Source organism: Primulina eburnea, chromosome 9 (genome assembly GCF_022965805.1).
Source record: "Primulina eburnea isolate SZY01 chromosome 9, ASM2296580v1, whole genome shotgun sequence".
Classification (NCBI taxonomy): domain Eukaryota; kingdom Viridiplantae; phylum Streptophyta; class Magnoliopsida; order Lamiales; family Gesneriaceae; genus Primulina; species Primulina eburnea.
The window spans coordinates 5,255,042-5,325,759 of record NC_133109.1 but is presented as its reverse complement, the minus strand read 5'-3'; the positions used below and the strand labels follow the sequence as shown (position 1 = coordinate 5,325,759).

General features: G+C 36.4%; 4 protein-coding genes and 1 long non-coding RNA gene across 9 annotated transcripts; 3 read left to right on the top strand and 2 right to left on the bottom strand.

The window, feature by feature from the left end:
• Positions 1-18,649: 18,649 nt before the first annotated feature.
• On the top strand, positions 18,650-19,302 carry LOC140841200 (uncharacterized). The gene is made up of 2 exons (XR_012120110.1): positions 18,650-19,006; positions 19,063-19,302. It is a non-coding gene; the product is annotated as an uncharacterized lncRNA (long non-coding RNA).
• On the bottom strand, positions 19,021-21,290 carry LOC140841199 (sm-like protein LSM1B). The gene is made up of 5 exons (XM_073208462.1): positions 20,950-21,290; positions 20,058-20,126; positions 19,855-19,970; positions 19,699-19,761; positions 19,021-19,611 (listed from the first exon to the last, which is right to left on the bottom strand). The coding sequence occupies exons 1-5, from the start codon at positions 21,008-21,010 to the stop codon at positions 19,534-19,536; spliced, it is 387 nt and encodes a 128-aa protein (XP_073064563.1). The 5' UTR covers positions 21,011-21,290; the 3' UTR covers positions 19,021-19,533.
• Positions 21,291-30,308: 9,018 nt separating this feature from the next.
• Positions 30,309-32,508, bottom strand: LOC140841198 (probable nucleoside diphosphate kinase 5). 5 transcript variants are annotated; one of them, XM_073208457.1, is made up of 6 exons: positions 32,392-32,508; positions 32,238-32,318; positions 31,751-31,978; positions 31,511-31,618; positions 31,287-31,399; positions 30,309-30,514 (listed from the first exon to the last, which is right to left on the bottom strand). In XM_073208457.1, exons 2-6 carry the CDS (start codon positions 32,303-32,305, stop codon positions 30,486-30,488), a joined length of 546 nt encoding a protein of 181 aa, XP_073064558.1. In that variant the 5' UTR covers positions 32,306-32,318; positions 32,392-32,508; the 3' UTR covers positions 30,309-30,485. The 5 variants fall into 5 exon arrangements, with proteins under 5 accessions (XP_073064558.1, XP_073064560.1, XP_073064562.1 ...); XM_073208459.1 differs by having other exon boundaries at positions 31,751-31,975; positions 32,392-32,502; XM_073208461.1 differs by lacking the exon at positions 32,238-32,318 and having other exon boundaries at positions 31,751-31,975; positions 32,392-32,497.
• An 11,276-nt stretch (positions 32,509-43,784) lies between these two features.
• On the top strand, positions 43,785-48,491 carry LOC140840677 (uncharacterized). Its single transcript, XM_073207848.1, has 6 exons — positions 43,785-44,606; positions 45,372-46,265; positions 46,356-46,772; positions 47,013-47,041; positions 47,630-47,994; positions 48,052-48,491. Exons 1-6 carry the CDS (start codon positions 43,785-43,787, stop codon positions 48,489-48,491), a joined length of 2,967 nt encoding a protein of 988 aa, XP_073063949.1.
• A 3,637-nt stretch (positions 48,492-52,128) lies between these two features.
• LOC140840676 (exocyst complex component EXO70A1-like) lies at positions 52,129-53,808 on the top strand. The gene has a single exon (XM_073207847.1). The coding sequence runs from the start codon at positions 52,129-52,131 to the stop codon at positions 53,806-53,808; it is 1,680 nt and encodes a 559-aa protein (XP_073063948.1).
• Positions 53,809-70,718: the final 16,910 nt, after the last annotated feature.

Below are 70,718 nucleotides of genomic sequence, written 5' to 3'. Positions count from 1 at the left end.
AATCGATACCGTATCGATGTGAATAGAACTAGAGTCTTTTCTATTACTGTTGATCGATACCATATCGACGTGGATAGAACTGGAGTCTTTTCTATTACTGCTAGTCGATATACGCATGCCAACTTCTGGAATCGGGATCCCTAGACTAGGACTGAGTCTAGTCTGAATGATGTAGCTACGAGTATTGTCGACAGTTTGATATTGATTATGTTTTAGACTTTGTTACATATATCTGTTACCTGATTACATGCTTTATATTATGTATATGATTGCATGTTTCGTTGATTTATACTGGGAGTATATTCTCACCGGTTTATCCGGCTGTTGTCTTGTCTGTATGTGTACTTGACAACAGGTGGGACATGATCAGGGTCCAGGAGATGAAGAGAGAGATCGTGATTAGAGTGGTGGCATCGGACTTGGACTAGAGATAGGGTTGAACACTTGATCGTAGTTGTCAAACCCTAGTTTGAATAAATGTGTTGTAATACAAGACTTGTATTTTATATACTGATATGTATATATGTTTTAATTTCACTACGTTCCGCATTTTAAAAAAAGAAAAATTTTTAGACCCTGTTTAATAATTGATTAAGTAGTCCCAATGATGATTAAGAACTTGATTAGCGTCCGGGTCCCCACAACAGGTGGTATCAGAGCGATAGATCCTTTAGATTGAGATAGGAGCTAGTGAGCGGGGTAGAATGTGTTTCTCTTTCCTGCTTTTGATTGCTAGCATGAATTCCTGTTTTAATACATATTTGCCTGAATATCTGATTTTGATATGGTATTGTGTATTATTTGGAACGGATCAGCTGTAAGATGATCCGAGGAGGATTGAAACTGGTAAGTGGTATTTGGAATTGCTAACCTCTTTGATTATCAGATATGCCTCCGAGAAGAGTACCTGAACAGGGTAGTACATCGAATCCTCCTATGGATGTGACTCCTACTCCAATGGAGCAATTGTTGAAAAGATTTCAGTCATTCCATCCATCGACTTTGAAAGGTACGGAGAATTCCGTGGAATGTGAAAGTTGGTTGGATGATATTGAAGCGATGTTTGAATCTTTGGAATATACGGAGGAAAAGAGGGTGAAACTGATCGGACACCAGTTGCATGACGTTGCTAAACACTGGTGAAACACGACAAAACGGGCTTTAGAATTTCGAGGTACGGCCATTACATGGAATGTGTTTAAGACTGAATTTTATCTACGGTTCTTTCCAGTTTCATATAGGAAGGACAGGGGAGCCGAGTTTGCAAACTTGAAACAAGGCCAGTTAAACATTGAGGATTATGTGGCTAAGTTCTCTACTCAGCTCCGATTTGCCCCTCATGTGGCTGGGAGTGATGAGGCCGTTGCAGACCAGTTCATAAATGGTCTAAATCCAGAAATCTTTACCCTGGTGAATACCGGGAGGCCAAATAATTTCACCGATGTCTTGAACCGAGCCAAGGGAGCCGAAGCCGGTTTAATGAGACAGAGAGATGCCTCGTTTGTGCCTTCAGCACCGAGATCACAGCTGCTGTGGGGCCCTTAGCTCCTAATCGTTATTACAACACAATTTGATTAGGGTTAAGTAATCACAGCGGAAAACGGGTTTAAAATTTCTTTAAAATGAGCCCAAAATATCTCTTCTGATATTTAAATACTAAAAATAGTATCTAAATTCAAAACATAAAACACGCCCACACGAAATCAAAATCAATCACATACAAACAACTCATATCCTCGGGACATGCCCCGGTATATAGATACATATACATATATACTGGGAACAATACATAAACATAAACCTCAGCCCAAGCTGTGGCTCCCTCCAGAAGTACCCTCTCTGGCCTCCTGAAATCCTGGAGTACCTGCCATTGTCCACACACAAAGACAACAACAGCCCCCCTTGGGGGTGAGCAAAGCTCCGTATGGAACAACCAATCATATATACCACAGATATCTAAACAATGATATATGGTATGCAATGCATGTATGACGTGGAGGTATCAGGTCAAATGCCCATCCACTGAGCACATGTCAGAATCAATCGAATCGCTATCAAATCAAATCAATGCTCGAGCTGGCACACCGGCCGATATGGGAATACACATATGACAACGTCGACGAAGCGTCGTCAATCCCACATCTCATATCCAATCATATGGGGCCACAATTGTCTATGCTTTACGGGTCATATAATATCGGCATAGCGATTGTGTTCACAAACCCCGGAATCCAATCAAATCATATCAGGGTATCCAAGGATCATAGCTCAACGTGCATGTCATGTATCGATGTATGCATAAAATGATGTGTGTTAACAAAACATTTATTTTATACATCGATACTCCAATCTCAATGTCATGTATGCCACATCAAATCATCAAATAGGCACATAGACACGTATTCCAATCCAATCCAATCAAATCAATCCAATCATATATCATATAATACAGATACCTGTCGTATGTTACCCGGTCGCAACATACCTCAATTCTTCGTTCCAATTGATGTAGCTGGAAGATACACTTTATCTACATCAATTACATACTCATTTCAATCAATAACATACTCCAAAATCATTAATATGAGTTTCAAATATCATTTGAAACTTCAAAAATTCATATCAAATCATAATCATATCATAATTCAATTCCGACTTCGAATACGAGTTTATTGTCGGATATTCTACTACATATCAGAAATTCAACTTCAAATACATGATATTCCAGCACCTTGATATTTAAAGCTGATGGAACTGGAAGAAATTTACCTCAGTCAGAAGCCCTCAACGCGCAGATAACAAATATATAATTTGTTTTGCGTTTAGACAGCGTTTCAAAGTCGATTCGGACGATAGAAAATTGAAATCTATCGGGTCTCTCTCTCGAAGCTGCTGAAATCAAATGAAGAAAGAAAGAGGAAACCTCGTTCTTATCATCCACCGTTTACCGCGCTCGGGCGGAAGAATTCTCGCGCCCGAGCGCGAGAAGTTCTGCCCCCGATTAACAATTGCACCGCGCTCGAGCGGTCAAAAACTACCGCTCTGGCGCGGCATGTTCTGTCCGCATACTCACTTCCCTATACCCTGGCGCTCGAGCGGTAATTTCCGACCGCTCGGGCGCCACATGTTCTGTACAATTTGTTGATTTTGTACTAAATTGGCGTCCGGCCTTCCAATCGAGCTCTTACAACGTCAATTCATATTCAATATTCATTTTCTCAATTTCATTATCATAATATACATCAAATGTATAATCACATGACAATTTCATAAATTATCGATAATCACGTAGGATTTACGATAATACGATACACGGTCCTTACATTTCTTCCCCTCTTAAAAGATTTCGTCCTCGAAATCTCAAACAGTCTTATATACATAACATTGGCAAACATACATATGTCACCAGTTATAGTACATATCAAAACTAAAATCAGTAAAAGGATCAGAATACATCGAATACAATGGCACAGATGTCGTAGAATCAAATAAATGCGGATACGATTCTCGCATTTTGCTTTCCAACTCCCACGTCGATTCTTCAACACCATGTCGTGTCCATTGCACTCGTACCAGAGGAATCGATTTATTACGCAATATCTTTTCCTTTCGATCCATAATGCGAACAGGTTGTTCAACATAGGAAAGAGAAGGATCAAGTTCAACCTCATCAGGTGCAAGCACATGTGATGGATCTGGTTCATATTTCCTCAGCATAGAAACATGAAACACATCGTGAATAGCAGATAGAGCTGGTGGCAATGCCAATCGATACGCAAGATCACCAACTCGATCCAGAATCTCGTATGGACCAACATATCGAGGAGATAACTTCCCTCGCATGCCGAAACGAACAGTACCTCTAAAGGGAGATATTTTCAAAAATACTCTGTCACCTTTCTGGAATTCCAAGGGTCGTCTTCGTTTATTCGCATAACTCGTTTGACGATCCTGAGCAGCTTTCATCCGCTGTCGAATTAACTGAACCTTATCATTCATTTCCTGTATCATTTCAGGTCCAGTCAATTGTCTTTCACCAATCTCATCCCAGAATAACGGTGATCTACATCGTCTCCCATATAGAGCTTCAAACGGAGCCATACCGATACTCGTCTGAAAGCTATTATTATAAGAAAATTCAACCAATGGTAAGGCATCTTGCCATCCCATTCTGAAGTCCATCACCACAGCACGCAACATATCTTCTAACGTTTGAATCGTACGCTCGGTTTGGCCATCAGTTTGAGGATGATAAGCAGTACTCATAGCCAAACGCGTACCCATCGCTTCTTGGAAACTACCCCAGAATTTAGAAGCAAATCTGGGATCACGATCAGATACAATTGAGACTGGCACACCGTGCAGTCTCACAACATTCTCAATGTATAAACGGGCCATTCTCTTATAAGGATAAGTCCGCTCATACGGAATAAAATGTGCAGATTTCGAAAGCCGATCAATAATCACCCAAATAGCATCACAGCCCTTGGGCGAACGAGGTAAATGAGTCACAAAATCCATAGCAATATGCTCCCAATTCCATTTCGGGATTTCGAGACTATGGAGTAATCCTCCCGGTTTCATTCTCTCGGATTTCACTTGATGGCAGACAAGACATTTCGAAATAAATTCAGCAATGTCCTTCTTCATACGTTTCCACCAGAATTGAGGTCTCAATGTCAAATACATCTTCCGACCTCCAGGGTGAATACTGTATTTGCTACAATGTGCTTCTCGAAGAAGGGCAGATTTCAAATTAGAGTCATCAGGAACTACCAGCCGACCATTAAGTCGTAAAGAACCATCAGAAGAAATCTGAAATCCAGACTGATGTCCAGCAGATACCAGTTCTTTCGACTTTTGGATCTGAGCATCGCTTCGTTGAGCCTTTCGAATCTTCGATATCAAATTCGGCTCAATTTGCAATGCTGAGACAGTGACAGAATTCCAATTCGAGTGGAAAGTCCAACTAGAAGTACAAATATCCTCATGTACCTTGGCGACATTGACAGAAGCTAGAACAGAATCATAAACTTTTCGGCTCAGGGCATCCGCAGTAACATTCATCGATCCAGGGTGATATTGAATCTCACAATCAAAATCTTTCAGGAGATCCATCCACCTGCGTTGCCTCATATTCAGATCAGATTGAGAAAAGAGATATTTCAGACTCTTATGGTCCGAATAGATAACAAACTTTTCTCCGTACAAATAATGACGCCAAATCTTCAAAGCAAACACAATGGCGGCCAATTCAAGATCATGAACAGGATAACGTGTTTCATGAGATTTCAATTGACGAGACGCATAAGCAACCACTTTGCCATGTTGCATCAGAACACAGCCCAAACCTTTACCAGACGCATCTGTACAAACCACAAATCCTCCGGTACCTGAGGGAATAGTAAGCACAGGTGCTGTGGTCAATCTCGTCTTCAATTCAAGAAAACTAGCTTCACATTCATCTGACCAAATGAATCGCTGATTCTTCTGTGTCAGTTGAGTAATAGGTTTAGCTATCTTCGAAAATCCTTCAATAAAACGACGATAATAACCAGCTAAACCCATGAAGCTTCGGATCTCAGGAACATTCGTAGGTCTCGGCCAATTCAATACAGCTTCGACCTTCGAAGGATCAACAGATATGCCATGTCTCGAAATGAAGTGGCCCAGAAATACCACTTTGTCCATCCAGAATTCGCATTTGGACAATTTGGCATACAAATGACTAGTACGAAGAGTTTGAAGTACCAGTCTCAGATGTTCAGCATGCTCCTTTCTCGATTTCGAATACACAAGAATATCATCAATAAAAACAATAACGAATCGGTCCAGATAATCTCGAAAGACTCGATTCATTAAGTCCATAAAAATAGCAGGAGCATTCGTAAGACCAAAAGGCATAACCAAAAATTCATAATGGCCATACCTCGTACGGAAAGCAGTTTTGGGTACATCTTCGTCTTGAACACGTACTTGATGATACCCAGAACGAAGATCAATCTTCGAGTATACAGAAGTACCCTGAAGCTGATCAAACAAGTCATCAATACGAGGAAGTGGGTACTTGTTTTTCACAGTAGCCCGATTCAGTTGCCTATAATCGATACACATTCGCATTGTACCATCTTTCTTTCGAACAAATAAAACTGGAGCTCCCCAAGGTGATACACTCGGTCGAATATATCCCTTATCGAGAAGATCCTGTAATTGTTCTTTCAACTCTTTCAACTCTAATGGTGCCATGCGATAGGGAGCTTTAGAAATAGGCGCAGTCCCCGGCACAAGATCAATACCAAATTCAACTTCTCGATGAGGAGGAAAATCAGGAATCTCATCGGGAAATACATCCGGGAATTCTTTCGCAACAGGAATCTCAGATAAAGAAGACTCCTTCTTCGAAATATCAATAGCGTAGACAAGATACCCCTCATCTCCGCTAGTCAACAATCGAGACATTTCCAAGGAAGATACCAATGGAATTTTGGCTTGGGAACCCTTGCCATAAAAATTCCACTTGGGTCCATCAATCGGTCGAAATCGAACCACTCCGTGACAACAATCAACGGTAGCTCGATTTGTCATCAAGATATCCATGCCAACAATACAATCAAAGTCGTGCATAGGGAGGACAATCAAATTCAGAAATATCACATTATCCTCATATATCAATACACAGTTATGCACAACTTTCTCAGACAGTATAATCTTCCCTGCTGGCGTGGCTATCGACAAAGTATCATACAACGGAGTACACTCAATATCATGAGATGCAACGAATGCATGAGATATGAATGAATGAGATGCTCCTGTATCAAATAAAACACGTGCAGGATAATCGCAAAGCGTGCAAATACCTGCAATCACACCTCCAGGAGCTTCTCTCGCCTGATCCTCAGTCATGGCATACACTCTAACTTGCTGAGGGCCTTGGGCAGTCTGACCACCAGGTCCTCGAGCTCTTGGTACATTCGACTGCTGAAAAGATGGAACAGGAACAGCAGGTCTCATCATACTAGGGCCACCTCTAAATCCTGGCTGGGGTTGAGCAGAAGTCGTACCCCTATTCGGACATACTCGAGGGAAATGGCCTTCCTGCCCACATTGATAACAAGTACCAGACATACCTCGACACTGCTCGATGGTATGTTTACCTCCACAATGACTACAGTAGGGAGCAATCACAGAACTCCCTCTCTGTGATCCACTAGAACTCGAAGAAGACGAAGAAGCAGAGCCAGTCTTCTTGAACTTCTTACCCCTCGGTCGCAAAGTAGGCTGCTGAGCTGACACCGGTGGTGGAGGAGTATACTGTGGACCTCCCCGCCTAAGTCCAGCCTCGGCTGCCTTGGCTCGTTCAACTGCCTCTGCGTAGCTGGTAGGCAATCCAGAAACAACATATGTATATAAAACAGGATGTAAACCATTTACAAACCTGTTATATTTTGCCCTCGCATTCCCAGCTACGTGAGGTGCATACTTCAGTAAAGTAGAAAATTTCGAAGCATACTCTGCAACAGACATCGTTCCCTGCTGCAGATTATTGAATTCATTCTCCTGTGCAGTATAATAAGAAGGAGGAGAATACTGCTCAAGAAATTGGGCCTTGAAGACATCCCATGTGACTTCAGTCCCTGCTTCTTTCAGTCCAATCTCAGCGGCTTCCCACCAAGATTTAGCTCGGTCTTTCAGCTGATACAAAGCAAGTTTCAGTCTCCGAGCTTTGGAATACTCAACAATATTAAACAAGTGCTCGATGTCCTTCAGCCAGGCCTCAGCTCTTTCAGCACTCTCAGTGCCAAAGAACTTTGGTGGTTTCAAATCCTGAAATCGAGCCATCACCACATCCATGGACAATCCTTCAAATTGTCCAACCATCCTCTCAGTATTACTACTCACAACTTCATCTGTGTGATCCATCTACAAATCAAGGATGAATATCACAGATCAATATCAATCTCATCATCTCATCATTTCATATCATCAATCTCATCAGATACTTACTCAAATCAAATAACATAAGAGCAAGTAATACAAATAAGTCAAACACATACGCACAATTCATTTGTGCCTATTCAAGTGTACACAAGACTCAACAGAGCATTCCCAGCTATGCTCTGATACCACTTTGTGTGGGGCCCTTAGCTCCTAATCGTTATTACAAGCACAATTTGATTAGGGTTAAGTAATCACAGCGGAAAACGGGTTTAAAATTTCTTTAAAATGAGCCCAAAATATCTCTTCTGATATTTAAATACTAAAAATAGTATCTAAATTCAAAACATAAAACACGCCCACACGAAATCAAAATCAATCACATACAAACAACTCATATCCTCGGGACATGCCCCGGTATATAGATACATATACATATATACTGGGAACAATACATAAACATAAACCTCAGCCCAAGCTGTGGCTCCCTCCAGAAGTACCCTCTCTGGCCTCCTGAAATCCTGGAGTACCTGCCATTGTCCACACACAAAGACAACAACAGCCCCCCTTGGGGGTGAGCAAAGCTCCGTATGGAACAACCAATCATATATACCACAGATATCTAAACAATGATATATGGTATGCAATGCATGTATGACGTGGAGGTATCAGGTCAAATGCCCATCCACTGAGCACATGTCAGAATCAATCGAATCGCTATCAAATCAAATCAATGCTCGAGCTGGCACACCGGCCGATATGGGAATACACATATGACAACGTCGACGAAGCGTCGTCAATCCCACATCTCATATCCAATCATATGGGGCCACAATTGTCTATGCTTTACGGGTCATATAATACCGGCATAGCGATTGTGTTCACAAACCCCGGAATCCAATCAAATCATATCAGGGTATCCAAGGATCATAGCTCAACGTGCATGTCATGTATCGATGTATGCATAAAATGATGTGTGTTAACAAAACATTTATTTTATACATCGATACTCCAATCTCAATGTCATGTATGCCACATCAAATCATCAAATAGGCACATAGACACGTATTCCAATCCAATCCAATCAAATCAATCCAATCATATATCATATAATACAGATACCTGTCGTATGTTACCCGGTCGCAACATACCTCAATTCTTCGTTCCAATTGATGTAGCTGGAAGATACACTTTATCTACATCAATTACATACTCATTTCAATCAATAACATACTCCAAAATCATTAATATGAGTTTCAAATATCATTTGAAACTTCAAAAATTCATATCAAATCATAATCATATCATAATTCAATTCCGACTTCGAATACGAGTTTATTGTCGGATATTCTACTACATATCAGAAATTCAACTTCAAATACATGATATTCCAGCACCTTGATATTTAAAGCTGATGGAACTGGAAGAAATTTACCTCAGTCAGAAGCCCTCAACGCGCAGATAACAAATATATAATTTGTTTTGCGTTTAGACAGCGTTTCAAAGTCGATTCGGACGATAGAAAATTGAAATCTATCGGGTCTCTCTCTCGAAGCTGCTGAAATCAAATGAAGAAAGAAAGAGGAAACCTCGTTCTTATCATCCACCGTTTACCGCGCTCAGGCGGTAGAATTCTCGCGCCCGAGCGCGAGAAGTTCTGCCCCCGATTAACAATTGCACCGCGCTCGAGCGGTCAAAAACTACCGCTCGGGCGCGGCATGTTCTGTCCGCATACTCACTTCCCTACCGCTCGGGCGCCACATGTTCTGTACAATTTGTTGATTTTGTACTAAATTGGCGTCCGGCCTTCCAATCGAGCTCTTACAACGTCAATTCATATTCAATATTCATTTTCTCAATTTCATTATCATAATATACATCAAATGTATAATCACATGACAATTTCATAAATTATCGATAATCACGTAGGATTTACGATAATACGATACACGGTCCTTACAGCTGCCTCCACCAGCTCCCCGATTTGAGAGCGGCAGTGGAAGTGGGAAGAAAGACTTCCTGAAGGCTAAGGGGAAGAAATTCAAGAAAGCTGGGAGTAGCTCCTCTAGTTCGAGTGGCTCTAGACAGACTAGTCAGGGCCAGAGTTATACAGGACCATACTGTAGCACTTGTGGAGGGAAACATTCCACTGAACAGTGCAGAGGAGTGTTCGGCAACTGCCGCATCTGTAAACAGCATGGACACTTTGATCGAGTGTGTCCACAGAGAGGTGCCCAGGGATCACAGGCAGCTGAGTCATCGGGATCAGTGGCTCAGGCAGGTAGACGACCCTCTGCCGTTCATACTTTTCAGCCAGCACCGCCTACTCAGTCACAGCAGAGGCCAGGAGGGGGCCAGACAGTGAGCCAGCCTCCGAGACAGCAGGCCAGAGTTTTTGCTTTGACCGAGGAGCAGGCACAGGATGCACCTGATGATGTCGTGGCAGGTAACTGTTTTATTTCTGGTTATCCTGCATATGTATTGATTGATACTGGTGTATCCCATACTTTCATATATGAGCGATTTGCTTTGATGCATTCTTTGCCTATTGAGTCTTTAGCTACTGTAGTATCTGTCTCGTCTCCGTTAGGGACAGGTTTGATATCAGTGAAATCTGTGAAACCTTGTATACTGCAGTACGATGGGCATAAGATTGAGTTAGACTGTATTGTGCTTGGAATATCTGACTTTGATTGTATTATTGGTATTGATACATTAACCAAGTACAGAGCTACAGTTGATTGTTTCCACAAGATTGTACGATTCAGACCTGAAATGGCTGAGGAGTGGAAGTTTTATGGTAAGGGTTCTCGAGCCAGAATTCCTTTGATATCTGCAATGAATATGACACGATTATTGCAGAAGGGAGCGGATGGATTCCTGGTATATTCAGTTGATTTACTGAAATTGAGCCCATCATTGGCGGATTTGCCAGTGGTGTGTGAATTTGCTGATGTCTTTCCAGATGAGATTCCTGGATTGCCTCCGATTCGAGAGATAGACTTCAGCATTGAGTTAATGCCAGGAACAGTTCCGATTTCTAGGGCTCCATACAGGATGGCACCGATCGAGTTGAAAGAACTGAAAGAACAGTTGGAGGATTTACTGGCCAAGGGGTATATCAGACCGAGTGTATCTCCTTGGGGTGCTCCAGTACTGTTCGTAAGGAAGAAGGATGGGTCGATGAGACTTTGTATCGACTACAGGCAACTGAACAAGGCAACGGTAAAGAATAAATATCCATTGCCTCGGATAGATGATTTATTTGATCAGTTGCAGGGTTCATCTGTATATTCCAAGATCGATCTGAGATCTGGATACCATCAATTGAGAGTCAGAGAGTCTGATATCTCAAAGACTGCATTTAGAACCAGGTATGGGCACTATGAATTTATTGTCATGCCTTTTGGTTTGACGAATGCACCAGCGGTATTTATGGGATTGATGAACCGCGTCTTTCAGAAATATTTAGATGATTTTGTTATCATATTCATTGATGATATATTGATTTATTCGAAGAATATGATTGAGCATGCTGATCATCTGAGAACTGTGTTGAGAATTTTAAGGGCTGAGAAGTTATATGCGAAATTGTCAAAATGCGAATTTTGGTTGAAACAGGTAGTGTTTTTGGGTCACATTATATCAGGAGATGGTATATCTGTTGATCCTAGTAAGGTTGAAGCCGTGATTAGTTGGCCGAGACCTACATCTGTGCCGGAAATTCGCAGTTTTATGGGTTTGGCAGGGTATTACCGACGTTTTATCCAAGACTTTTCGAGTATTGCCAAGCCTATTACACAGTTAACTCAGAAGAATGCTCCGTTTAATTGGTCTGAGGAATGTGAGACCAGTTTTCTTGAACTGAAGAAAAGATTGACCAGTGCGCCTGTGTTGACTATTCCGTCAGGTACTGGTGATTTTGTGGTTTATTGTGATGCATCTCACCGAGGATTGGGTTGTGTTTTGATGCAACGAGGGCATGTGATTGCTTATGCCTCAAGACAGCTTAAACCACATGAAACTCGATATCCAATTCACGATCTTGAATTGGCAGCCATAGTCTTTGCATTGAAGATATGGCGACATTATCTGTACGGTGAGAAATTCGAAATATATTCTGATCATAAAAGTTTTAAATATCTGTTTTCACAATCTGAATTGAATATGAGACAGCGAAGATGGCTAGATTTACTGAAAGACTTTGATTGTGAAATCAAGTACTATCCAAGGAAATCCAACGCAGCAGCAGATGCACTGAGTCGAAAGGTATGTGCATTATCCTTATCGACAATAGGTGTCTCGAATTTGATACAAGACTGCTGTTTGTCTGGATTAGCTTTTGAAACAGATTGTCAGCCTCTGAGATTACATGCGATTCGAGCTGAACCAGAATTGATATTAAGAATCAAAGATGCACGGAAGGTTGATCAGAACCTACAGAATTCGATTGCAATGGTCAGAGCTAGTCATCAATCGGAATACCATGTTCAAAATGGTATTTTGTATGTGAATAATCGTCTTGTTGTGCCGAATGTTTCGGAGTTGAGGCAGCGGATACTGACAGAAGCACACAACAGCCGATTTAGCATTCATCCTGGTGGCAGGAAAATGTATAATGATTTGAAGACACAATACTGGTGGAAACAAATGAAAGCGGACATTGCTACATTTGTACCAAAGTGTCTGAATTGTCAACAGGTGAAGGCTGAAAGAAAGAAACCAGGAGGATTGTTGCAGAGTTTGTCCATTCCTGAATGGAAATGGGATCACATTTCCATGGATTTTGTGACACAGTTACCGAGATCCTCCCGAGGTTACGATGCAGTTTGGGTTGTAATTGACGTACCGATATGACCAGATGGCCGATATTTATGTCAAGGAAGTGGTTAGATTGCATGGAGTGCCGAAGTCGATTGTTTCTGATCGTGATCCTCGATTTACATCGCACTTCTGGCAGAGTTTGCAGCAAGCTCTTGGTACGAAGTTACATCTTAGTACCGCATATCATCCACAGACTGACGGACAGTCAGAGCGTACGATTCAGACATTGGAAGATATGCTAAGAGCTGTAGTGCTTGATTTCAGCACTAATTGGCAAGATGCATTGCCTCTTTACGAGTTTTCGTACAACAATATCTATTAGACGAGTATTGAGATGGCTCCCTTTGAAGCGTTGTACGGAAAGAAATGCAGATCCCCGTTGTATTGGGATAATATCTCTGAAGTTCCTGAGACTGGACCTGACATGATCAGAGATATGACTGAGAAAGTGAAATTGATTCAGAAGAAAATGAAGGCAGCCCAGGACAGACAAGCCAAATATGCCAACCTTCGACGTAGACCGTTGGTATTTGAGGTAGGAGACCGAGTATTCCTGAAGATTTCACCTTTCAGGGGTATTGTCCGATTTGGAAAGAAAGGAAAGTTGTCTCCACGATATGTCGATCCTTATGAGATTCTCGAGAAGATAGGAGATCGTGCCTATCGACTAGCATTGTCGCCTTCATTATCTGGAATACATGATGTCTTTCATGTATCAATGCTGCGAAAATATCTCCCTGATGATTCTCATGTTGTCCAACCAGACGAGACCGAGCTGGATGAGACATTGATTTATGTCGAGAAACCGATTCGGATTATCGATCGTAAAGAAAAACAGCTCAGAACAAAGATGATTCCTCTGGTGAAAGTTCAATGGACTCGTCATGGCATTGAAGAAGCTACCTGGGAGACTGAATCAGATATGAGACAGGAATTCCCAGAATTATTCTACTGATTTGAGTTTACTATTTCAGTTTCTGTTATTTCTGATTTGACTGCCTGTGATATGATTGCTTGAGATTTCGAGGACGAAATCATGTCTCAGAGGGGGAGAATTGTAAGGCCCGAGATTATATCATTTTAATCCGAGATTAATTAATTTACGAATTTTGGAATGATGAATTAAATTCCTCGATTTTTGTAATTAATTAGGATTGAAATTGAATTAAAAGATTGAGTGAGGACCAAATTGCAAATAAAGAAGACTTGAGGGACTAAAGTGCAAATATTGGCTTGAGTAGGACACATGTCCTTGCCATGCAATTTATATGGTAAAATCTTCATTCCTCTTTCTGAATTCAGCCGAGGACCGAGAACAGCGCTTGGGAATTCTCAAGTTTCTTTAAAGCTTGGGAAAATTGATTTTGTTCAATCCGTCTATCAGAATTTTGATCCGAACACAAGTTCTGTGATCTTCTTGTCAACAGCTACAACTGGACGTAAGTTTCATTGAGTTTTATTATCATTTGAAATTATGATGTTGTAGGAATTGGATATAATTAATATATGTTGTTCTTGACATATGAGACATCGTAGAATCGAAGTCAGATTGAGAAACGGACTGATTATAGAATTGTTATGAATTTTTAGGGTATATTGATTTATACCAGACAGATTTGAATTGTGATTGGATTACGGATTGTATTGGATATGGGTTATGGATTGTAACTGTGATATGAGGATATTGTATTGACGGGGATACTGAAATTGTACCGTTATGCCGTTGATTTTGAATTAAATCTAGATTGATCAGATTGTTATGGAATTGACTAGTATATTGATATGAGATTATTGATATTGTCAGTACCAGACAGATTGTGAATTCAGGACTTTGACTGAGCCAGAAACCGACGAAAGAAAGGTATAAGTCAATGTGGTATTGGGAGATGGACTTGAGTCGGTTTAGACTTGGGTTTCTCTAAATCACATACTTTACTTTATTGCATTGATATTTGCATTGATTGATTTATATACTTGTTTTATTGAGTTATAGATTACAGGTATTAGAAGAGTAATCTTATGACAGAAGTGCCGTTAGTGGTGGGATCACCACGGGCACATTGCACGATGTCATAAGATGGTGTATTGGCGGTTGTGCCAAAGACTGGCACTGGATGTTTGGCTATCGATGTGGATATGATGGTGGCTTTTTCTATTACTGTTAATCAGTATTGTATCGATGTGGATAGATTAGTAGCTCTTCTAATTATATACGCTACCACATATATAAATAAATAAAGTTGCGGCTTGACTAACTGCTATAACTTTTAACCTAGTGGTAAGCACTCGATTCTAACAATTGGTATGAGTTGAAGCTCATGGGTCCGGGTCTCTCAAAAATCATATTTATATACTTTTTTTGTATTCTTGAATTTCCTTATTAGTTTTTATCTTGATAATTTGTTTCATTTAAATCATTAGACACTGTTACTAAAACTAAAGACATGAAAAAGTTCATTTTTTTTCATAAGGTCTCAATCACTAACTCATATAAAAAACAATTATCAACATACTATATAGAAAACTTTTAATTAATTAAGCACGATGTTGAAAATTTCTAATTAATTGAGAAAAATTCTTTTACAATAATTATATTTAATCTTTTTGGACTAATATCATTTAGGTCTGTCTTTAAATGATTTGATAAAAATTCAACTCAATCCACTTAAATTGTTTGATAAAGTGGTCCAACCCGATGGATCCAACCCATATTTAATAACAAATTAAATATAGAAAACCAAACTATATGACATGGTTTATATTTTTTTGATATAAAAATTTAAGACAAAAAACTCATATATGACGGTCTCACGGGTCAATTTTATTAGACAAACCTTTTATTTAGGTCTCATATTAAAAAGTATTAATTTTTATGCCAAAAAATATTATTTTTTATTGTAAATATGGGCATAGTTAACATGTTTCACGACTAAAGATATGTGAACCAATCTCACAAAAGACCTAATTTTAATTTAAACATATAATTTCTGGCTAATGACCACAAGTAGAATAAAAATTTTAGAAAAGTAGAAGCTTTAAAAAATACATATAACTTTTATTTAAACATATAATTTCTGCCTTGTAACCACAAATAGAATAAAGAGATTAGAAATTTATAACTATAAAAAGGCATATAACATTTATTTAAACCTATAATTTCTTGCTAATGGGCATAGTTAGAATAAAATGAGTAGAAAAATATAAACTCTAAAGAAAATCATGTCATATCACAATTATTTTTTTATTTATTTTACTAAGTAATTTATAAACGTAAACAAAAAATTGTTTTTTGCAAAAAAATATTTTTTATTTTAAAACGCATAAGTTCTAAAAACGTCTCAAACAAAGGAATTACAGATTACAAATTTATAACTTAAAAAAAGTCATATAACTTTTATTTAATCATATAATTTCTTGATAATAGTCGCAAATAAAATAAAAAGATTAGAAATGTGGGCCCCAACTGCTTTAATACAATAGGGGAAGTGTGACTACAATTTATTTAAATTCGTGGCATGACGTCAAAAGATGCTTTTTCTATACAATCATACTTCATTTTATTTTACAATGCAGTGCAGTACAATATAACAAATTAACCTTTTTTTTCTTCCTCCGGTGGTGGTTTTGGTTCTCTTGTATATGGAATTTATAGTAAATAGAATAAACATATGTTAAGTCTTTGAGGACTTAGTGAGATAATAATCTAGGATGGATATGCAGGTTAAAAAGGAGGCTCTCACCATTATACGCTGTAGCACTTTCCCCGCATACTCATTTATAATCTGTACAATTGATAAGTACGAGACAATGTGAACTTACGATTTCGGACTCAAGTCACGTTGTTCATTTAAACCATATACCTGGATTTGAACTCGTTGTTCATTGAACTCACTTTCTTGGTCTAAGCCACATTGTCTAGTGGACTAGATATCTGGTACAATGACCATTGCTCCGGCTCCATTCAGTCATTCGTGTACAATTATATCTCATTTATTTAACCAAGAATATAATGTATACCAGAAAATCAAAGATAATCAAAGTGATCATATATAGTTCGATCTATTCAATATAATGCAGTTTATGGAAAATTTAGTAGTTGAGAGAATTATTACATAAATTTTAAGACAAATGCCAAACATGTCATTTAAATAAAACTAATAATAAACCTCACATTCCTATCTTATTCAGTGATTTACTTTAACAATCCAATTGCTTCATTATTCTTATATTCATCAATTTTGTAATAATTCATGCGTTAGTAAGATTCATTGATAATTGACTTGCCTAAGTTCAGATATTGATTAAATTTGGGCTTGAACACAACTTTAAAAATTACGAGAAAAATCATATTAATTAAAATTAATTCCTAAAATTCTGAAATTTTCAAAATATGTTTATTTTGTAATGTGCTATAACTTTTATATAGAAAGTTTTTTTTTTTTTTAATTCTAAACTCATTTTATCCTGATAGTATGCTTTCATGGTGGTCTACTATGGGTTTTACTGGCGCCACCATTGCGAAGCACGTCAGTGATTCCAACGCCACGTGTGGCCGGTATTTTCAAGATAGACTCAATTCATCAAGATCTACAACTTTTGTATACAAAAGTTTCTGAAAAAAGCAACATAATTTGCTCAAAATTTGAATTTTTAAACTGGATGACTAACAACTTTGTTACAGTAAAATAAGCGCTTCTGGTGACTTTTCGATCGATTGACTGACATGAATGGATTCTACACAATACAAAGACAACATCTCTGTTATAACCGAAACCTAAATAAAGCGTTGGGCAAGAATTTTAAGTAGATGAACATACAATCTATATAAAAATTATTTACGGATGGATACATTTATAGATTCTCACAGTTATTGATTTTTTTTAAGTAATCCATGAAAACATTTGTTACACCTCCTGCATCAAATTGTTTCTGGCTGTGATAGGAAGTTTGGGTAATCTTTTTGACAAGTTTTACTAATTTTCAAAGATTTCCTTCAATTTTTGGCATTTTCTCACCCATTTTTTCCTACTGTATTTTTTTGCATGAATTTTATCGTCTTTTCTGATGAAATGATGATATTTATAGGTAAAAGTAAATGATGATATGATGTCAAGTGTTTAAAATAATTGATATCTCTTACTTATAACATTTAGGAGAATGTGTGTGTGTGTGTCTATATATATATATATATATATATATATATATTATTTGTTTATTATGGTTTTTATTATTAAAATTATTAATAATAATAATTACACTATTATTATAGTTGGATTGTTACAAGAAAATTATAAACTCTAAAAAAAAATACATAAACACATAAATTGTAGCAACGTCACAAACAACTGAATTACATATTAGAAAATTGGAAACTCTAAAAATATATATAACAATGATCTTTTAACATGTTTTATTCAAGTAATTTATAAATATAAACCACAAAAAAATATTGGTTACAAATAATTTTTATTTAAACATATAAGTTCTAGCCTTATTTTTAAAATAATAAATGAAAATGAAAATGAAGATAAAACGTGATGATAACCCAAATAAACAATGCACAAACTAATTATTGAGGACATGAAAAAAATTAATAAGACACAAGAAAATTCACAATTCAACAATGAGTAAACACATAAGTTCTAGTCGTATTTTTAAAATAATCAATGGAAATGAAGATAAAATGTGGTGACAAATCAAATAAACAATGCACACTAATTAATAAGGACAAGAAAAAATTTAATAAGACATAAGAAAATTCACAATTCTAACAACTGACTATTTCTAAATTTTAATTAATTTAATTTACATAATGAAAATCTAAATAAAAAAAAATCTGAATTAAAGAAATAAAAAGAATGAATAAGAAGATAAATGGACATATTTGAAAAATGCAATTAATAAAGAGACAAATGACAATTCATCCTATATAAACACAACCAACCAAGCAGGCCACTGTTCCATTTAGAGCAAAATAACAGAACTCAAACATGAAGATCTTCAACTTCTGCAGGCCTTCATCGACCTATATATGTTTACTTATACCATATGCACAACACCAGCAATGCACTACGCATTGCTCCAACCTTGAAATCGAAAACAAACCCGTATCATTTTTACGGTTTCCAGTTCCCGACGATTATCCAGGTAATTTTACACACGGTTCATTTTCTTAAAGGAAAAATAGCTTAATTTACCAACAATATTCACCAAACATGTATTTATTAACATTAGAAACGAGTGACAGGTTTCCCAACAATATTCACCAAACATGTATTTATTAACATTAGAAACGAGTGACAGGCTTCGTTGTTTCTTACCAAAAGAGTTAGATGCCATAGATAGGTTGCTTGTCTATACAACCAGTAAACACAAACAAAGCCCCATGTTCTTCCAAAACAAAATACAGAGGAAGAACACAAATAATTTGATCTTTCACAACCTTTTTTTCCTGAAAAGCATTAACTGCACCAGCTAGAATCAATTCATTTTCTAGTAACTGCCACTTCCACGCACCGGTAAGACGAAAATAGAAACAAATATCCTTGGAAACGTCTAAAGAGACACAAATTACCCTTTATCCGACAATTGTAGGATTAAATTTTCAGAATTCTACGGAGAAAGATGAAATTACTGAAAGAATGACATGGGAGGAAAAAGACTATCCATTCCAGTAATATATCCAGCATGCTGCATCCACGATAATATTTGATGATGTCATTATTTGGTGTTGAAGCGAATAAATAAGAACTTGATTGTCATAAACATGTGACATCAATCCATATCGAGAAAATCCATCCTCCTCTTCATGGTTCCTTTGAGATCTGAAGCCTCCCTTTCGGCTTTCTGTGCCTGAGACAACGAAAAAGTATGCTACTAGAAAGACTCGAAAATACTAGGAAGACCGAATAAAATCAGCTAATAAAACAGAAAGCTTACACTTTTTATTTCTACTGACGAAACACGAGTCATGTGAGGGGGAAGTTCCTCTATGTCCACGTCCTGTCCAACATATTGCATCAACACAAGTACAAAATGGAAGAAGGATAGTACGAAAGTAAGTTCGGGTGAACTAAAATTACAACGCCCGCATACCATTTCTCCAATTAAGACGACATTTTCCCCACGGATAACATAAAGACCTAATGGAATGTCGCAATAAAGATCACCAACAATAACACGCTCACACGAGCCTTCTAAAACAGCATTAGCTACAATAAGATTGTAAATATCATCAGCAGATATTCAATACTTATAACAGCAGCAGACGAAATATAAGAACAACTCTAAATCAATACCAAATTGATCAAAGGATCGAAGGGTCCCTAATAGTTTCCGGCCATCTCGAAGTAGCACCAGAATTTTCTCTGTGAAAAGACAAACATTTCATATCAAGAGGTAAGAACAGTCCGTGAATTATGAAGACCTGATTTTTAAGTGACAGAAGACAAAGAAACTAAACTACAAAAATATACCTAGTTGTACCATGATTTAAAACATGCCACTCTTCAAATTATATTAAGGCTTTTTAAAACTTATCCGGACTAAGTGCTTCACTCAATTTTTTCACAAAGTCATTGAGAAACCAGTATCTCGTTTAAATCCATCTGATATAAAATTATAAGGTACATCAACTCAAATTACCCTAGGACTAAAAATAAGACATAATAATACAGCAGACAATACTGGAAATTGGAACCACTCATCTTACTCCCTTTCACAAATGTAACATATAACAATTAAAAACTGTCAGAATATTTAGCAACAAATCCTTTATTCAATGCACCAAAAGTCCTCCACAATCTACACAAAAACTGGCTAGTTAAGAAAGATTGATGAATAAATATAACATCGAAAGGTAGATTGGCATACACAGATACACCAAGCGAATTACAGATCCACAACTCTGTTAACAAGTTCATTGTTAATCAACGACACCAACCACTCAGAACAGACTTAAAAATCTCGATTTGTAACTCAAAAAATATAGATTTCCCGTAAGAATCCAAAGGAATCAAACCAAAGAAGAGCCAATGGAACAGTGCGAAAAAAGGAACAAAATTAAGAGAATATATCATCCTTTCTACATCCAGAAAACAAATAAGAACCCAAAATCGTATGTAACTAGCTCAGGAAAAAAAAAACTCATATGTAACTATTTAAAAACGAAAAATAGAAGACGAAGTTTACTATCAAGATAGCTGGCAAGAGAAGTAGAGAGGTAGATATCTTCCGGGCCTGCCCAAGACATTGATGGATTTGGATCAAGATTTCAACTTTCTCGGTATTCCCCAAAAATCAACCGAAAAATTGAACAAATTCAATGGCACAAATTGCATTGGCAGCTCAGACGCAACCCTTCGCCCTAAACGAGAAAAATACTAGGAAAAAATAAAAACTTCTTAATTAATCCACAAAATTGGGCAAATTGCCCTAATTCAAGAACATGGATAGAAAAAGGAGTCGTTTTGAGGGGATTCGGTGTTGACTTAAGAGATCTCGCAGAACCCTAAAATCTGTATTCAGATTTAACATTAATAATGTTAATATATATTTATTTGGTTTTTATTATGGTATATTGGTGTGTGAATTTTGCGCTACTAATAAACTAGAGTTCGAACAACCTCCTTCGTTTACAATAATTTTTTTTTAGAATATATTTTTGTGAGATGATCTCACGAATCTTTATTTGTAAGACGTCGACCTTACCGATATTAATAATAAAAGTAATACTCAAATAAGATAAATGTCTAACAAAATAAGATATATGTCTAACAAAATACGACTCGTGAGACCGTCTCACACATATTTTTGTTTTTGTTTTTAATTATTATTATTAAACTAGAGTTTGAACCTCTCACCTATGTTTGTAATAATAATAATAATAATAATAAGAATAATAATAATAATATATATATATATATATATATGTATATATGTGTTTCGTGCATAACTTTACTTATATTGAGTAAGAAAATTTAATCGTACTCAATAATTTTTTTCCCTAATTATAAATCATTGTTTTTTTTATTTATCGATTCCAAATTCTATTATTTCGTATTTTTTTTAAGAAAAAAGAAAATTATCAAACTTTGTGTATATACTCGCACAGTGTTTTTGAATATGTTACATGTATCACTAGCTTACCAAAAATACAACACATGCGTTGTAATATTCATATGTTTAAAAAAAATAAAAAAAAACTATTCATTAGATATATAAGATAACACACCATATATTGAATTAGTACGTCTTTTACGAGACGATGTTACAGATCTTTATCTGTGATGCGAGTCAATCTTACTTATATTTACAATAATAAGTAATATTTTTGGCATAAAAAGTAAATTTTTTGATGGGTGACCCAAATAAGATATTTGTCTCACAAAATTGACTAATGAGACGTCTCACAAAAATTGTTGTGGGCTTTTTCCAGCTGTTCAATGGCACGAGATTTTGAGTCTCGCATGTCTACCATTTCACCACCAAGGCAAGAATTATTGCAGTAGGATAATGGCTTAACTAGAATTGTCACGACCCCTGCAAATATGAATCCTTCATCTTTTTTTTTTTTTTTTTTTCTGTCAATGAAGAATTTGACCAATTGGTATCCTTTCCTATTTGATCCCTTTGAATTCGATATTCGAAGTTGCGATCGGAGAAAAGAATGTGAGGCTTGGGTGTGGTGTGCCAGCAATCCTCTATGCATTTATTAGTTGATGAAGTCTTAGTGAGCGTTGTTTTTATAATATGTCGATAGTAATTATGCAAGTATGAAAAAAGAAACACCGATTTTACAAAGATGAAATCGTATTTTATAAACTAAATTTTTGAGTCTGTCTCTGCATGATGTTAGGACAAAAAATATGTCCTGACGAGCAGATCAATGGAGAAATCTAACCTTCTCCATTCTTGAAGGTTGTCCTGTAGACTTGGAGCATGCACATAAAGATTTAACTTTCTTGAGAAGGAAAAAGTGATTTCAGCTTAATTCCCAGTTGCATTCTTCTTCTCACAAAGAATACTATTGCATCTTCCTAGTATTATCCTCATTATGTAGTGCCAAATATATTAGAAACCGAGCTTGAATGACATGTAAGAATGTACCATTGAAAATAATTAGTGATAACTATATGAAACAAGTTCCATGTTGGAAACTGGAAAGAAAAAAAAGTGGAAATGTATCGAACAAGTTTTATTTAGATATTGATTAATGTGAAGAGAAATCTATATTGTTATATTTAATTAATAAAATAAGATATAATTAATAATTAATTAATAATTAAAGATAAGCATTTGGACACTAAGACATTAAATTAGATTTAATTAATATTAATTCGGATGTCTATTCAGAAATGATTTGAATGAAGAATTACTTATTCACAAAAGTGTATGTCTATTCAAACAGTCACATTTTTTACAAAAGATGTTTCTACCTGTATAAATATAATTTTAGATTACATTTCTCTTATCTGTTTTGCGAAAATCTATAGATATCGTTGTCTATAAATTTATATTTTGTTTTTCAATGTTTTTTTTAAGGAAATAGATATCGCAATTGAAACAAGACAAAAACTTGTGTGAGATGGTCTCACGGGTCGTATTTTGTGAGATATGTCTCTTATTTGAGTCATCCATAAAAAATATTATTTTTTATGCTAAGAGTATTGCTATTTATTGTGAATATCGGTAGGATTGACCCGTCTCACAGATAAAGATTCGTGAGACCGTCTCACAAGAGACCAACTCTTGAAACAAAACCACGTCCTGAGAACATATTTTCTAACATGTACCTAGTACTTCCTCATGTTTTGAAACTGTTTCGATTGCTAGCATCAACATAATGCCATTAAAAAAACTTGTTAAAAGATTACTCTTAAGGCAAAAACTTGATTTGTGAGACGGATCTCTTATTTGGGTCATCCATGAAAAAATATTACTTTTTATGCTAAGAGTATTACTTTTTATTGTGAATATGGGTAGGGTTGACCCGTCTCACGGATTAAGATCCGTGAGACGGTCTCACATGAGACCTACTCCACTCTTAAAATGGAGAAAATGAAGCACATGGAGATTAAAACAGTTACAAGTGGATGAAACCTTGCAATCCCTTTGCTTCTCTGGTCCTATTTTTTGTCCAAGATTTTGAATATTATAAATCTCTTATTAATTTGATCGATAAGTTTATTTTTAAAAAATATAGAGAGGGCCTCTAGCTCTGGCATAATAAATAGTATGACTAGGGATGTAAACGAACCACACTATTCGTGAGCTATTCGAAGCTCGATTCGATAAAAGTTCGTTTGAGCTCGTTTAATGAGGCTCGTTGAGATAAACAAACCAAACTCAAGCTTACAGTACTCGAATCGTTAGCTCGTGAACATGTTCGTTGGTAAGTTCATGGATAATCTTTTAGATGAAAAAATAATAGTTTTGATATTTGATTTATTGATTTTGCATATTATTTATGAAATATATAGAAAAATATATTAAATTTATTTATTATAATAAATTTACAAATTTTAATAAGAATAATATATTTTTCTTTAAATCTATAATTTACTTTTTAATTAATTTAATAAAAATTTAAATGTATAATTCATATTTATTAAGCTTGTTTAGGCTCGATAAAGGCTTGAATAAGCTCGTGAGCCATGCATATATTAGTTAAATAAAGCTCGAGCTCGGCTCAATTATAAAAGAACCAAGCTCAAACATTCAAGAGTTCGGCTCGGCTCGGCTCGGCTCGATTACATCCCTAAGTATGAATACTCATTTTCAGGAAGAAAAAGAAAAAACTTTATTTCAAAATAAATTTACATTTTCTCTTAAAAAAGATATATTTCTCACTCTTTCCTAATCTCATTCTTTTTCGAAAAAACGTGTACTTTGTTCTGAAATCAGTGTTAATTCAAAATATTTCCCAAAAGAAAGAAAATGAAATTAATAACAAAGCCCTAGCTTGTAGCAAGAACTTTAATCAAATTTCATAAAGATTAAATGAAACGATACAATTTCTTGTAATCTCTAATTTTTTTTGAAGGAAATAACTTGTAATTTTATTGATTAAAATTCGTCAATTACAAGCCTAAACAACCAAGATAGAAATTCTCCATTCATCCAAAAAAGGATGAAGGGTAAGAAAAAACAATACGAGCAATATTATGAACAACTTTATTCGACGAGCTATGAACATAATAAGCTCTGAGGTCCAGGTTTCATCATATGCTCTCTAATATTTGTTGTACAAAGTCTAATGTGTATGAGATCTTCCTGTTTGGTAAGGACTGCCTACACTGCCAATAGGGAATCGGTTGCTACTTGAACATCATTAAAACTTTTATCGTAAAGAACAACAATTATTTCCCAGATCGCCAAATGTTCACCATGTACTACTGAGATGAGTTGATTGATCTGTTTACCAAAAGCCAGTAACAATCAGTCTTGGTTGTCTCGAACTATACCACCAATGCTAATTTGATGTCTCTCCTCATTCACTGTCGCGCCCACTTTAAGTTTTAGTTACACGAGCTTGGCGGCTTCCATACCTTCTCCAGGTTTTCCCTCGATGAAGCTTATCAATTTTCTCCTTGGCCTGGGATTTTTGGAAATCTGATAGTATCGCTGGAATCTAGGAAACATTATCTGCCGTCGGTTTCTTCTTATCACTATGAAGAAAATATTGCTTTTCTCTCCAAAATGCCCACGTTTGTATTGCAAGATCCTCAAATTCCGTATTAGATAATTGTTCTTTCTACACCAACAAAGCTCCAAGGTGCAAGATTGTGAGGCACCCCATAAAACTAGAGCAAAATATGTGTTCTTCCATATATGTTTAACTGCAGTACAAAAAAACAGAGCATGGAAAGTTGAGCCATAGGGAAGTTGCACAGACTGCAAGATGCATTGATCGGAACATGATGACGATATAGATTCTGGATAGTCGGAAGACAATCATTGGATATAATCCACCAGAATAGGGCGTATCTTTAGTAGAACATAAAAGCTCGAGATTAAAGACCATCATTCTTTATTAGGATGTGCCGACTGATGTTCCAGAGTTGAGAACAGCCCACACTATAAACAATATCCATCTCCCACCACATATTGGGCTTTGGCACCATACCTCCAGAATAAGGAATCACACACCCCAGCTGCAAGAAGTGGGATCTTGAGTATTTCAACAGCTACACATGGATTAAATCTAGCGGATATTAATTTAACATCTCAGCCTCCTTCCCTGATTAAAGCACTTGTCATATCCTCACGTTCCCAAAGGACTAGAGGATCACCCAGTTTCGATTGCATGCATGGTATTCATTTTTCCTCAAAGAGTTTTATTGATTTACCATTTCCAATTCTCCATAATAACCCATTCATCCATAAGATCGATCTCAAGATGCACGAATGATTACTACCCAAGCTCGCGTGCAACACTGACCCATGTATGAAATATCTGCCCTTCAGTACTCGACCAGCTAAAAAATCAGGATTGCGGATGAGGCGCCATGACTGTTTAGGGAGCATAGCTTTATTAAATTCAGCCAAATTTTTGAATAGGCTGGCATAGAGAATCCCATGTTTGCCAATTCTTTTTCCTCTTTCCACTATTTAATCCCCACGAAAAGTTCACACATTCTCGTACAATATCTTCATAGACCAATGTAGGTAATTTAAAGCAAGACATATCAAATGATAGAACCGCTTGAAGGATCGATTTGATCAGAACATCCTTTCTCCCTATGGAGAACCACTTATTACTCCACCCTTGAATTCGTTGCACCATTCTATCCACCAGGATTTAAATTGAATTCTATTACTTCACAATGATACTGTAGGTAAACCCAAATATAGTTCATATTGATGTACTACAGGAATAGTCAAGATATTTTTATCATATCCATAAGCAACATATGAGTATTGGGACTAAAAGATAGAGATTATATATCATAGTTGAAGATTTGCCATGAGGACTTCTCGTATAAAGACAAACATTCTTTCACTCGTGCTCTTTCTTCCATTGTTATTCTAAAGAACACCAGACTGTCTCCAAAGAACAAGTGTGACACTGATGGGCTAGTAGGTGTAATTTTCATCTCTCTGAAAAAGGCTTTGTATTCAAACGCGTTAAAGATAGAAGAGAGACCATGGCACACAATACAAAGAGATAAGTTGAAAGCGGGTCACACTGGTGCAATCTGCAGCTCGGCTTAATAGGTCACCCACTTTTTGGTTTACTCTAAAATAATACGAGACAAATTTACCACAATTCATCACCTTCTCAATACAATTGTGCTGGAAACCCAACCTTATCATCATCTGTTGCAAAAAAATCTTATTCCGCTCGATCGTAAGCTTTACTCATCTCCAATTTAAGTGCATCATTACAACTTCGACTGATTTTTCTGATCCTCGACTAATGCAGTACCTCGAACCCCATAATAATATTATCAGTAATTACGTGTCCTAGAATAAAATCACTCTAGGAAGCCTCAATAAGTTTCGAGAAAACTGGACTGAATCAATTGGTAAAGGACCAAGAAACAATCTTGTAGCATACATTACATAAACTGATCGGTCTGAAATCTTTCAAGAGCATCTGGTCTTTTATTTTAAGTATGAGAGTGACAGGGGTATCATTCTATTTTTTGAGGGAGAGGCATGAGTACCGTCTCTATAACATCAATACCAACTACACCCCAAAACTTCTTATAGAAAAGAGTAGACAGCCCATCGGGGGTAAGGGGCTTTATCAGGATGTATATCAAAGAGGGCACACGTCTAATCTCTATTGTTGTGAAAGAAGCACAAAGTATCTGGTTCATCTGGTAACAAAATTTCAGTTCAATTGTTTCTAAAATACGTCCAATCTCGGCTTCAGATGGGTTAGACGGAGTGAATAATGTCTCAAAATAATCCAATACAATTCCTGACATACCTCCATTCTCTGAACGTCAGTCACCATGACTAGAGACCAAGTCAGTTATGGAAATTTTGTTGTTACAATGAGAAGCTTTTGAATGAAAGTATCCAGTATTACGATCCCCATCTTCGAGCCAAGAAATTCTGCTTATTTGTCTCCAATACATCTCATCCCAGTTGGCTATTTCCTCTATTTCAATCTCGAGATTTTTTATCTGAGTTACATTATCAATCCACTGTGCTAGAAGGCGTGTTGGATGCGTGTAATGTGTAATCAAGGGAGGTAACAACTAACAAGGATGTAGCGTGCCATTAGCTATTGGCTTGCTCCACAACAGTGAGCCCCTCGACTAAGAAAGTGTACGAGGGTTGGTTTATCTAAGGTTGTGCCTAAGGCCTAAGGGAGCTCTAAACGTGGTCTTCTACCTCACATGTATGGTCCTCCACCTCACACATGTGGTCCTCATATTTTGTTTTCTATAAATACCATGTTTGGAAACTTCATTATTGATTCAATATATTAGCATTTTGGCATCTTATTTAGCTATCTTCTCGTATATATTTGATATCTGACTTGAGGATTGAAGATGCTACGATGGGACAACCTCTTGCCCCCTTCTAGCACTATGTTGGTGGTTTCAGGCTCGCCTCGGAATTGAGAATGCGGTTTGGGTCAATTTCACCTATCGGAGAAGGATCATTTTTCTATTGACCGAAAATAAATAAGGATTATTGGAATGTTAAGATAATACCCGAGAAATGCATGGGAATGCCTAAGAAGCACACTCCACCGAGAAAAAAAAAATGAAGGAAAAAGCCATGAGATTGTGTTCTATCTTTGGTTTAAACCGAAAATCAACCTGAAAAAATAGGAAAGCGAAAAAATTAACTAACATATAATATATTATGATATAAAATATATTTTAATTATTAATTTAAATAATTGTTCAATCAAATAAACCTGACCTTTTTATTAGGAAATCTAATCGAACAAAAAATAAAACTGTTCGAATATTAGATTATAATTTTGTAAAATCGAAAAACAAAAATAAAATTATATAAAATTGAATAGAACCGACGTTACACATTTACAAGTGGAGTTGTCAAACGGACCGGCCTAACCCAACCCGCAAACTAGGCGAGTTGGAAAAACCTCAACCCAACTCGTCACGGGTTACAGGTTAGAGGAGCTTACCCTCAAAAAATTTAAACATATATATATATAATGTTTTTTAGACACCTTTTATAATTATTATAAATAATATAAATCTTTTAAAATTAATCAATCAATAACCATACATAAATAATTACAATTTCAGAATTCATCAGTTATATATAAATCATGATAAATAATATAAATATATCAAATTTATAAAAATATAATAAACTATTATAAATAATATAAATTAATTCAAAATTAATTAATCATATTTATATGATTGAGATAATAAATAAAAAGTGTTTTTTTTTTCAAAAAAAAAACAACTAACGGTCCGACTAGACCCGATCCGACCCACATAAACCTGGGCCCAAATGGACTGATATGTTTATGCCCGCTTTCAAACTGGACACTAAAACAACCCAATCAACTTATTTTTCATGGCAGGAAGGTTAGTCCGATAAATCTGACCCGTTTTGAAAACTTATTTACAAGAAACCTCGCTCTAATTAAACAATTTTGCAAACAAATTACGCAACTTCATCATGCAAGTTATAGATAGCAAGATGGAATAAGATACAAACAAATGCCAAAAATTTCATAAATAAAAGCGCGCGTAAATCGAGACTTATCAAATTTGAGATATTTTTAAAACTTTTCTCAATTAAAGAGGATCTTCCAAATGTGTGCTTCTAAATATAAATTTAAGATAGATATATATAGACACACACACATAGCCATAACCAAATAAAAAAAAATGTTGGGAGTTTTTCAAGACTTTTAACTAATTAATATTATATGGATATATTAGTAAAAAACAAAAAAAAAAAAATACTACTAAATTTAAAATTTTGGACTATATATTTGAAACAACCGAAAAAATTAGGGGTGTAAAAATGCGACACGATCCGTCAACCAGACACGAAAAAAATCAGGTTCGGGTTGATGTTTTTCGGGTTCGGGTGGGTGGATTCGGGTTAATGCCATGTTAGGCGGGTTTCGGGTTGAGTCGGATTGAGTCGCGGGTTGGCCCGCGAACTTTTTTTAAAAAATATTACCTATATTTTTATATATTGTATGTTTGAACAAAATTTATTGTATATTTATATGATAAATTTTCATCATTTAATATTTATTTTACATATTTTTATTTTTTTAACAATTTTTTATTTGATTTAATAAATATACTTTTAATTTTCTACGATTAAAATTTCAATTTTAAATAAAAAATTTTGTTATTATGTGTTTAAATTAAAATATTATTATTATTTTTTATTTTTTTGAATTTTTTTCATTAATTTTTAAAAAATAATAATAAAATTCGGGTTAGGCGGGTTAGACGGGTTGGGTCGGGTTATACGGGTTCGTGTTCGGGTTGGGGGTTTTCGGGTTGAAAAAAAAAAGGAAAAAAATTTCGCGGGTTGACCCGAAACCCGACCCAACCCACTCGATTGACACCCCTAGAAAAAATGCAAACTATATATTTAGGACGGACACAATATTTATAAAATGATGATTACATTAGTCATTAAGCAATAATATGATTTTACTTTCATTTGTTACATGAAAGGTATGCGACACACCGGAGTACCTTCGGCAACAATATTTGTTAAATAGCAAGCAGTGTCGTTTATCTTCGTCAGATTCACAGCTCATCATGCTTTGTAGCACACACTGCAACCAAAAGAGACGTGGAGTTGAATAAAATAGACTTGTAATTTCGACAAACAAATTGGTTGAGTCGTTTTGCATTCACAAACATTCCAAAAGGAAACCTCGGGATTTATACAAATATAATGTAAAGTCATTTTACAAAAAAAGGTGAATGAACGCTTCGATTTCACAATTCAGGATTGACAATAAACGTTGAGCATCCATGGAATTATTACACGACATAAAACATGCATTACGATCTTATCCCTCTATCGACATCAACGACGTACTGCAATCAGCGACAAAAACATGAAGCTGCAACTAATGGTCGTTACCTTCAATGATATGATTTCTTTAACAGATCAAATGAACTGTCCTTTACTTAAAGGATTAAATCCTTGATAATCCCTTAACAGGAGATCTGCTAGAAGTGCAATGTCACCTAACTCGATAGAAGAGAAACAATCAAGAGTAGCCAAACTAACTTCCATGGACGAACCATATATCTAAGTGGATATAAGGGATTGCCCAAACAACCATGGACCAGAATAGAATATCTTTCCTCACCCATGAGTATATAATTCACAGTAGCATCATTACTATTAATGTCTCCGTGGATGAATACAGATTCCTCAAAAGTATGAGATCCATCCAGGAAAGTCGGTGCAAGCATTAAAATATTTAATCATCATGACAACATATATACAAGTGTGTATAAAGTGCCACTTGCAACAAAATAAAGGCCAACATTTTGTGCAGATTCATTTTATTTCGATAGAGATTGAAATTTGACCTGAAGATGAGATTCTCTCGAATAAAAAAGATATCTCCCTGGAAGCAGATTCAGGTGAATCCGAACCATGAACACAATTTCTCTGTGAATCAATCCCGCAAAAGGCCCTAACACTGGGGATGAAGAGGCAAGACACTAAGTAAAACAGAATATTTAAAGCTAAAAGCAGGAGCAATGTCAAGTATTCAAGATCTACCATCATGACAAAAACACATAAAACAGACCTTGTTGGATGAGTCACCTTAGCTTTGTTCGCATCTGTAGGTCCGATCATAGAACGCCAATCAACTACAGCATTTGTCTTTTCTAAAACCATAATCAGCACCGGACCACTAGTTCATTTAATCAAGGCTAAAGATTAGTAAGTGACTCACACATACATAGATGATGCCCAGAGGAAGAGGAATAAAATCCCAACACATTGAGCTGCCATTGCACATTAATGAGAGACAGAGAAATGATACCTTGTCATGTATTGCACAAGGCTTGAGAAAAAGCTCTTAGCAGCATGCTCCTCGTAAAAACCTTTTACCATATCCTCATTCAGCTGAAGCAGCATCTCCTGGGTGATGCTGAAGCCGGAATCTAAAATGGTTTTCTTGATAGCATCAGTGTAGTTACCAGAAACTCCATCCGGTTTTATCATTGCCAGTGTCTTCTCTTCTGAAGTGCCCATGGTAGCTGATAATCTACTTTTGAGCATTAACAAGAAATCGCCGAAAGTAAGATCATATCAACAAACAGATATTGCTTAACCAACCGTTCCCAGAATTCAAGAGAAATGGAGGACTGACAAATCTCCCCCAATACTAAAACCTAAACCATCACCAAATCAGCAACTAGATGCTTTCCGTAAATGAATCCAACTCCAAGTCAAACAAAAATCATTCATAAAGACACGATCAAGAACTACAAATCATCACGAAAGCGTGACTAAACAAGTTCGCTCACCTGTAAGGACATACCAAAAGGCATACAAGCACAAATTCGACAAAGAAAGTAGAGCTCAAATCGGCCATTTGAAGAGCCAAGCTGGAAATAGAAACACCCAATAACAAATATTTAGCACAATAATCAGTGGGATTTCATGGCAGTGGGGCAATACCTTCTCTCTCAAGAACCCTGGCCTGGTTCCCGTGTACAGTGCCGAGCGCCCCGTTAAATTCGGACCCAGACCCGTTTGGGATATAGGTTTTGGGTGGTCCTAACGGTTCGGACCGGACCGGACCGGTTCCTGAACAAAGAGACCGGTCCGTCCCCGAACCGAATCGGAACCGAAGTATGGTAATTTTTTAAGAAAAAGCTGTGGAACCCCAACTTTTCTCAATATCATTATCAAATCTGAATCTCTCTCAACTTACTTTAATTTTAATTCATCATATTTCATTTTAATTCATTACTTTTTGCTCGACTCGAAACAACACTGAGTGCTTAGAATTGGGAAAAGATGCAAATTTTTTATTAAATTGATTTTGATGATGTAGTTGCTGACTTCGAAGCACATGAACGAGAACTCTAAAACCAAAATCAACCAATTCCATCTTCTATAGTCGAGATTACGACGAAAAGTTACGATAAACGATGCGAAAACTTAGAAATCCAACAAAAACAAGGTCTGAACGACTATGTTGCAATATGTAATTTATGCGATGATTATAAATTATATTTGAAATGACTAACTGTATTAAATGTATTTTTGAAAGAGTTTTTAAAATAAAATACAAGGATATTTATAATTTGAAATGCACTTTTGTATTCCAAATCATATAGCATTAAACTTTAGTATTCTTGTCAAACGAATGGTTCTTCGGGTGGCACCGGAAAATTAAAAAAAAAATTGATTAAAAAACATAATTTAAATGAAAAAAAATTGCAACCAAAAGATAGCAAACCAGCTCAGCAACAAATAAATCTTAGAAGTTGTGCAAGTTTCGTAAAACATGATATTTCACGTAGATATTTTGTTTTATACATTATTAACCGTCTTTTTTGCATTGTGAGCAGATGATTTTATCGAATTTACTAGTAATATCTAGCTTGATTTTCGCAAAATTTCTAAGCACACACTTGGAAAATTTGTGTTGATGTATTTAACGAATATAGACGACATTAATTGATCATTTTCGAATATCACATGTAGAATTTTTTTAACAAATAATGTAGGATTAGTTTGACTCTTTGTTTGTTGTTCCAGGTTATTGGATGATGAAATGTGGTGTTTGTAAAAAAGAATTATAGATTTGGACAGTTTACATATTGTTAGAGACTATGTCCTGTAATCCAATGGTTGGCTAATGAATTTATCGACTCAGTTGTAATTAACAATTTTTATCTTAATATAATTTGTGTCTCATGGTTTCATTTTACTTTATCTGTATACCCATGCAATCAGCATAAATAAAGTTTTTTTATTATATTTTAATACAAATTAATCATAATTCGATCATGAAACTCATTTTTAAACACTGTATATTCTAAATTCGTTCATAATCGATTCAGTCGTCTAAAACCAAGGATAAAGGTCGCTTGAACTTGAGACTAGCATATGTGATGTTGTGTACCGTGTTTCATGGTAAAGGTATAGAGATGTCGAATCATGCATATGGGTAATCATACGATGATTGTACCGAACAATCCTCCCTTGTACTTTTCAAGTGGTTGTCATTCATCAAGAGGAAAAGTCTTTGGTTGTGATTGTACATCATTAGTCCTTACAACCCGAGACAACACTGAGGCTCTACATACTAGGATTGTGTTTTGACTCGTTTACCGACTCCGCAAGGGTCACAAGGTAGCGAGGTTGGGTGCAATTGCGGTATGTGTAAGAGCGAGTGCCTTATAGTTGGGGATTCATCGCTCACATACGGGTGTTGATATCCTATGTGATCTAACGAAATAATAGTACATGAAATCTCTTGCGAGAATGTGAGATGTACATTAGGGAAAAATTTCTCTAGTTGTGCATGCGATGACACTATAAATATTTCATAATTGTATCACATAGCTATCGAATTTAATATGCAACACTCGATGAACCAATGATTGCAAATTCAATCGGGATATATGAGATGAAGAGACCGTATTGTACGTTAATCATAACATATTGGTTCTTGCACGCACTATTAGTAATACCTAGATAATCATGAGACGATGCTACTAGACGTTCTTACCATGATTTGATGGGTTTAATCAAAAAATAATTTTTGACATTCTCATGAGTCATGATCAAATGTTGGTGCATGGAATGGGGAAAATTAGGGTAAGCTGAATAAAGGAAAATGTCCTGAATCAAAAAATGTTGTGAACTCACGACTAGTTGTATCATAAAACCATTGTGGATCACACAAACACTTGATCATTTGTTCCTGTTGAGAAAATAAATTCAAGGAGTTGAATTTATACAAAATTATGAGATAGTAAATTGAAGGAGTTGAATTTATGATAATTAAAATTTGAGAGAATAAATTCATGGAGTTAAATTTATATTACGAAATAGTAAATTCAATGAGTTGAATTTATGATAATTAAACTTTGAAAAGAATAAATTCAAGGAGTTGAATTTATAAAATTCGAGAATTTAAACGATTAAACTTAGGGGTTGAGTTTATTAAAGATTCGTTAATTGTAGTGGGAGAATGCATAATGAATATTGTAAGAGTATAAGTACAACATGCAAATTAACTAATGTTTTTAATGGATTTTAATATATTAATTAAACTAGTTGGACTAGTCCAATTAATTGATTAAGTCCATTAATATTAATTAAGAAACTTAAATCTACAATTAAGGAAACTAAGTTAAGTGTTCAAAGCAGGAGAAGAAGAACCTTAGCCTCGACTCTTGTTTTTCGAAAATCCTCTCCCTCAAGCTCTCCAATTTTTCGGCCTCCATCAAAGAAAAAAGAGTTTGAGCCGCCTCTCAATTTTTTCTCTATGCAAAATATCTCGTATACTTTCTAGTGTAAGTTAAAAGAGTAACAAGTAATCCGGTTGTGGACCTGATTCGGAGATTGAAAAAATAATTTTCAAAGAATAATGTTCGTAGGAAATTCAGCAAGAGCTATCTCCGCTAATCATGAAATAGTTGGAGCCAAACGATTAATTCAATAAAGGTAAATTTATAAACTCCATGTGATTATTTTGTTTGAATCATACGAGTGTCCAAGATAATATTTGAATGTCAAATTAAAATTTTTAAAACTCACGTTGCTTTTTGGACACAAAAAAAACGATCACCCAACACAGTGCACATAATGACTTTCCCTTACACGATAGCTAGATTTACGTTAAATATTTGTCAATTATATGGTATAGAAAATAAAATTATTTTGATCACATTAGATAATGCATCAAACAATAACGAGGCAATGAGACGATTCAAACTTTTTCTTGAACCGTTTTTAAATGATGCAGTAATTTATGTTAGATGTGTATGTCATATTATTAATTTATGTTTAACAAAAAGCTTCCATGATTCTCTTTCTGAATCGATGGAAAATTTAAATATCGTGTCAAATTATTTTGTCTAAAAGGATATGATAATGATTGGAGACGTCTATGCATCAACAGTGGAGTTAGACAGATAATTTCTTATTCCTACTCATTGGTTACTCGCAATCCAATGTTCAAGTGTGGAATCATTGGAGTCAGCCTTCTCATTATTGGAGAGCAAAGAAATATTTTGTCTCTACAATTATCTCTTTCTCTACTTGAAATACTAAAAGATTGGTTTAATGCTAAAACAAAGAATAGGAAAGAAGGAGCTGTTTACCAATTCACATGACACAATTAAGATGAAGAAGAATATGCATGCTAATTCGATTATAATTAATAAGAATGAAATGTGATGTTCCTGGATTTTGAAAGTTCCAACTTCAACAAATATAAATTAAATTTATATTTATCCATATTGTTTGTATTTTTACCTTTAATATAACATCATTTCAATTTTGAAATTAATTATTAAAAAAAATATACACTTGATTATCAACAATTTATTATTTTACAAATTAAATTTTTTTTAAAAAAATATTGGTGTACTTGGAATCTTTGGCCGATGGGCCAAGGGCTATCGCATGAAGGTCTTCGTCCTCTTCTTCAAGGGACACCGAACTTGGACATCTACTTTTCGAGCTGAGGTGTAAAAATCCGACATGATTCACCAATTCGACACGATTCAACTCGAAAAAAATAAGATTTGGGTTTGGAGTTTTCAGGTTTGAGTCAGATCGAGTTGGACCCGATAGATGACCCGAAAAAAAATGACCTGGTTGGATTCGGGTCAACCGAGTTGACCCTGGTTGACTCGAATTTTTTTTTAATACATAATTAATAAATATTGTCTACATTTTTTTATATATTTTATATCTGAAAAAAAATATTTATTGTATATTTATATCATAAATTTTCATAATTTAATATTTATTTTGAAAATGTTTTATTTTTTAAATAATTGTTTATTTAATTTAGTAAATATATTTTATTTTTCTACGATTAGATTTTCAAATTTAAATTATATATATGAGGGAGCTTTTGTTATTATGTGTTTAAATTAAATTATTATCATTATTTGAATTTTATTTAAAAAAATTCAAAATCGGGTTATACAGATTGATGGGTTGATCAGCTTGATTCGGGTTCAGATTCGGGTTGAGAGTTTTCGGGTTGGCTCAGGTTCGGGTTGAGAAATTTTTGAATAGTACTATTGCTCAACCCAACCCAACCCATCCAAATTGACACCTCTATTTCCGAGCTTGTAATCCTTTCATGTCGGGAAAAAAATAAATATATATTAATTAATAAGTTAGTTTTAGAAAAATAATTAATATATACAATCTTGTTATATATTATATATACTGGAATTTTGATATCATATGAAGTTTATGGTTAAAATAAAAGATAAAGAGATGAACCAAAAAATGGTAAATATAAAATTCGAGTTTAACCAGGAAATAATAAATTCATGTTGTAGTCCTTCAGCTCGCTTAGCCGAGAGATGGCGTTTAAGGCGTTTACGTGTGATTTTTTATTAATTTATGTTTCTGAGGTGGACCTCGGTAGAATCCTCTGTTGTTTAATTTCTATGGTATGTCTTATTAAACCATTTTATGTATTGTAAAAACTCCATAGATGAACCTTATATTAATCATTATTCTAATATTTAAATACCTCTTTTTCATATCTCAATTTAAATCCAAGTCCCAGGAGTATAATTATAACCATGAGTTTTAACTTTTAATTTTAAGGAATCTAATATATTTATATCAGACAAAGATAAAGATAAATTGGGATAAACATCGAAATATACTGAATCATTGTTAGAATTTCTTCTTATTATATGATTCTTAAGTATTATCAGAGATAATAATATAATCATAATCCTTATTAGAATCCATTATTATTTTAAATAATGTTTCTTTGAGTTTCTCATCTATATCTAATTTATTATTTTTTTAGCCAAACATAATTTTTTTACATTTTCTACACATAATAGATGTATATTTCCTATTTTATTATTTTCTGATTTCCGTTTTTCATGGCTTTATTGTATTTTCTTTTTTCTATCTTTTTGTCTATCACACAAATATATTTTCTTTATATAAAGTTTATCATATTTATCTTTTATTTTGTTTTTATCTTTATTAGGTAAATACATACCAAATTGATCACAAAATTACTAAGTTGTTTTATTTCTAGTAAATTTTGTCTTTTAATTTGATTATTTAATTTTAACTAATTATAAAGAGCTAAACCCTCTTGTATACAAATACTTATTAATTTGACATAAGTATAATTATCATAAGGAATATAAATATCATATTTTCTTAATACTTTTCTAATTTTTTCAGCAAAAAGAAAAGGTAAATCATCTATAAATTTGACTTTCCTAAGACTATTATTACAGTCTGGTATATCACAAATTTGAGATAAAAATGTAGCTTTATATCATCTAAAATCAATAAGAGTTTTACATTTCAAGTTACTTAATAAAGTACGAATTTGTTCACCATTATCTGTCAATCTATTAGTAAAATATTCAATCATTGTCATTATAAGAGAATAAATTGTATTTTCTATATGAATATTATTCTCAGTTTTGATTGAGTTAATAATATCATCTTTATGGGATTGGTCTAAATAATTATCCCATCAACTATTAAGTTGACCAGCAAAACCGGATGTAATCATTATAGCAATAGTCTTATCATTATTGCCTGAAGTTTTATATACAATACTATACATAAGCATACGATGAGTAGTATTATAAATTTGTTTATCACTAAAACTATCAGTATTCTATTGATAAATAATTTTCTCATTATAATTATTAGAGAAAATATATTCTTTTTCTAGAACATCCATGAGAGTAGGTCTGTCATAATAATATTTGGTTTGAGTAGGTTTATCTGCCTATTTTATTTTATTAATTTCTTCATCAGAAGAATTTTTAATATTTTCAAACTCTTTATTGAGAGTATTTAGATAGATTTTTAAAATTTTCTTCTAATAATTTATCTAAATCAGAAAGAGAATACTTAAATTTGAAATCTTTTATTTCTGGAGAGTTTTGAATATAAGAAGATGTAATAGAAACAATATTAATTTCTTCCTTAGTTTGTATATGAACATCATGTTTAATATGATTGATTGCAATACTAATGTTATCTATGAGATATTTTAGAGAAATAATTTATTCTCCTATTATATAATAAGATCAAGATTTGTATATTTTTGTTTTTCAAGTATCTGATTTATATGTTTAACAGTTATTTGTAACATATTATGAAAAATCAGTAAAATTTAAAATTTTATTATTTTTTCTATAATAAAAGATTGTTGAAGAGGATGAACAGATTTTTGAATCTATTCATAAGAAATTTTATAATTTCTTTCAAGAAAAATATAATTTATAATAAATGTTTTAAAAACCAAAGAAGAAAATGTATTAATTTATTTTGATTTTCACAGTACTTGTAAAATTCTATAACAATATAATCAATTTTTTTTTCAGAGAAACTTTTAAAATATCATTATCTGAAAGATTCCCATTTGATATTATAAAATTCAAGATCGATCATCGCTCTAGCACGAGATCCTTTTGTAAAATAAATTTTTGATTTTTTATCCATTAAATAGTAAAATTCATTTTTGAAAATGTATCAGTTTTCCTAACTTTTTGATTAACTATATTAATTTGATAATTATTAAATCTTCTATTGTATCTTTTATAGAAGATTTATTTCTTCTCTTATTTGAGAAGTAGAAACTTTAGAAGTTTGTGGAATATCTATCATATAATCTAAAGATGAAATTAAAGAATAACTGAATCTTGATCTAGCATATACAGAAGATGGTAATGTAGGACCGAGTGCTTACCGCTTTACCAATAACTATAACTAGTGGTAATGGTGCAACTCTGTGGGGACCCGGACGCTAATCATATTCTTAATCATCATTGGGACTAATTAAAACAATTATAATAAACAGAGTCTAATTTTTTTTTTAAATAATGCGGAACGTAGTGACATAAACATATACATCTCAGTATATAAAAGTAATAGTCTTGTACCACATACATTTATTCAACTAAGGTTTAACATCTGATGTCAAGCGTCCAAACCCTATCTTTAATCCAAGTCCGGAGCCTCCACTCTAATCACGATCTCTCCTCATCTCCTGGACCCTGAACATGTCCCACCTGTTGTCAAGTACACATACAAACAAGACAACAGCCGGATAATTCCGGTGAGAATATAATCCCAGTATAAATCAACGAAACATGCAATCATGTGATAACCATAAAAGCATGGACATATAACAACAATATATATCAAAAGCTGAAACATAACCAATATCAACTGTCGACATTGCTCGTGACTCCACGACTCAGACTAGACTCAATCCTAGCCTAGGGATCCCGGTTTCCAGACATTGGCATTCCATATCAACCAACAGTAATAGAAAAGACTCCAGTTCTATCCACGTCGATATAGCATCGATCACCAGGAATAGAAGAAGCTCTGATTCTATCCACATCGGTATAGTATCGATCATCAGTAATAGAAGAAAACTCCGATTCTATCCACATCGATATAACATCGATCATCAGTAATAGAAGAAGTTATAATTCTATCCACATCGATACGGTACCGATCACCAGTAATAGAAGGAGATATAATTCTATCCACATTGATAGCCAATTATCCGGTGACAGACTATGGAACTAACACCAATACACTATCTCATGACATCGTGCAATGTGCCCGTGTCGATCCCACCACTAACAGACACTTCTGTCATCATATTACTCTTCTAATACCTGCTATCTATAAATCAAGAGAACAAGTACATCAATCAAATTAATGCAAATATCAATGCAATAAAGTAAAGTATGTGATTTAGGGAAACTCAAGTCTAAACCGACTCAAGTCGATCTCCCAATACACATTGACTTATACCTTTCGTTTGTAGTCACGGTCTGAAGCAATCTCAATTCTGAATTCAAAACTGTCTCTGTAAATCTGAAACGACATACCGGAAATGCTAAAATCAATGTTCCATTCTCAATTCAACACCGAGTCTGATTAATTTGGTTTTAATTCAAAATCAACGGTATAACGGTACAATCTCAATATCCCCGTCAATACCACATCACCAGATAACAGTTACAATCCATAACCAATATCCAATATAATCTATAATCCAGTTCCAATTCAAATCTGTCCGGTATAAATCAATATACCCTAAAAATTCATAACAATTCCATAATCAGTTCGTTTCTCAATCTGACTTCGATTCTATGATATCTAACATGCCAAGAACATCATATATGACATGTATTCAATTCCAACAACATCATAATTTCAAAACATATCAAAACGTAGCAAAACTTACGTCCAGTTATAGCCTGCGTTGATATGAACATAATACCGAAGTCGGATTCAAAATCAGGCGGACGGATTTTTCACAAAAGGCGTAAGGATTTTCTTCTTCAAAGCTTCGACTATTTTCTAAAATCTGATGAACTATATGCAAATTCGTACATATACATGTATACAATGCATGATTCAGCAACGTGGCCCATGCCTTCGCAAAACACGTCTCGCGCATATGCGCGACCCTCTTCCGCGCATATGCGCGAGGCTATAAGCCCTGGCGCGTGACTACACGGCATCTCGCGCATATGCGCGCACTTCTTCCGCGCATATGCGCGAGGTCCTCTGGACATCTCGCGCATATGCGCGAGGTGCGCGCACCCAAGTCGCGCATGTGCGCCCAACATTCTGTCTCGACAATCTTGCTACTGGCCTCCTCGCGCACATGCGCGCCATCAATCCGCGCATATGCGCGAAGTCTTCTGTCCACTCCACGCATGTGTGTGCATCCGGTCGCGCATGTGCGTGAATGCTACTGTACTTGCACTTATATCTTTTCATATGCAATTTTATTTTGTGTCCCGATTAATCCATTCATAATCGTATCAAATTATAAATCAATAATTACAGATTATTAGGATTAAATTTCCGGGCATTACAAACTCAAATATTTTAAACCGCACAACAACTCAAGCACCACGGTTCGATCGCTCTACCAAGCATGGACAATTATTGCACCCAACAATCTCTCTCAAAATAATTGCACTCCTTGCAATCAATGGGAATTGAACCTGATGCGAACGTGGACGTCCCAAGGAAAGCATGGGATCCTTTGCAGTTGCCGGAGGGACCAATCACGAGGGGTCGACTAAAGAGGTTCAAGGAGGCGCTACAAGGAGTCATGAGTAAGCCTGAAGAGGTCGTGATGCATGGGAGTACGTTTGGAGGCCAACGGAAAGTCGTTCAAACATTGGTATTGCTGACCGAGTCTGGACGGACCAGTACACGGACCTGCACACGGGGTCCGTGTCCTTCACAAGCTGGGAAGGGTTTTTACAGTGGCTCCACGGACCTGGAGACGGACCCAGGCACGGGGTCCGTGCCCTTTGAAGTTGGCGAATACAGTGCCTACACGGACCCGTACACGGAGGTGAGCACGGGGTCCGTGTCCCTTGATTCCGGATGAAGATTAGTACAGTATGTACACGGACCTAGACACGGAGGTCTGCCCGGGGTCCGTGTCCGCTGTTTTCTGCGCGATTTTGTTTCCTTCTTTAGAGTTTTACTTTGCTAGGGAACTAGATTTTTGGTATCTTTGATATCTAGACTATATCTTGGACGAATTTTGAACACAATACACATAATATTTTGGAGTTATCAAAACTTTTGAGAATTTTCTCTCAACTTTTCAAAGCCAAGCTTTGTCAAATCAAATCAAACTTATCAAAGTTTTTAACTTTGTGGCGGTTGTCGATCGTTGCTTGTGCGGATTGTCGTAGGCCAAGTTCTTCGAAGGTTCGTATAGTTTTCGATTGTTTATCTTCGTGTTTATTTGTTGCTAAACTCTTGCTAGTTTAGAGGTGAATATCACACAATACTTGATTCAAAAGATCGGGAAAAACACACGAATCTTAATATCGTAATTGAATAGAGGGTGCGATTTATTTTTAATCGTGTTTGCTATTTATTCGTGTCAAGATTCATATCATTTGGTATCAGAGCTCCAGGTTAATTGAATTCAAGTGAGTTTATCAATTGTTCTTTACGCAGATCTAATTATTATTTAATTCCGCTTTCATATCTGTTTGTTCTATCGTTCTTCGTATTTTTTTCGTGAATCTGTGATACACGAAATTTTGAGTCCTTTTTTTTCTTTTGAATTTTCGGAATTCAAAGAGCAAAAAAAAAAAAAAAAAGAGTACAAAAATTTCGAAAATTCACCATTATTTCTTTTTGATATATTGTTCTATTGTCTTCATAGAGTCATATTCAATTGTCTCACACAGTAAAAAAATATATATATATATAAATATATATTTATATTCGAATTGCTTGTCTACACAGTCCAAGTGAGTCGGTCGCATTTGTTCACAAGTTTGAACCTTGATTGTTTGATATCCCAAATACAAAGCTTGAGCACACTTTTGAGAGTACTATCAAGTTCGATTGGAAACATTTGAGTGTGAGTGTTATTTCTTTGGAGTGACTAGTGAGTATTTGTTGTGAGCAAAAAAAAAAATAAGAGAGGAGAGACGAGTGAATTTCTTTGGAGTGACCGTGAGCATTTGGGTGAGGATTATTTTATTTCTACTAACCTTTTCTTGCAGGTACAGTTTTGAAATTAAATGGAGAGGGAGGTAGGAGATAGTTCGAATTCGGGGGTGTCCAAAGCTCATCTAGATGCGTTGTTTGGGGATTTTAGTAGAGCGATGGCGACCCAAATGGAGTCGTTGCATGAGAGGTTGGGTAAACTTGAGGTTAGTGTTAGTGGGGGTAAACCTAAGCCTAGGGATTTGGGTAGAGATGATGAGGAGTATGATCTAGGAGGAGGCGATGAGAGTCAAAATGAGAATTGGGGTAGGAATGGGAGAGATAGGGGATTTGGTAGAGGAAGAAGGGAAGCCATGCGGGGTAGATATGAGGAGACTAGAGAAGATGGTCACATGGGTAGCATTAAGATGAAAATCCCTTCATTCCATGGGAAATCTGACCCGGAGGCGTACCTAGAATGGGAAAAGAGGGTAGAGTTCGTATTTGCATGTCACCACTACTCCGAACAAAAGAAGGTGAGGTTGGCGGTGGTTGAATTCTTAGACTATGCTCTCATTTGGTGGGATCAATTAGTGACCACTAAAAGAAAGTATAATGAGAGACCTATTGAAACTTGGGATGAGATGAAGAGTGTAATGAGGAAGAGGCTTGTGCCTAACCATTACTATAGGGAGATGTTTAAGAGGTTACAAACTTTGAGGCAAGGGTTGAAGAGTGTTGAGGACTACTATAAGGAGATGGAAGTACTCATGATTAGGGCAAATACTGAGGAGGATAATGAAGCAACTATGGCTCGTTTTCTTTGTGGTTTGAACAGGGAGATCCAAGATCAAGTGGAGCTTCGGCACTACTTAGATCTAGACGAGATGGTGCAAATGGCCATAAAGGTGGAGCAACAACTCAAGAGGCGAGGAGTTGGCCGCACCAATCAAACCGGAGGTGCATCATCTTCTTGGAGATCAAATGTGGGGAAGCGTGAGGAGAACAAAGTGGTGGCCAAGCCCAAATTTGAGACCAAACAAGAGGCGCCTAAGCAAGGAGTCCAAGGTAAATCTGAAACTCCTTCTAATCGCTATAGAGATGTTAGATGTTTTAGGTGTCAAGGGATGGGTCATATTTCTAGTGATTGTCCTAATAAGAGGGTGATGATCTTGAATGATTATGGTGAGTATGAATCTCAAAGTGAGGGAGATGGCGAAGGTAGTGATGATGATATGCCTGAGTTGGAGGATCCCGATGAGGGATATGGGGCGGTTGTAGGAGAAGCGCTAGTGACTAGGCGAATCATGAGTGCCCAAGTCAAGAATGAGGAGGCTAGCCAAAGAGAGAATTTGTTCCACACTAGATGTTTTGTGAATGGTAGGGTTTGCAATGTCATCATAGATGGGGGGAGTTGCACTAACGTGGCTAGTGTTGAGTTGGTGGAAAAATTGGGATTGCCTACAATAAAACATCCTCAACCATATAAGCTTCAATGGTTGAATGATTGTGCGGAGGTGAGAGTGAATAGGCAAGTTCTAGTGTCCTTTTCAATTGGGAAGTATGTGGATGAGGTTTTGTGTGACATGGTACCTATGCATGCTTGTCATATATTGTTGGGGAGGCCATGACAATTTGATAGGCGAGTGACTCACGATGGGTTCAAAAATAAGTACTCGTTTGTCTTGAAAAAAGAAACTGTTGTCTTACTTCCATTGTCCCCAAAGAAAGTATTGGAGGACCACTTGAATAAGAAAAAGAGAGATGAGGCCGAAAAAAAGAGTGAAATAAAAAGTGAGATGGCCTTTGAAAACAAAAATGAAGTGGCTGAAAAAAAGAGTGATCAAAAGAGTGAGATAGACACAAAAACAAAAAAAGAGAGGAAAGAAAATGAGGGAAAAGAAAAGGAGAGGAAAGAGGCCAAAAAGAATTCTTATATGGCCCAAAAAGGTGAGATAAAACACTTGTTGCACACACATGAACCACTTGTGTTAATTCTTTACAAGGAGATCCTCCTTAACACAAGTGATATAGCCGGATCCCTTCCGAGCATTGTTGTTTCACTATTGCAGGAATTTGACGATGTATTTCCGGAGGAGCTACCTCAAGGCTTACCACCATTGAGGGGAATTGAGCACCAAATTGATTTGGTGCCCGGGAGTGCCTTGCCGAACCGTCCAGCTTATAGGAGCAATCCGGAGGAGACTAAGGAACTACAAAGGCAGGTAAGTGAGTTATTAGATAAAGGTTATGTGCGTGAGTCCATGTCACCTTGTGCGGTGCCTGTTTTGCTAGTCCCTAAGAAAGATGGCTCATGGCGTATGTGTGTCGACTGTAGGGCAATCAATAACATAACCATTAAGTATAGGCATCCCATACCTAGACTAGATGATATGTTAGATGAATTGCATGGGTCTTGCATTTTTAGTAAGATTGATTTGAGGAGTGGGTATCACCAAATTAGGATGAGAGAAGGTGATGAGTGGAAAACTGCTTTCAAAACTAAATATGGGTTGTATGAGTGGATGGTTATGCCTTTTGGTTTAACTAATGCACCTAGCACCTTTATGAGGTTGATGAATCATGTCTTGCGTGCACATATAGGTAAATTTGTTGTGGTTTACTTTGATGATATCCTAGTGTATAGCAAGAATCTTGAAGAGCATGTTAAACACTTGAAACTTGTGCTAATCACATTAAGGGCTGAAAATTTGTATGCTAACTTAAAGAAGTGTGATTTTTGTACAAACAAACTTGTGTTTCTTGGTTTCGTTGTGAGTTCACAAGGGATAAAAGTGGATGAAGACAAGGTAAGTGCTATTCGAGATTGGCCAACGCCTACTACTATTGGTCAAGTCCGAAGCTTTCATGGTCTTGCGAGCTTCTATAGGAGGTTTGTCAAGGATTTTAGCACATTGGCGGCACCGATGACGGCGGTAATCAAGAAAAACGCTCCATTTTCTTGGGGCGAGGAGCAAGAGAAGTCCTTTAACCTTATCAAGCAAAAATTAATTAATGCTCCTTTACTTGTTTTACCTGATTTTGCTAACACCTTTGAAATTGAATGTGATGCTTCATGTGTAGGTATTGGTGGAGTGTTGATGCAAGGAGGAAGGCCGGTGGCGTACTTTAGTGAGAAGCTCAATGGGGCAGCGCTGAACTACCCCACGTATGACAAGGAGTTCTATGCACTTGTGAGGACTCTTGAGACGTGGCAGCACTACTTGAGGCCTAAAGAGTTTGTGATTCATACGGATCATGAGTTTCTAAAGCACCTTAAGGGCCAACAAAAGCTGAACAAGCGGCATGCCAAGTGGGTGGCGTTCATAGAGACGTTCCCCTACATGATCAAGTATAAGCAAGGTAATGAAAATGTAGTGGCCGACGCACTATCCCGGAGGTATGTACTTTTCTCTACTTTAGAATCTAAAATATTGGGGTTTGAACTTGTTAGAGAGTTGTATGTGCTAGATGATGATTTTAAGGAAGTGTTTGAAACTTGTATGCATGGTCCACATGATAAATTTTACTTGCATAAAGGTTTCTTGTTTAGAGAGGATAGATTGTGCATTCCCAAGTCATCAATTCGTGAATTACTTGTTAGGGAAGCACATGGGGGTGGCCTAATGGGACACTTTGGGGTGGCTAAGACTTTAAGTGCATTGCATGAACATTTTTATTGGCTACACATGAAGCGTGATGTTGAGCGTATTTGTGAGAAGTGCATAACTTGTAGACAAGCTAAGTCTAGGACACTACCACATGGATTATATACACCACTTCCCGTCCCTAGTGAACCTTGGGTTGATATCTCTATGGACTTTGTTTTGGGGTTACCTAGGACAAAGAAGGGGAGGGACTCTATATTTGTGGTTGTAGATAGGTTTTCTAAAATGGCACACTTTATTGCTTGTCACAAGACGGATGATGCATCTAACATTGCGGACCTATTCTTTAGAGAAGTCGTTAGGCTGCATGGCATGCCTAGGACCATTGTGTCAGACCGTGATGTTAAATTCCTAAGTTATTTCTGGAAAACACTGTGGGCTAAACTTGGCACTAAATTACTGTTTTCTACGACTAGTCATCCTCAGACTGATGGTCAAACTGAGGTAGTTAATAGGACGTTAGGAACTTTATTACGTGCTATTCTCAAGAAGAACTTAAAGAATTGGGAGAATTGCTTGCCATTTGTTGAGTTTGCTTATAATCGTTGTGTGCATTCTACTACTAACTATTCACCATTTGAAATTGTATACGGTTTTAATCCTTTGACTCCGTTGGATTTGATGTCTTTACCTGTGAGTGAAAGGTTAAACATGGATGTCAAAAAGAAGGCTGAATTTGTTAGGGGGTTGCATGAAAAGGCCAAAGCCAACATTGAGAAGAAGAATGAGCAATATGTCAAGCAAGCTAACAAGGGGAAAAAGAAGGTGGTATTCGAGAAGGGTGATTGGGTGTGGCTACACTTGAGGAAGGAGAGGTTTCCGGAGAAGCGACGCTCAAAGCTATTACCTAGGGGCGATGGACCGTTCCAAGTTCTTGAGAGGATCAATGACAATGCCTACAAACTCGACTTGCCGGGTGTGTATAATGTTAGCTCTACTTTTAATGTTAGTGACTTGTCGTTGTTTGATGTAGGTGACGAGCGAGATTTGAGGACAAATCCTTTTCAAGAAGGGGAGGATGATGCGAACGTGGACGTCCCAAGGAAAGCATGGGATCCTTTGCAGTTGCCGGAGGGACCAATCACGAGGGGTCGACTAAAGAGGTTCAAGGAGGCGCTACAAGGAGTCATGAGTAAGCCTGAAGAGGTCGTGATGCATGGGAGTACGTTTGGAGGCCAACGGAAAGTCGTTCAAACATTGGTGTTGCTGACCGAGTCTGGACGGACCAGTACACGGACCTGCACACGGGGTCCGTGTCCTTCAAAAGCTGGGAAGGGTTTTTACAGTGGCTCCACGGACCTGGAGACGGACCCAGGCACGGGGTCCGTGCCCTTTGAAGTTGGCGAATACAGTGCCTACACGGACCCGTACACGGAGGTGAGCACGGGGTCCGTGTCCCTTGATTCCGGATGAAGATTAGTACAGTATGTACACGGACCCAGACACGGAGGTCTGCCCGAGGTCCGTGTCCGTTGTTTTCTGCGCGATTTTGTTTCCTTCTTTAGAGTTTTACTTTGCTAGGGAACTAGATTTTTGGTATCTTTGATATCTAGACTATATCTTGGACGAATTTTGAACACAATACACATAATATTTTGGAGTTATCAAAACTTTTGAGAATTTTCTCTCAACTTTTCAAAGCCAAGCTTTGTCAAATCAAATCAAACTTATCAAAGTTTTTAACTTTGTGGCGTTTGTCGATCGTTGCTTGTGCGGATTGTCGTAGGCCAAGTTCTTCGAAGGTTCGTATAGTTTTCGATTGTTTATCTTCGTGTTTATTTGTTGCTAAACTCTTGCTAGTTTAGAGGTGAATATCACACAATACTTGATTCAAAAGATCGGGAAAAACACACGAATCTTAATATCGTAATTGAATAGAGGGTGCGATTTATTTTTAATCGTGTTTGCTATTTATTCGTGTCAAGATTCATATCAGAACCCGTGACTTTTGCTCTGATACCAATTGTAGGACCGAGTGCTTACCGCTTTACCAATAGCTATAACTAATGGTAATGGTGCAACTCAAATATTTTAAACCGCACAATAACTCAAGCACCACGGTTCGATCGCTCTACCAAACAGGGACAATTATTGCACCCAACAGGTAATAATCTTCTTTGTTCATTATTGAACTGTATTTGAACATGTCATTCGTTATTTTGTATAACTTGCTGTAAATCTCTATTTATTATAGGATTCTAGGAAAAACTTGTTTAATTATCCGATTTTCTGGAAATTCAATTTCTTTTCATTCAATATATCTATGATACCATCTGGGTCTTGGATTAAAATCGAGATAAGAAAATGAGGTATTTAAATCTTAGAATAATGATTAATATAATGTTCACCAAAACTCAAATAAATCTTTTATCATCTCATTAAAATTCCAAGTTACAAATAAATATAAATCATGTCATATTAAGGTAACGATTTAGTACGAATGATTTAGCATGTCATTCAGGCGAATTTATGAAATGTAAAAATTATAAACAATAAATAAAACAATATATATACTTACAAGTTTGTATCAAGAGTTTGAAGCGTTTATTATTTCTTAAGAGAGGTTGTTTACAGAGAAGGAATAGAGGGAAGCAAACTCGACCATGCCCAACTAATGGCAAGATCTATCTTATATATAGAAGGAAGAGCCGAATATGAAACTCCAGGTTCTAACTAAAAATATAAAATGATTTATAAAAGAAAATAGTTAAATAGTACAATTCTTTATGAAAGTAAACAGTGACAAAGTTACTAAAGTAAAAAAAAATAGTATTCCACTAATATGGATACTGATAATCATTTATATAAGAAATTTCAATAATTTTTGAAAAATAAATAGAAAAATATCTTCAGCATCATATGCTAATAGTATTAAAGAAGAAGAAAATGATTCAGCTCTATACACATAGACTAAATATCGTGTTCTCATACTTCTTATAGAATGAAAAAGATTTCCAATGAGAAAAAACTCCATGAACTATCATGAAAAGATATTTAACCAATAAATCATATATATATTGTTCTCATAAACAAAGAGGATTGTATGAAAATCTTCTATTATCCACTAAAAGTATTGAAATAACTCACTTTTACAGTAATACTCAACAGAAAGGAAGTTATAACTTCTCAAAATTTATAATAAAGAAAACTAATTATTTCTATAGAAGAATGAGGAATATATCCATTAGTAGAAAAAAAAATTATTTCCAGAATCATCAAATGAATTTAAATTCAATTTTTGAGATTATATTGAGAGTTTTAATAAAACTCTATTATATGAAAATGAAAAAAGAAAAATACTTGGTTTTTGAAAATATGTAAAATGTTTTTTATTATCCAATTCCTAAATGGTTTATGACTTGGTGAAAATATTAGGACCATCAGCAAAAATTTGCCAGAAGTTTTTATAAAACCAATGAATACTTGATTAAATGATTCTCCAACTATTAAAAAATTATTTTCCGAATCTTGGACTTGATGGAAATGACCTTTATGTCTATTTTTTTTTTTATGGAATTTGGAATTCATGGATATGGAGACTGAAGTCTTGAATTTTGTCACAGGCTGATGAAGGAATTCCCTGCATATAGAGGGTTAGTTCTATAAATTTTTGGGAAAAATTATTAAGAGATGATCCTGAAACATGAAAACCTTATGGTCCTGAAATTTCTTCAACAAATGGAAGAAAAAATTTTGTCGTATCAAAAGATATGCAATACAATAAGAAAATGAAAAAGAGATGATCCTGTTAAACATGAAAACCTTATGGTCCTGAAACTCTTCAACAAATGGAAGAAAAAATTTTGTCGTATCAAAAAGATTATGCAATACAATAAGAAAATGAAAAAGAATCTTGGAGTCATTTCAAGATCCTCACTCATAAATATTCTGAAATATATTCCAAAGAAAAATTGATTGATGTATACATTGAATAAATGAAAAAAGATCTTTATAAAAATATTGGATGCTCAGATTCTAAATCTGATAAATCAATGACATCTGAATCAAGTGACAATCAATTTATCCATCTGATGAACATGTATGATGCTCAAGATCCAGTTGAATATATTCCGGACTGCCTCCAATGTTGACAATATTTTTGAAAAAAAGTATATTTTATATATTTATCATTAATTTATATATCATTAATATATTCAATTCATCATATAAAAATATACAAAAATCAATGAATATTTTTTTAAATATGTTAGACAATAATATATAATAGAAAAATGATGTAGAATAATCAACGATTTGGTATTTTTGGTGATTTATTTGTCCCCAACCCAATCCAGCCCCTATAATTATTATAAAATATCATTCATATATTTTAAGAAGAGGAGGAATTGTTCTGCTAAACAATGACAGGTCAATATATATATATATATATATATATATATATATATATATATATATATATATATATATATATTTCAAAATGATAAAAAAAGAACCTACATAAAATAAGATTTTTTTTTCCCTTGCCAGCCAAGTCAATCTTCAGCAAGCGTGTTTAATTCGTGTTGTAGCAGTACATGTCTCTCAAACGCGTCGAACATCTCTACATATGATACTAGTGTGGGTTCTCGTGTAATCGAGAATGAAGTAGTTTTTTTTTTAAAATAAAAATTATCAAATTTTTAAATTGAAATTACAAAAAAAAAAAAACGGAAAATTAGTTAATTAAAAAAATTAACATTAATTATAGTAAGTTTTTTTGAGACGGTTTATCTATGAGAGAGATCAACTCTGTCTATATTTACTATAACAAATAATATTTTTGATATAAAAAATAATAATTTTTTTAATAAATGATCAAAATAAAATATGTCTAAAAAAATTAACACATGAAATCGTCACACAACATTTTTTGTGGTGGTCAAATTATCATGCTTCGGAAAAAAAATTTCGTGGCCTGACAAAAACAAAAATAATACGGAATGGATGAAATTACCAAGAAACAGAAAGTTCGAAAATTCAAACATCAATTATCGAAAAAACTCCTATAAATGAATTCATCTTCTTGGTTTTTGTCTACGCCCGGAAAAAAATGACGACTTGGCTGCGCAACTTGATGGGGGGAGCAACAATATCTCAACAATTAGCCATTGAAACGATAGCTTTATGGGAATCGAAGCCGGCTCATGAGCTGATCTTCAACTCCAGCCACCGAGAAATAAGGCAGTACATGCTTGCCGTCGACAAAATCCTGCAATCGCCTAAAATGAATGGATTTGACGAGAATTTCGCCAAGTCCATGGCTCGGCTCAAGCTCGAGTTCCAAGCTGTTTTGAGCCGGCAAGCCCATTACACAGCCGGCCCCAGCTCCGTTACGGAATGGAGCAGCTCATTGATCGACAGCACAGCTAGTGGGATTAGGTTTGAAGATTATTTAGTCTATGAAAAACCCAATGAAAAAGTGATTAGTTATTTGAGGAATATAGCAGCAAGAATGAGTATTGGTGGGAATCTAGGAGATTGTATTAAGGCTTATATCAGTGTGAGGAAGAAATTTCTTGAGTCTCAGCTTCAATGGCTTCGTTTTGAGGAGCTGAGTTCTGGGGGGAAAGGCAGAAAACTTGACTGGGAGGCAAAGGTTGACCTCTGGATTCAAGTTTCCAAGATTTGTGTTGAGCTTTTCTTTCGAAGAGAGAAGAATTTTTGTGAGGAGATATTTCAGAATCTTGGGACCGCAAAAGATGAATGTTTTGTTGGAACAGTTCAAGATTTTGCAGTTAGGCTGTTTGGTTTTGCAGAATCTCTGAGTTTGAGTAATCAGCCTTATGAGAGAATGGTGTCGGTCTTCGGCCTTTACGATGGATTTTTTTCTGTTTTAGAGGTCAGTGACGCCCTTTTTGCTTCCGAACCAGGGAAACGCATTCGAGACGTTTGCTCAGACACGGTGCGGAAGATTGAGAATGATGTAAAAAGAATGATGATTGATTTTGAGAATGCTGTTCTTAATGAGATTTTGAAAGTTCCGGATGACAAAGGGGATGTTTATCGATTGACGGAATACGTGATGGATCGAATCAAGCTCCTAGTGAGCCACAAGAAGCTGCTCACAAACTTGATCAAGACAGTCCCTTCATTGAGATTTGGCGATGTGGTCATTCCTGAAGAGGAGTTGGGGGATTTCGGTTTTCGAACGTTTCTTGATCTCCATTTGATCTTGATCATCGTGGTTCTACTGATGAATCTAGAGGGGAAGTCCAAGAAATACAAAGATCCCATTTTGGGGGATTTGTTTATGATGAACAACATTCATCACATAGTCCAAAAAATCGAAGGATCCGATGAGTTACACGAGATGATCGGCGACTTGTACCTAAACAAGTTGCGTCAGAGAGAGAAGCAGTCCATGCTCAGTTATCAGTCATACACTTCCAACAAGTTCTTGGCTTGTTTTGATGATAAGGGATTGTATGTTACCCGTTGGTGTATTAGTTCTAGGCTATCTAGAACTGCATTAAAGAAGAGGATGAAGGATTTCAATGATGTTTTTGAACATGTTGGGGCTTTACATTCGTCCTGGACGGTGCCCGATTCGCCGCTCAGGGATGAGATTCGTCAGTCCCTGTCGAACAAGTTGGTTCCGGCTTACCAACAATTTCTCGAAAAGTTCAGGAGAAGGTGTGGAATAAATTCCCCCGGAGACGCAAGAATCAAGCATTCAGCTGAGGAACTCAAGGCTTTAGTCTTGGAGAAATTGTTAGCAAATTCATCTTGAAAAATCAAAATGTCTATAGAATTACAATTTAAGGAATAAACATTTGGATATGAGATTAGGGAAACATTGTTTGTAATTATGTCTAGGAATAAGGCAAGAATCTCTCAATCATTTTTGTTTGTTGTTGTTTTTTTTTTTCTTTTTCATTTCATTTTCTTGGGCGGCTGTTGTTTTCTGTGACAGCTAGGATATATAATATAATTGCATATTTGTTTATTTATTATTTGCTCTCTTCTTTTAATTTTAATCGCATAAAATATATTTACCCAACTTATTGAACAAATTGAGATTTAATTAATAATGGCACGTGCTCAAACAATAAGTGGGGTCATTAGCTTATTTTTAAAGATTTATTTTCAGAATTCCAAAAGTCATCTCCAAACACAAAATCTATTTTGGTGTAAATTTTACACTAAAATAATGCGATTTCTGCATCAAATACAAGATTAATCTCCAACCTATTTACCTCAAATCTTACACTAAAAAAATATTTTCGAAATATTCTTTTTATCTCCGACCCCTTTTACTTCAAGTCTTTATCTTTATATTTGTATTTGAATTATGTGTTTCAAGTTGTATTTGTATTTCGATTATCTTTTTCAATTTATTTATAAATTGCATTGTTATATTAATTTTTTTTGTATTTTTATTAAAATTATATAAATTATAAATCATTAAATCAAATTAGTCCTTAATTAATAATAATTAGCATAAATAAATAAATATTTTAAAAATCAAGAATTATTATTTTTTAATTTATATGATTAAATTTCAAATTATTAAAATAATAAAATAAATATTATATTATTATGTAAATAATATTTATAATTTTTAATAAAATATTTATAATAAATACAAATAAAAAAATTTAAAAAGAAAAGAAAAAAGAAACAAATCCCTGCGCCAAATTATACAAATAAAAAAATTTAAAAAGAAAAGAAAAAAGAAACAAACCCCTGCGCCAAATTATTTGGCGCATGGGAGTGGGTCCATGCTATTTTGGCAAAATAGTGTAGCCTCCATTGGAAGAAGAAAGACTTTTTATATCATTTTGGTTCAATTTTGGAGATGTCTTAAAAACGTGTTCAATTAAAATGATAGGTATAAGCAGTCGATTATAGTTCATTTGACACTAAAATCTTAAATTATAGATGACATTTTGAGTTTAAGAATCCAATTATAACAAATTCTCCACCACATAACAAAAAAAAAAAAAACTAAAATACATACGAGTACACGTTTAACCGCGCTCAAATCCGCCATTAGTACGGCCAAGCTGGAAAAAGAAAACCCATAATAACAAAAAAAAATGGGCTCTAAACAGCGAACTTTATTTCTAATATTACTTTTGTTGGCTTATATTCTTTTATGTTTATTTTTTTTTTTTTATCATTATTCTAATATTTGGAAATTGTATACAAGTTATATGATCAATTTGTTTTTTTCACAAAAAAAAAAAAATGCAGATTACAAGAATAAAATTAAAAAATTATTTGTAAAATTATAAAAAAATAGAAAAGAAAAATATGCAATTTACATGACTAAAAATACATATGCGATATTATCATAACCAAAAGTAAACAAAAATCCCTTCTTTTATATTTTTTGCAGGTCATTACTCTAATATTTGTAAATACACAAAGTGCTGATTTATTTACATGTTTAATTAATTAATTATTAATTACTTATGATTAGTGGAAGTGATTAGTGGATCCACTAATCACTTGACCCTTTTATATTACTAATTGTGTCCATTGGTCGCTTGCGGTGGCAAAGTCAAGGGTGCCTACCATAAACAGTCATCGCCTAGGGTTTTTTCTTCTCATTATCGAATTTATTTTTCAGATAAAAATGAAATAAAATCTATTTTTTCTTTACCTGCAATAATTTTGAGTTTTTTAGATTTTTATTTTTATTTCCCAGATATACTGTGATACTCACGGGAAATTTAGGGTCCGCTCCCAGCAAGTGTCACTAGTACAGACGCAGGTGTTGAAATTACCCTGAGCCTAAAATCACAAATAAGATCGTTAGGAGGGGGCCAGGAGGGTGTCCTGGCGTAGCCCCTCCGACGCTCAAGTCAGTGACTGAGGATATATGAGGGGTGCAGCTAAGGGTGCTGCTGGAAACGATATATTCAATCCATTATCATACGCTCAAACCTGGTATTTATAGGAGAATACCTAGGCTTGTCATGGGCCAGTCACCTGTGGGCCTCAGAGATGGGCCGGGAGTTTGGGCCGGATCTTGATGGGTTCATCCCTGGGGTATCACCAGTCTCCCCCTCCCGAGTCGAACTGAATCGCAGGTTCGAAGTTCGATTAGTGGTGCTGTCCTCGGGGTACCGGGTGCGAGTTGTGCATTATCTTCCAGCCGCTCGTTAGTTCCCAAAAATTTGGAAACACGCGCTCGCGCACGCTCATCATCGCATCCCTGCACGTGCGCACGCTCGCCCCTCGCCGCTACGTGCTCGCCCAGCGCGCACACTCGTCCAGCAGCACGCTCGCCTGCCGAGCCGCTCGCCCCTGCACGCACACACGCTTGCCCCTCGCCGCTTGTAGTCACGCTCGCCCATCATCGCATACGCTCGCCCGCCTTCCGCTCGCCCAAGCACACCTCGCCTGCTCTGCTCACCCTGCCCAGCGCACGCTCGCCCTCCTTCCGCTCTAGCCCCATCACCTCGCCCCAGCCCCATCGCCTTGCCCTAGCTACGCTCGCCCATCTCCTCGCCCTAGCTTGCACGCTCGCCCCCGCCCCACCGCCTCGCCCTAGCCAGGCTCGCCCATCTCCTCGCCCTAGCCAGGCTCGCCCACCACCTCGCCAGGCTCGCCCATCACCTCGCCCTAGCCAGGCTCGCCTATCACCTCGCCCCAGCCCCATCGCCTCGCCAGGCTCGCCCATCACCTCGCCCTCGCCCGGCTCGCCCACCACCTCGCCAGGCTCGCCCATCACCTCGCCCCAGCCCTATCGCCTTGCCATGCTCGCCCATCACCTCGCCCTAGCCAGGCTCGCCCATCACCTCGCCCCAGCCCCATCGCCTCGCCCTAGCCAGGCTCGCCCATCACCTCGCCCAGCCCTGTGCCACGCTCGCCCGAGCCCCACAGCACTCACGTCCAGTACGTTGGGAATTTTGATACATTCCCTTGCGAATGGTTGTGTGATTTCTGAAAAAATTTTACGGGGGCGTTGCCCCCACACCCCCATGACCTGACCGGGCAGGTCGATCCCCGCGACCTGACTGGGCAGGTCGATCCCCGTAAACTCTGCTCCCCAACATCTTTCGTTATCGACTAACCAAATAAATTTCTCTTGCACCCCAACTCTGCTCCTCTGTTAGGCGATGCTTTAGCAGGAAAATAAAAATTTACTACCTACACCCTCTAACTCCTCTGCTAAGCCGGGTCTTAGCAGGAAAATAAAATTCAACGCCTCCTCCCCCTAACTCCTCTGCTAGATGATACCTTAGCAGGAAAATAAAAATCAACACCTCCACCCTCTAACTCCTCTGGTAAGCCGGGCCTTAACAGGAAAATAAAATTCAACGCGCCCACCCTCTAACTCCTCTGCTAGGCGATGCCTTAGCAGGAAAATAAAATCAACACCTCCACCCTCTAACTCCTCTGCTAAGCCAGGCCTTAGCAGGAAAAAATAAAATTCAACACGTCCACCCTCTAACTCCTCTGCTAGGCGATGCCTTAGCAGGAAAATAAAATCAACACCTCCACCCTCTAACTCCTCTGCTAAGCCAGGCCTTAGCAGGAAAAAATAAAATTCAACACGCCCACCCTCTAACTCCTCTGCTAGGCGATGCCTTAGCAGGAAAATAAAATCAACACATCCACCCTCTAACTCCTCTGCTAAGCCGGGCCTTAGCAGGAAAATAGAATTTTTCTCCTTTACTCTTCTCCTCTACCAGGCGATGCCTTAGTAGGAAAATAACATTTCTCTCCTGCCCTCTGCTCCTCTACCAGGCAATGCCTTAGTAGGAAAATAAAATCAACACCTCCATCCTCTAACTCCTCTGCTAAGCCAGGCCTTAGCAGGAAAAATCAAACTATCGCCTCATCATCTCATAACTCCTCTGCTAAGCCGGGCCTTAGCAGGAAAATAAAAATTCAACCGCCCCCATCCTCTAACTCCTCTGCTAGGTGAGACCTTAGCAGGAAAATGAAAATTCAACCGCCCCCACCCTCTAACTCCTCTGCTAGGTGACACCTTAGCAGGAAAATAAAGAGTCCACCTTGTCATCCTCTAACTCCTCTGCCAGGCGACGCCTTAGCAGGAAAATAAAATTTTTCTCCTTTACTCTTCTCCTCTACCAGGCGATGCCTTAGTAGGAAAATTAAATTTTTCTTCTACACGCTGCTCCTCTACTAGGCGATGCCTTAATAGGAAAATAAAATTTCTCCAAGCCCCAACTTTGCTCCACTAACTAGGCACAGCCTCAGTAGGAAAATAAAATCAACACCTCCACCCTCTACTTTGCTCCTCTACTAGGCACAGCCTAAGTAGGAAAATAAAATTCATTTCATCATCACAATACAACAACGTCCATGAACTTAATATAAGAACTTGGCTTTATTAAATATCAACTGATAACGTAAGACAAATTCAAGAACGAAATACATAAAAAATAAAGTCAAGATTAATATTCTCTACGGTTGTAAGCATTCTCAGGCCTCTTTTAGAGCTTTACCCAGAGTTTCCATCAGTAGCACCCCCCGAGATCATATGAATCATTCCTCTCGTAGGGTGGTTATCCTCATTCATTCCCCCCCTCGGTTCGACGGGTCCCTGAGGAACATCTTGACCTCGACCTTCCCCTCTCTGTTCCCCGACCCTCTGATTTATCCATGGAGGGCCTTGACCACGTCTAGGGGACGAGCGAGACCTCTGTCGACTCCTGGATGAGGATCCTTCTCGTCTATCCCGCGAGGGCAATCTAGCACTGCTCTTAGCCCTCCGCGACTTCTCCCCCCTCTCCTCGGGCTCCCTCACCTCCGTCACCTCATCACGACTCCTATCCAGAGGAACATGTGATGAGAATTGTCTTCTGTCCCTAGCTTTAATCTCCTCTCTTTCCCCTGCGCCCCTCTTCTTTCCTCCTCCCTCCGCTCCCTCAACTCCACTCCTCCCAGGTCGCTGCTCCATTCTCTTATGCCGCTGGGCATCTTCAAGATTTATATATTTCTCAGCTCGAGCCAACAGATCATCATAGCTCGACGGAGGCTTCTTGACCAGCGACTTGAAAAACTCCCCTCCCCTCAGTCCTTGTGTGAAGGCACTTATCATGATGTCAGGGGTAGCCGTTGGTATTTCCAACGCTGCACTGTTGAAAAGCTGGACAAATTCTCGCAAAGTCTCATTCTCTTGCTGTTTCATCCCGAACAGGCTCAAATAATTTTTCTGGTGCCTCTTGCTGCTAGCAAATCGGTGCAAGAAGGCAGCTGATAAATCCTCGAAAGAGTGTATGGAGTTGGGCGGCAAGGAATTAAACCATTGCTGGGCTGACCTCACCAAAGTGCCCAGAAACACCCTGCACTTGACTCCATCTGAATACTGATGCAACAGAGCTGTGTTCTCAAACCTCCCCAAGTGTTCTTCGGGGTCCGTATGTCCATCATATTCTTCAACGTTTGACTGTCGGAAATTTGGAGGAAGCCCCTCTTCCAAAATGGCGAGGGAAAAAGGACTTCCCTTCTTGGGGGCTACAGCTCTGTTTCCCAATTGCTGCCTCAGCGTCCGTATCTCCCTCCACATCTCTTCCATCTCCGGATTCTCCTCACTTGGGCGGGGTCGCGTCTCCTCCACCCTACTCTGACTTTCCTCCACATTCTCCTCTCGCTCCTGGCGAGCGGCCTGATCTTCTGCAAACATAGACTCTTGATTCCTTTTCATGGCCTCATCCACTGTCCGGGTGATAAATTGAGCCAACTGTTCTAGGGTCAAGTTCCCCACATTTTCATTAGGACGGGGTTGCTCGACCCTGTTCTCTTGACGAGGTTGTTCTGTTCTCGCCTCCTGATGGGGTTGTTCCTGCCTCGCCTCAACATGAGACGGTTTGGGTCCCCTCTGAGGCCGCGATGACGCTGAGTTAACTCTTCTGCTTCCTCTCCTGCCTACCATCTCTACGTCTCAACTCAAACTTCCCACAGACGGCGCCAAGTGATACTCACGGGAAATTTAGGGTCCGCTCCCAGCAAGTGTCACTAGTACAGACGCAGGTGTTGAAATTACCCTGAGCCTGAAATCACAAATAAGATCGTTAGGAGGGGGCCAGGAGGGTGTCCTGGCGTAGCCCCTCCAACGCTCAAGTCAGTGACTGAGGATATATGAGGGGTGCAGCTAAGGGTGCTGCTGGAAACGATATATTCAATCCATTATCATACGCTCAAACCTGGTATTTATAGGAGAATACCTAGGCTTGTCATGGGCCAGTCACCTGTGGGCCTCAGAGATGGGCCGGGAGTTTGGGCCGGATCTTGATGGGTTCATCCCTGGGGTATCATACTGTTAAAAGAATATTTTATTCTTTAATTATTTTTTCTTGTCACTACAAGAAAAACGACTTTCCGCAGCATGTCATCAACAGCGTGCATTAAAAGCACGATGCGAATACTACTTTTCACGGCGTGCACCCACCTGTGCGCCGTTAATAGTGTTGCACTTGATACTATTAACGACGCGCATTAAAAGAACGCTGCAGATAGTACTATCGGCGGCATGCATATAAAGCCCGCTGCGGATAGTAACTTGATACTATTAACAGCGTGCATTAAAAGCAGGCTGCGGATATTACTATGGACGGCGTGCATTAAACGCACACTGCGGATAGTGATATTTGCAACATGCCTTTTTGTGCACTGTAATAAATTAAATAAACGACAGCGCACAATAAACGCACGTCGTTAATAATATTATTAACGACGTGCAAGTTTATGTGTGCTGTTAAAAATAAATCATTTTTTTTAAAATAAATCGTATTCAGACATTAACGGTGTACATTAATCGTACGTCGTTAATAGTATTATTCACGGCATGCATATTATTAGCACGCCGCCGAAAATGAGTTCGAATTTCGATTTAAGGCCACATTTAGCGACGGTTATTTAAAACTGTCGCCGATTTACATCGCGACGGCTGCGGAAAATGAGTTCGAAAGTCGATTTAAGGCCACATTTAGCGACGACTAACAAAACCCGTCGCCGATGTACATCGGCGACGGTTAATAGATAACCGTTGCTCATAGACAGACATCGGCGACGATTTACTTACAAACCGTCGCAACAAAGCGCAAATTATCTATTTAAATCCGATCTCCGTTCCATTATCTTCCACATCACTTAACAACACTTAAAATTTTTCTCTTGTTATATAATTTTAATTTCGATTTAGATACCTGTTTTTGTTTCAATTTTTGGTTAATTTTTTAATTTAATTTTTTATTAAAATTTATTAAATTATAAAAGTAATTTTTTTTATATTTACGCAAAATTTAGCGACGGCTTTTGGAACTGTCGCGAAATTTTAAACCGTCACATTATTTTAAGACCGTCGCTATCGTAGCGACGGTGTTTAATTTAGGGACCGTCGCTGATATGCGACGGTTTTATCCAAAACCGTCGCTAGTATTTTGTTTTTTTTATGACTATTAACGGCGTACGCAGGCACGTTGCGGAAAGTTGTATTAACAGCGTACATATGCACGCCGTTGATAATAGTATGAACAGCGTGCAATGCACGCCGCGGATAATCTTGAACTTTTAACGGCTTGGAACTTTGCAGCGTGCAATGCGCGCTGCGGAAAGCTTATATGCGCGCTGCGGAAAGCCGTTTTTGTTGTAGTGATGTTGATAATATTTGTAACGTACCGTACTTTTTACCATTCAAAATTTGTGGAAAAATTAAAAACTTTCTTAAACATAAAATTTCATACGGTCGTCACTTGTCATTTAACTTAATAATATTTAAAATCAACATCCCATACTCAAATTTTCCAACAAAGTACTTATTCCAAATCATCTCACAACCAACATAAAAACATAATATTTTAAAGTTTTCATAAAACATAAACATAGTGGTCCTCGGGTTTAGCCTTCCGCTCAGTCCAAGCCTGCCCCTTGGTCGCCACCTCCTGTCTCCTCATCAACATACTCACCTGCATCGATCAAGTCTAGTGAGTCTAAATACTCAACACGTATAAACTGGGAATAACGAGTATTACATAATAAAACCACATACAACTTCAAAATATAACATATATACTTGAAACTTAAACTTTGCGTAATAAACTTGAACTCTTAATAAACTTAAACTTCCATAATAACTTTGAACTCTCATAAACTTCTTTGAACTTGAACATACATACTTTGAAACTTGAACTTGCATAATAACTTGAACTTTCATAAACTTGAGCTTTGCATAAACTTTGAATATACATGCATACATAATATGACGTGCCATCGCATAAACTTTTCTTTAAACATGCTTTCATACTTCAACATACTTAACTTCATCATTTTGCGTAGAGGATGTTTCAAAGCAAGTGACCCTTAACATAATAAATATCTGATCAGACAAACCACAGTACTGGGCTGACAGGGACGTATCCACTGCCACATACATGAGATCCCTGTTCATAATTTAACAGGCCAGTTGATCCACGTTCATAATTTAACGCTTCACAACCACGATCTAACCCGTTCATAATTTAACGGGCGGATTGGTCCCCGTTCATAATTTAACGCTTTCCAATCCTAACGTCAAACCCGTTCATAATTTAACGGGGTGGAGAGGTCCTCAGCCACGTTCACCGACTTCCAAACCCATTCACTTTTGGTCACAAGACATTTAGAATACCTCAAAAACTTCAAATATTTTCTTTGCACGTCATACATACTTACTTTGCATTGAGGGATTCGTTGGATGTCAATCGGGTCGTTGCTGCAACATACTATTATGAATACATAAACTTAACTTGTACAACTTAAACGTAAATTTCATGCTTAATCCCAAGCTAAATAAATTCTTAGAATATTCTATAATTTCCCATGACATAACCCTGTAAAACATCATACTAAACCATGGTATAAAACCTCAAATCAAACCTTAAATAATAAAAGAATATACCTAAAATCTGAAGGTACACGGACCCCGTCTCTAGGTCCGTATCATGGTCCGTGTCCGTGCGCTTAAAAATTGTTGTGATGAAATAAGAAGGCACGGACACCGTGCCTACCTCCGTGTCCGGGTCCGTGTCCGCTCTGTTCGACGAATTATTTTATGAAAATTTTGCGACATGTCTATTCTCCCAATTAACACATAAGGCATCAAGATTCATCACTATGAGACCATTCTAGGATACCATAACAATGAACTAAACTTTTATAATCACCCTACAATTCATACGACCCAAAATATTGTCATTTATATTAAAGTTTATTTCTTACGACATCTTAATAATTCAAGCTCTTAACGACATGAATCGAAACCTCAAAAATACTCTAAACATCATTACTAACTTTCTTATATGCAGCAACGATCACCCATCGATCCCCAACAAAGCCTGCAACATAAAAACTTTAAGAACACATTAAAATTCATAACTTTCTTGAAACACGATTTGAGCAGTCATACGAAAAACATCATAACTCACTCATTTTTAATCCAAATAACTCGAATTTTATATCAAATCGAACGTATCGAAAAGATCTACGTTTTTGTAGTTGAAAGTTTTCTCAAAATATGTACATAAAAATCGCAGTTTTCGAAAGACCATCATAACATGAAATTTCAACTCCAAAAATACTTCCAAATACATTCGGTAGATTTTTCTGCTCAAACTTCTACATCATACATACATTTTTATGCTTAAAAACAACTTAATACATAATATGACATGATCGATGCAGCAAGAACAGATTATACGTGCCTTTTGATATTTAAAATATCGTAACGACGATACCGAAGTGGAAATGATGCGGAAGACGATCCGGGACGAACGTGGCTCAATTTTCTTCAAAGAAAACTTACTAAAACTTGCAGGAAATTTGTAAAGGAAAGGAACGATGCTTGTTGAAAGGAAAGAGGAGAGAGGAGGAATAATATGGAGGTTGATGGAGAAGAGTTTAACAAACACTTCTCTTCCCTTTAGTCAAAAGAAGTAATAACATGTGTTTTTTTGGTTTTAACAATAAAGGTGTGTGTGTGTACGTGTATGAATATATATATAATTGAATATATGTGTGAGTGATATGGAGATTATTGACAAAAGAGTTTAACACAAAATTCTCTTCTCCTTTAGTCAAATAAAATAATAGAATTGTGTTTATTGTTTTTGTGTATGTGATATACGTGTGTGTATGTAATATGCATAATTGAAGGTGTGTGTGTCTATTAGTCAAAAGAAGTAGGAGAAACGTGTGGGTGTGTCTAATTAGATATAATTTGTGCTAACTAATAAATAAAATACTAATAAAAATGCTAACCCACTTTAATTTAAAATAAAGTTTTCAATTAAAATAACACACACAAAAATACTAATTTTAAAAATCTTAAACTTTTAAAATTACTAATTAAATGATTTAGGTTTAAAATTACTAAACCTAAACAAATCATTTAAATTGTCCCTATCTCAACTTAAAATAAAATGTCACAATTAGAATCACTAAAATCCACATTTGATAAACTTTTAAAATTTAAACTCCTAAAATAACTTAATATTTAAATTAGGTTTTTAAAAATATTAACACTTCATAAATCATTTAAAATGTCTCATACCTAACTTAAAATAAAATACCACATTAAAATTTACTAAAAATCGTCCCGGTCTCCTTTCCTCGATCTCGCCTCGAATAATCGTCTGAAACATAAAACTCAAGAAACATGTTAACATACATTAAATAAACATAAATAATTAAAATAATAAATTTCATAAATTAAATGAAAGCATACATTAAAATCATTTAATAAAATACATAAGAAATTTAAAAACTTGCACTCACGAGGTTCATGTGGACTTCTAATTTTCGAGACATCACAATATTGTTATATTAACAAATGGAGTTTTATCTTTCTAGGTTAATAAGATTTTCTAGAATATTGATATTTATTTCCATATATTATACTATTTTTCAAAAGAGTTTATTTCCTATTGAAATTCATGTTTTCATATTTGTGTAGGATTATACATAAGGAATAAACTCTAGGGCATAAGAAGTCTCTAAATGATAGATCATTGTTGTCGCGTGTGTGTGGCTTTTTGAGCTGAAGGAGAGCATTGAAACGTCGCAGAAAGAGCAAGAAATTACGTCAGTGAATTCAAAAAGAGCTCAAGTCAAGACATGTTGCATCCGTAGTTTTGGTTATAAGGTTTTATATATATGTTTGGATGCACTTTTCTCCCTCACTTGTTAAAGAAGTTAACTTTTATTTGTTCACTAGTATTTATTCTTTAAAACCTATAAGTTTTTTAGTGAATCGTTTTGCCCTGAGACACCGAATACTTGTGCATGATTTATTATGTCTTATTTTATTTATTGAAGTTTAAATGTGTGTTTAATTAATATATTCTGTTACGTGTTGTGAATAGATGTTACAACACCTCACACGACACCTAAATCTGATACACACAATCTTAGTATTTTTGTACTTTTATGTAAACAATTCTTTCAATTGATATTACAGCGACACTTGACATTTACTAAGTGAGGGATTCTAGGGTATTTTTGTTTAAACAGGTAAAAGTACAACAGACGTGTTATCTGTCAACACTCTTTTCGACCACAGGTTTGGATGGATCCAATTATGCTCTTTGAAAAGTCAAGATGAGGATCTACATTAAATACACCGAAGAAAGATAATGGCAATGTGTTTTAGATGGTTGGTCTCCACCAACAACTGTGGATGCAGATGGTGACAGTTGCATCAAACCAGAGAGTGCATGCAAAACTGGTGAAGTCCAATCTTCAAATTTTAACTCAAAAGAACTCGATGCAATATTCAATTCGGTCGACATCAACATGTTTATTTTGATCACCAGTTGCATATCCACCAAAGATGCATGAGAAATTCTTCAAAATCATTATGAATGATCTGATAGTATGCGCATAACCAAGTTAAAGATGCTAACCTCTAAATTTGAAAGCTTTAGGATGGAAGAAAACAAGACAATCGCTAAATATGATTGTAGGTTGCGTGATATTTCAAATGAAACCTTCAGTCTCAGCGATCCAATGTCAAATGAAAGACTTATCAGCAAGGTCTTGAGATATCTTCCAGAATGGTTCAACATCAAGATATGTCCCATTGATGAAGCTAAAAACACTTACATGATTAGTTTGGAGGATTTGATGAGCTTTCTCAGAACTTTTGAGATGAATCTGGGTTTAGAGAAAAAGGACAAAGGGAAGAATATTGCACTCCAACTTTCTGATGACTCTGTCAATGACTTAATTAACTATGTCAGGAAGTCAACAAGTATGATTTATGTTAAGATTCCATCTCCTTGAGTACAAAGAAATTTGATGATTATCTAAAAGGATGAGAGACAAGAAAAAATATTTTCAACCATCTAAACTGCAAACTTGGGTTGTTCGTAAGAAAAATAAAAGGTTTGAACTTTCTCAAAGGCAATTTATAAAAAGGAATGAACTGATGATTCAACCAGATTTCAAAATATTAGAATCGCTTCAGCACAGAGAATGTTCTGGATTCGATCACTATGTAAATGAATATTCCAACAGACTTCAAATGAACGAAGGTATGACAGTCTACTTAAGTGATGAAGAATCTGAAGACGTGCATGAATCTAGTACAGGAGAAAATCACACGTATATCTCCTGTTTTGAAGAAAAAACATTGGTTTCAAGTTAATCTGCTAGGTGTTGCCTCTGGTGTGGCAATACATGGTCGCAACATCTCTTCAAAATCAATCTGCCTCAATGTAAAAACTCTCGGTTATTCGAGTAATCTAGAAACCCAAGACGTTGATGAAGATGAAATCATCCTAGAGAATGTGTAGACGATGTATGAAGAACTGTACGAGTACTGGATCAAAAAAACAAGATAAATTTCGAACTTCTCAAAATATAATACGTAATTAAAAGAGTGTGTCCAGATTTGAAGTAATTTTGAGCAAGAAGGACTTTGAATTGTGCAAAGTGAAGGATGATCTCGAAAGGGCATCAAAGATGCTGGCAGTATTTTAACTCGAGATCAACAAAAATTGACTCAATTTTAATGATGAGAAAAGGCAATAAGGCTGGTCTAGGGTTCAAAAATAATGTGTTTGAGTGTGGAGAATCTTCCAACTTTGAATCACAACCTACTATTTTTGTGAAGGAAAGCAAATATAATTTAAACTCACCAAGAGACGCTTTTTCTTTTAAAGTTTCACGAACAAAGAAGCGAGATTCTGCTCAAAGACCAAAGCAAAGAAAGCGACGTTTCATTTGCCACTACCGTTGCAAGCCAGATCACATCAATCTTTTTTGCTTCAAGCTAAGAGATGAATATATGAGCTGAGAAGCAAACCGAATGTTGTACAAGGTATTGCCCAACACCAAGCACACCACTGTCAACAGGAAACTTCCAGTAAAGAAATTTTGGGTACCTAAGGATGAAATTCGATGCACTGTTATTTATAAATTGTTTACAACGGACATTCAAGGTATTTTGTATTTCGAAAGTAGATGCTCGTGCTACATGACAGGGTCTAAGGACCACATCACTGACTGTGTTGAATTTAAAAGTGGACGTGTGACTTATGGAGGTGCTGCAAAAGGGAGGATTGATGGTAAAGAGACTTTGAGTGTGGATGGACTTTCAGAACTTCACAATGTGCTTCATTTTGAGGAACTCAACTCAAACTTAATAAGCATTAGTCAACTTTGTGACGACGAATTGCATGTTAAATTTGAAAAAAAATAATTGTGAAGTTTTTGAAAAAGCTAATGTTCGTGTCATGTTAGGTACAAGATTTGCTGATAATTGCCATCAACTACACGAGGATCATGCTTGAAGACATACCAAAGTAAGTGAATTGTACTCATGACTTATATGATCAGTTAATGCGGTTGGATTGTTTAGAAGAGGGGGTTAGAATAAACACTCTGCTTTTACAATCTTTTGGATATGAATCAGTTTTTTTGATTGAACTGATCCTGAAATCTTGTTTCTCGATATAAATCAGTCAACTAATGATAGTGCATAATTAAACTAAAATAAAAATTGAATACTTAAATTGAAGTGCTGTAAAAATTGAATAAATGACAGAATGAAACACACGGATTTTTATGGATGTTCGGAGACTTCAAATGCTCATACGTCACTCTTATATCTGAAGGATATGTTTTTTACTAAAAGACTTTGACATATTACAATATATTGTAATAATCCACTTCAGTTAACTTATACACTGCCAAGTTGAAACTCTTAGTTTTTCAACACCTTACAGTAGATAACTGAATAGCTCTAAAGAGTAGCCTGAATGCTATGAATAAATACAATGAAATAAGAGCTATAGTATATGATTTATAAACTGAAAAATGTTTGATAAATTTATCGCAACTTATTGATGATTGTAGATAGTTTGTTAAGTGTTTTTCACCAACTTTCTTCGACCGAATCGATCGGCTATATATAGTATCTGATTCCAACGGTCACATTGAATGCATTTAATGACTAATATCCATTGAATAGTCATTTAGTCCATATAGATGATTTTATCTGACAGTGGTACGAAATATCTCAATGTTATGTTTTGTTTCATCTGTTCTTCTTTCGTACAAACTGTCAGGCTGTCGGCTGATACTACAATCGATAACGTGGCTAGCTGATCAGGAGTCAAATTGGTCGACAGATTAGTTCAGCTGGAAAACATCAGTTCTAACTGATGTCTTCTCAGTTTAGAATACTTCAGTTGATGTAGGTCTTTTCAGTTCAGTTATACAAAATCTTCAGTTTTAATTACCAATTCGTTTACTAAACTTCGTGTTATCGGTTTTAAGACATATTTATTCTTATAAGAACTTCAGTTCTTAATCCTTTTAAGTCCGATAAGTTTTCTTTCACTCATAATTTCTTGATTACGTCCGGTCAATTTAGTTATTCAGTTTTCTTGCAGATTTATTTTCCAAACTCTGAAACTCATAAATTCCAACAATGACATCAAAATTTTGGGGCATGTAAACTTCAAAACATTGAAGAATCTTAATAAGTATGATGTTGTATGAGGTATGCCAAGTATAAGCTCAGGAACTACACATGTTTGTGAATCAGGCCATAAAAGTAAGCAAACCCGTGTTCTGCACCAAGTGTTGCAATATTTGGGGACAACATGGTGTCTTGAACTTTTACACATGAATCTTATGGGTCCAATGGAAGTAGAAAGTCTGGTAGTAAAAAGTAATCATGTAATGTCCCAGATTCGATAACTGTCCTCACTGTATCAAGACGGGTCTTTCTAGCGTGCTTATGTCCTCACTCACATGCACCTTGGGAAACTTCCCAGGAGGTCACCCATCCCAAAATTGCCCCAAGTCAAGCACGCTTAACTTTGGAGTTCTTATGTGATGAGCTACCGAAAAGAAGATGCACCTTCGTGATCTGAGTAGTACAAATCAAATCTTTTAAGCCCTCTTCAACTGTACAGTCCATTACATTGAACAGTCTCGGAATCCCTCTCATTCCCGTGTGGGTCGGTTCATTCATGTTCCCTCCACCTAGAAGCCTGCCAGGAGCCGCTCATTGTCCGTGCAACTGATGGCACCGGCGATCACCCCCCGCCCTCTTCGGCCCCGGGCTTCACATGCCCACCAGCTTCCGCTTGGTTCGTCCCCGAACCACACCGTACTAAGAGAACCTGGCTCTGATACCACTTGTAACGTCCCAGATTCGATGACTGTCCTCACTGTAACAAGACGAGTCTTTCCAGCGTGCTTATGTCCTCACTCACACGCACTCTGGGAAACTTCCCAGGAGGTCACCTATCCCAAAATTGCCCCAAGTCAAGCACGCTTAACTTTGGAGTTCTTATGTGATGAGCTACCGAAAAGAAGATGCACCTTCGTGATATGAGTAGTACAAATCAAATCTTTTAAGCCTTCTTCAACTGTACAGTCCATTACATTGAACAGTCTCGGAATCCCTCTCATTCCCGTGTGGGTCGGTTCATTCATGTTCCCTCTACCTAGAAGCCTGCCAGGAGCCGCTCATTGTCCGTGCAACTGATGGCACCGGCGATCACCCCCCGCCCTCTTCGGCCCCGGGCCTCACAAATCATTTGTTGTATTCATGATTTCTCATGTTTTACACATGCAAGGTTTCTCATAGAGAAATCAGACATATTTGATGTTTTTAATACATGCAATGATTACTAATTTGTATAATAATATCATAACCGACCACGATAAGGAGTTTGAGAATTCACATTTTGCATCATTTTGTGAGAAAGGGTGTAACTCATGAATTTACAGCCCTGAAGAATCCCCAACAGAATGGAATAGCCGAGATAAAGAATCGAACATTGTAAGAGATGGCTCGAGTCATGCTGAGTTATAAAAATATTTCAAAGCGTTTTTGGGCCGAGGCCTTAAACCTAGCATGTCATATATCCAATCGTGTGTATTTAAGGATTGTTTACACTATAACTTCATATGAGATTATCATGAGAAAGAGTACAAACCTTAAGTATTTTCATGTCTTTGGATGTGTATGCTATGTGTTGAGTGATCATCTTGATAATTTTGATTCTAAAAGTGACAAATGTTTGTTTTTTGTATATTCTACCAATAGCCGTGCATATCGAATATTTAATTTAAGAAATAGAACGACTGTAGAATTCATTAATGTTGTGTTTGGTGATCTTGCAAATATGACATGTAAGACAATTAAGGATGTTGTAGATGGAA

Coding starts and splice junctions, on each gene's coding strand:
- LOC140840676 (XM_073207847.1), top strand. CDS start 52,129: ATGACGACTTGGCTGCGCAACTTGATGGGGGGAGCAACAATATCTCAA.
- LOC140841199 (XM_073208462.1), bottom strand. CDS start 21,010: ATGTCTTGGGCAGGCCCGGAAGATATCTACCTCTCTACTTCTCTTGCC. Junction 19,762..19,854: donor TCGTCTTAATTGGAGAAATG/GTATGCGGGCGT, acceptor TATGTTGGACAG/GACGTGGACATAGAGGAACT. Junction 19,612..19,698: donor CGTCAGTAGAAATAAAAAGT/GTAAGCTTTCTG, acceptor TCGTTGTCTCAG/GCACAGAAAGCCGAAAGGGA.
- LOC140841198 (XM_073208457.1), bottom strand. CDS start 32,305: ATGGCCGATTTGAGCTCTACTTTCTTTGTCGAATTTGTGCTTGTATGC. Junction 31,619..31,750: donor CTTGTGCAATACATGACAAG/GTATCATTTCTC, acceptor TAAATGAACTAG/TGGTCCGGTGCTGATTATGG. Junction 30,515..31,286: donor CGAGAGAATCTCATCTTCAG/GTCAAATTTCAA, acceptor TTTTGGTTGCAG/TGTGTGCTACAAAGCATGAT.
- LOC140840677 (XM_073207848.1), top strand. CDS start 43,785: ATGCGGGGTAGATATGAGGAGACTAGAGAAGATGGTCACATGGGTAGC. Junction 46,773..47,012: donor ACATGATCAAGTATAAGCAA/GGTAATGAAAAT, acceptor GAATTACTTGTT/AGGGAAGCACATGGGGGTGG. Junction 47,995..48,051: donor CTACAAACTCGACTTGCCGG/GTGTGTATAATG, acceptor TGTTTGATGTAG/GTGACGAGCGAGATTTGAGG.